General features: G+C 49.4%; 1 protein-coding gene across 2 annotated transcripts; it reads left to right on the top strand.

Annotated features, from left to right (window-relative positions):
• Window positions 1–12208: 12208 nt before the first annotated feature.
• Window positions 12209–67305, top strand: MORC2 (MORC family CW-type zinc finger 2). 2 transcript variants are annotated; one of them, XM_027863846.1, is made up of 26 exons: window positions 12209–13109; window positions 24286–24339; window positions 31260–31294; window positions 40992–41060; window positions 42723–42813; window positions 48461–48569; window positions 50202–50361; window positions 50571–50682; window positions 51205–51330; window positions 51994–52073; window positions 52632–52714; window positions 53536–53621; window positions 54900–55040; window positions 55131–55285; window positions 55378–55506; window positions 56609–56714; window positions 56931–57063; window positions 57922–57996; window positions 58137–58403; window positions 59564–59707; window positions 62281–62335; window positions 62617–62758; window positions 62849–63046; window positions 63144–63237; window positions 64880–65068; window positions 65745–67305. In XM_027863846.1, the coding sequence occupies exons 1-26, from the start codon at window positions 13042–13044 to the stop codon at window positions 65811–65813; spliced, it is 2970 nt and encodes a 989-aa protein (XP_027719647.1). In that variant the 5' UTR covers window positions 12209–13041; the 3' UTR covers window positions 65814–67305. The 2 variants fall into 2 exon arrangements, with proteins under 2 accessions (XP_027719647.1, XP_027719642.1); XM_027863841.1 differs by having other exon boundaries at window positions 12210–13109; window positions 58137–58517.
• The last annotated feature ends 3205 nt before the right edge of the window (window positions 67306–70510 follow it).

Raw genomic sequence — 70510 nt, 5'->3', positions numbered from 1 at the left:
GGACTCTAACTTGCCTAATTGGTCTGAATTTCTTCTCCATGACAGAGTTTTTCCAAATGTGAAGAGAAAGAAAAAAAAAAAGTTTGGGTCACCTCTAGCCATACACAAGGGAAACTATTGGGATGACTTTCATAGCTCTCCTCTTGACATGCTTCAGTTTTAAATTGTTTTCCTATAACAATTCCTGTTCTCTAAAACTATTCTTTCTCTTGCTCTATATTTTAGCTATTCTTGGCCCCACATTTCTGCAATCCCTAGGAAGGTCTAGTTTATGGATACCTCCTTCTCACAAAGATACATCTATTTAGGAAATATATGGGCTTTGCCCACTCTCCTTGGATTCTTTTGACTCTGCAGCTCAATTTCTCACTGCATTAAAATGTCATTGTTCTAAAAGACAACTTTCTCTTATAAACTCACAAAATTTCAGAGCTTCAATGTTTAAGTGTATGTGAAATTATGTTGTCTAACCACCTCCTTTTACAAATGACAAAACAGACGTGTTCAGTGGTCACATACTTAAGGCCACAGAACTGGTTGGTGACAGTTGGGATCAGAAGCCAGGCCTTATACTTCCTGATTAGGTGCTTCTGGCACAACTAAAATTCATTCTTCCATTAAAATAAGCTTTCTGAATCTTCAGAGCCCTAAAATTCAAAGAAGAAAAAAATTTGTTTCATGGTACCTCTTCCACTCTAGGAAACTTCTGATCTCTGGCAAAATTCTTGGGACACTGAGAATGCTGGATCCATTACTGACAACACTTGTAACAAAATGCCACACAGGGAAGTAAACACTAAGTTGAGGTTCTTTTGTTTTTGTTTTAACCAATGCTTATTTAACTTTCTGCTTTCAGGAATCAAGGTTTCCTCCTTGCCTTAGGGATTACTGCCATTCTTCTACATCTAGTCTGTAATACTTTGATTCTGTAGGATCTGTGTCATTCAAAGCACAGCAGACGGCCTCTCACAGACATCCAGTTTTCACTTTATGTAAGTGGACCTTTTTGCAAACCACTACATAAATAGATTTAATGCAAATTTGCCCACAACTGTTGGGGAGAGGAGGAGGAAGGGGGCCTCCTGACCCACTGAGGGAGGATAGCAAGTGGAAACCATGTGGGGGGCCAGGGACAGAGAAGCAAAAGCAGGAGGAGGAACATGTGCAGCCAGCCATGTGGGGGACTGGCCAGACCTGAAATGAAGAGCACATAGGGGCAGACACATGGGGGCCAGACAAGGAGAGGGATACTCGGTGCCCAGTCAAGCATAGATGGTAGACAAGAGGGGTGAACACGTTGAGTGGGCAAAAATCTCCTCTCAATGCCAGCAGACTCAAGTCAAGCCACTACGCCTGGTGGCTGCCAGGGTATCTGTTCTGCTCTCGTTTTCTTCCTTTGTTATTGTTGGGGGAAGGGGCAGGGAGAGCATATTACTGTAAAGTTAACAGGTATTTTTTGGGGGAATGTGGATTTCTTTCAGAATTCTTTACATAAGAGTTGAATTTGTGTAATCCAAACTTAGAACTGTGTACATTGGAAAATTATCTTAACTGACTTTAGCTTGGAATCACTTATTTTACTTCTTACAGTTCATAGTTATACGCACCTTTCAGTCCAAACGACAGCTCTTTTATAGCCTTCTTGCACTTAAAAAAAAAACTTTTTGAGTTACGTGGCTTCCCTATTTATTGCCCACACAATTTCCTTTTGTGTTTTTAATCGTCATATACAACAAATGTCTAAGAGGTTCTTTTATTTTTTCAAATGTTTTATCAAAGTTTCCATCTTCTGTTTTGTCATTAATTCTGTCCTCCATTAGTCATGATCTGGAGTTTCTAATCTCCCATCCTTAGTCCTTATTATTTCTGCCTCAGCTACTTCTGAGAGACACTTCATTTCTGTTCACTCCTAATGTTAGCATATGTGAAACCTAATTACATTAAATCTCTTCAATTCTCCCCAAAATTATAAATGGTCAAAGGATTTGAACAGGCAGTTTTCAGAAGAAATTAAAGCTACTGATAGCTATGTGGGGAAATGCTTTAAATCACCACAGAGAAATGAAAATGAAAACAACTCTAAGGTACCACCTCACACCTATTAGATTGGCTAACAAGATAGAAAAGGAAAATGACAAATGCTGTCAGGAATGTGGAAAATTTGGGACACTAATGCACTGCTGGCAGCTAGGTGGGGCAGTGGATAGAGCAGGAAGATTCATCTTCCTGAGTTTGAATCTGGCCTCGGACACTTCCTAGCTGTATGACCCTGGGCATGTCACTTAACCCTATTTGCCTCAGTTCATCTGTAAAATGAGCTGGAGAAGGAAATGGCAAATGACTAGAATCTACCAAGAAAACCCCAAATGAGTCACAAAGAGTTGGACATGACTGAAATGACTGAACAAAAATGCACTGTTGGTGGAGCTGTAAACCGTCCAACCATTTTAGAGAACAATTAGGCACAATAAAATTAGGTATACCCTTTGATCCACTGATGCCACTACTAGGTCTGTACCCCAAAGAGATTGAAGAAAAAGGAAAAGGACCTATACGTACAAAAATGCAGCAGCTCTTTTTGTGGTGGCAAAGAATTAGAAACTGAAAGGATATCCACAAACGTCAGAACAAGTTGTGGTATATGATTGTTATGGAATATTCCTGTGCTGTAAGAAATGGTTTCAAAAAAACTTGAGAAGACTTGTATGAGCTGATGTGAAGTAAGCAAAATTAGATCACTGTACATAGTAATGGCAATATTGCAATGACAACTGTGAAAGACTTAGCTGCTCTGATCAATACAATGATCCACCATTTGAAAGGACTCATGATGCAAAATTGCTGTCTACTTTCAGAGAGTGAATAACTGAATGCAGATTGAAGCATATTTTTTTCTTTTGCAATATAGCTAATGTGGAAATGTTTTGCATGACTATATCATATTCCTTGCTTTCCCAATGGGTCGAAGGAGGGAAGGGAGAGATGGAGATAATCTGAAATTGAAAAAAAATTAAAGTGAAAATAAAATTAAAATTACTTCAATTCCATTCAGGTAATATTCTCAATCTACCTAAAATTTTAGGGGAAGGTGAAATTTACAGGTTTGAATGGCACAGCCTAATTTTCATTTATCCCAGTAAAAAAACAAAGCCTGTCTCTTGCATATATGCCAAGATGCCAATATACCTATTCAGAATTTCATGTTAACATATCAAGAGCCTATCAACTCAACTGAACAAAATAGCGGACAATATCAACAGGAAATTAGGTTAGACTGAAACTCTTAGATTATAATGTTAAAGTCAGACTACAGAATTTTTAAGGTAGTTTCCTACTTTAAACTTGCATACTCTAATACTTATTAGAATCAAACAGCAATTTGAGATTTTTTTTTTAATTCCACAGTCCATCAGCTACTTGAACTTGGAATACAACCATTAACAGTTGAGAACCTGCCCCAAAACAGGGGAATTGTGAACTCATCTTCTCATCCAGTGATTTCTAAACTTGTACACCATATTTACTTTACTTCAGAATACTGGAAAAAAAAATTTCATTCTATGACACTCCGAATTAATAATACTTAAGGCTTCCCTTCCTATGGCTGGTTTCGTCTTCCATTAGGATTTATCACTTAGATCAAAACAACACTTAAGCAGATTGAGAATATGAGCTGTTTTCAAACATTGCTGAAGACTTCAGTGATTGGATTAGAGAAAAGCCAATGGGCTCTCAATTAATAAATAAATAAAAATTCTTCCCCTATCCAGCACCATTTACCATTGGGAAAGAGAGGGATGAGGGAGAAGCCAGTTAAAACCAGCTAAAGCCAGTTAGGCAAGGTGCCAATCATCCACTGGGAACTAGGGAATACAAATCCAAAACCAAATGATTCACGTGGAAGAGGGTTTCATTTGTTCTGCCTGACTTGAGGAAGAAGCTAGAACAAATGGGTAAAATTACAGGTACATAGGTTTCAACCCTTTCCCTCAAGTCATTTTCTTCCAAAGGGCTCAAGGTACAAACATTCCCGCCCGCCCCCTCCCCCCAAGCTATTTCATTGTCTTAGGGAATTTATCTGCAACTTTACAAATGTGAATGAAAGTTAAAAGAAGCTAGGGGGTAAGACAAAATGACCCTTAAATCAGTTCAGACTGAAGGTCTTTACTGCTTAAAGTTCAATTTAAGGACAACTACTGGTAGACTCAGGTGGGCAAGATCCACTCCAACACTTGTTTTCTGGGATGATTTAAGCTAATCTGTCTGGAGTACTTTTTACTAGATACATAGAAAGCTGGTTATAACCAGTGGTAATCTGTCATTGCATTCAAAGGGCTTCAGAGGGTCCATATGGTTGTTATGTTGGAAGCGCTTAGGTAAATAGACGACAAGGTGTTCCTGAAATATAAATGGCTTTCAAATTTTAGTTTGGTCTTGTATGTTTCTAAGTTAAAGGAATCGCAGCTTGTACTAGAGGCCCCTGCTCAGCTTAAACAAATGTCCACAAAATTCCTGAGCACTAAGTTCTTTCAAAGTATGAACTCGGTAAGGATAAAGTCACCAAGAATCTCTTGAAGGTTTGTATACTAAGACAGAGAAACATTAGAAAGGTTTACCCTATCTCTGAAAAGAGGGATATTCTTGCTGGCTTTGCAAACCCCTTGAAGACTTTATTTTAGTTGCATCCTAATGTCAAATAAACCTGCTGACTGGGGATGGTGGGAATGTATTCCTAAATCCAGAAAATCTCCACCACAAATACTGACTGTTATTTTTCCACCTGACTACAGAAAACCAATACTTCAAAATCATCAGTGTAGGCACTCCCCCTTACAAATACAAATTCTCCATGACTGGCCTCATTAGTCCATAGGATTTACAGATGTAAAGAACCTTAAGAAATTATTTAAATCTAGCTCCCTCATTTTACAGATGAGGAAACCAAGGTTCAGAGAGAAAAAATGCCTTGCCTGAGTTAGATGTAAATGGCAGAGCCAAACTTTAAATGAAGGTCCTCTCAATCCAGTTTCTTTCCACTACACCATGACGACTCCAAAAATGACAAGTTCAATTTTATAGTTTTTCTAAGCAACTCAGGCATATGGTAGAGAGTGGCAAATACTTTTGCCATTTTACTTCCATTTCCAGAAATACATTATAGGGAAGCCTATCTATAACACAGGTGTCCTGCCCAGCACCCCTACAAGGGTAGATCACCCACTATAACACCTCATGAGATCTTCTAAATTCATACAAAACTTGACAAGAGTAAAACAAATATGACAATCTACACTTTTTAGAAGGCTTGATTTCTGCAGTTGAAAGAATCCATAAAGGCTTTATACTAAAAAATCTACATCATTTGACTCCAAGAAAGGACACCAGGAATCAAACATACATATAGATGAAAAAAAAAATGAGACTGAGGATGTAATTTCAGGTCACAGAGGAAGTAAACACAACCAAAACTCTGGTCTTTGGCTGTAAATCCAATCCTCTTTCCACTACACATTGCCTTCTCTTAGTATGTTGCTGTTGATGTCTGATGAAAAAAGGGTCTATTTTTTACTTACATTCTTTTTAACATTTCCCTCTAATTCTCACCAAAGCATAAATGGGGGTTTATTGAACTTCCTAAAGATTGCTGCAGTGTTGGGGAGAAAATCAAGGCAGGTAAGCCTCTGAATTTAGCTGGTCTGGACCCTCGAAAAGAGGTAAACAGCTCCTTTTCAAACCTGTATTCATTCAATGCCTTTCTAACATCATCGGTCTTGCCAGACCTCATGTTCCATAGGTACAGGTTCAAAGAAGCTATATTTACTTTTTGGTCATATCCGATGAGGACGTTAGTGGAATAGAAAAAACAAACAGAATTTAACACAAATGTGGAGTTGAACGTGGGGATTCAAACCTCCTGTTGGTCATTAGTTGTGTTACCCAAGGCAAGTCACAACCTCCATACAGCCAGAGGGCTTATTCAGTCATAACAAGTGTTTAGGAGATCTCACAAGAACCTTCCTCACCAAAAAATCCAAGATCCAAATATATTAGCTTCTTTGGATTCCTTTCCCTCATTGCTCATGTAACAATATTTCAGGTACTAATTTCATTTACGACATTTGAAGGGGAAGCTAAACTGATGGCTAGCAGATAAGATTTCGAAATTAGAGATGGGCAAATTGTATAGTTATCCAAAGCATAGAGTTTCTAAGAGATCAAGGAAAAGAGGTACATTTTTAATTCTGCCTCATCTGTCTTTATTTGAAACTAAAGTGTTAAGAGTGGATTTCTGATTTTTGAAACTTGTGAATAAAAAAAAGGGAATTTTCTTGCATCGAGGTAAAAGGACATTCATTATGAACTGCCTTTTCTCATGTTTTCAAGTTCTATAACTTTAATTGTAGTGCAACGAACGTGAATTCATCAGTTTTCTCTTACTATTATCTCCTCACTTACCTACGATAGCAGCGTCTCATTAGTTATTTTTATTGCCCTTTCCAAATCAAAGGTCATTTTCTCGGCAGAGAAAACAGAAGTAAAATTAAGAGTTGGGCAGCAAGGTGTTCTCTTTCATCAGTTATCTTTGTCCCATCCATCCCAAACAGTATCTCCCAACTACCCCTTTAAAAAGGCCCAGAGCCCCTGTTGTTCATAGCTTTCCTTACCTGGCTCAGCTCGTTGAGCTTAATACGCCTAAAAGAACTGGCAAATGTGATGCCAGTAATTTGAAATGTGATTTCAGTAATCTTCGAAAGTTAGTGGAGACGACTCTCTCAAATGTACTATGCTGCCCCATAATAAATGGTTCGTTTTCAAAAAGTCTTGCCAATTAACAGGCCAATGAGTCTAACTTCCTTGGCAAATTTTAAAATATACTATTAGTTATTTAAAGAATCAATAATCATACAGAGCTTGGTTACCTGTGATATCAATAGATCATACCAGAATGGACTCATTGCTTTTGACAGGGTTCCTAGACTGGAAGGTCAGGGGAATTTTACAGTTTACTTAGATCTTAGGAAAGAATCTTTTTTTTGGTTAGGCATTTGAGTTAAGTGACTTGCCCAGGGTCACACAGCTAGTGTCAAGTGTTTTTTGGTCTGAGGCCTGATTTGAACTCAGGTACTACTGACTTTAGGGCTGGTGCTCTCTCTATCCACTGCATCACCTAGCTGCCCCCTGAGTAAGTCTTGAATATTATATTTGTAGAAGTGAGTGACATGCAGGCTAGAAGGTAGTTCAATTAGAAAGATCTAGAATTGGTTGAATGGCTAAACCCAAGTAGTCATTAATGATTCACTGTCAACTTGGGAAGGTCTCCAAGGAAGCATTCTAGAGATCTGTGCTTGGTCCTGTGCTGTCTGCCATTTTTATCAGTGACTTGAATAACAACATAAATGGTATGTTTAATAAATTTGCAGATGACCCAAACCTAAGGCTAATATTAGCTACCATACTGGATGACAGAGTCACATTCTAAAAAGAGCCTGACAAGCTAGACAATGTGGGCTGAATCAAAGAGGATGGAATTTGGTAGAGATATATGCAGTTATACATCTACATTCAAAAAATGAGTCAACTTCATAGGCAGAAAATGGGGGAGGCATGACTGACTATGTGTTCTTCTTAAGATCTGAGGGGTTTGGTGATACAAAGATCAGTATGACCCAACACATTGCAATCTTAGGCTGTACTGAGAGGCCCAGTGTTGTCATAAGAAGGTGACAGGTCACATTTGAAGTATCTGGATCTGGGTGTCGTATTTTAGGAAGGCTATTGATGATCAGTTGCTGGAACTAGGGATGTTTGGCCTACATAAGACTTAAGGAGGACATGAAAGCTCTCCTCAACCACCTCAACGTGTGTCACATGTAACAAGGATTCGATTTGTTCTGGGAGGTCCCTGACGGCAGATCTAGAAGCAACAGTGAAGAGGCAAATTTAGGCCCAACAGAAGGAAAACTCCCTAACAATCAGAGCTACCCCAAAGTGTTAAGAGGGAGCTTGGGGAGGTAGTGGATTCTCCCTTGAAGTTTTTAAGCAAAGGCTGCATGACCAAGTATATGGTAGAAGAGGATTCTTTTTCAAGTGTGGCTTATACTAGATGGCCTGAAGTTCCTTCCAACTCTGGAATTTTGTTTTTGATGGCATCTGTGTGCTCTCTTACTAACATCTCTTCACTTATCTTGTGTTTTCACTCCCTATTGTATACTTGTATATTCTTTTTGAAGACTACTATCCTTGGAAGAGAAAGCAAACTAAACACTGAATTGCCTATCTTTTCCTTGTCTATTACTGTCCCATGTACCCCCAGGGTAGTTTATGAACTACTTTTGTCTCTCCAAGTTTCTCCAGGGCAAGGACCCCATGAATATATCTAATATCTCCCACCACCAGTGCCTGACCCACAGAGAAGCTCGTCAGCTGACTGGATTAACCAGTGAAGGAGTTAGTCTGGAAGGGAAAATCTTCATATTGTTAGCTTCCTTCCCACTTTGATATGAGGTGTTACAAATTACCCAAACAGAATAGAACACTCAATTTCAAAGGAAATTCAGAATAACTTTCTCCTGGTCTATAAAATGAGTTCAACTAGGTGACCTCTAAGGTCCCTGCCCACATCTAAATCCTAAACTTCCAAATTATTAGAGCTATATGGAAATAGAATAGATTGATTTGGAGGTAGTGAGTTCTCCAATCACTGGAAGTCTTCAAGGAGAAAATGAATTCACTTGTCAAGGATGCTGAATAGAAAATTCTTACTTCAGGTAAGGCTTGGGTTAGATGGCTTCTTAAATGTATTCCAGCTATGATTTTATGAGGCATTTTAAACAAGGGGATTCTGGTCCATAGCTTTACACCTTGTGCAGGATTCCGGAATCCTGGCTATGATGACACTTCCTGTAGGAATGAGCATCTTTCTTCAACGGTCACTATGGTTACAGGAACCTTTTATCCTGAAAGTGATTACTGAACTTGCTTGTGGATCCTCAAAGACTGTGACACATAATCTCCAGGGGGTGATGCATACTATGGCTGGTCTTTGTGAGGGTACTCTTGTAACAGACAAAGGCAATATTCATGACTGTCTTGGACAGCTTATGAATTTATGAAATAAATTTAAGCTTGAATTTTAGTTGCTTTTTTTCTCCTTTCCTTCAAAGGACTATGTACCAATCATCACAATTATACTTCATTTGATGTACTTTCACACATAACTACCAATGATAAATGTTCAAGATGTTTTTCTCTATAGCAGCCACATCTTGGAGACTGCCTTCTTTTCCCATTCTGGCTCTCAGAAAGATGATTCCAGGATTCTGGCTGAGCTGACATCTGCTTGAGACTGCCGGAAGACTGGTAAATATGTGTTTACTGAAAGGATCCTTAAGCCAGACTGAAATTCTTCCAAGCCTTAGTCTTTGTTGAGTTGCTGTGGTCAAAAGAATTCATCAGAAGTAATCAGCCTCTCTGACTTTAGACTGGACAACAAACAAAAAATCAGTCATTTACCTACCTTGAAATATTTCCAGCCTGGTAACTCTACTAGAGCTTTTATTCAACAAATAGAGCATTTCAAGACCCAGAGTTATATCTCTATAAGATAGTATAGCACTAAACCAGAATTTTAGGATAAAATTTAAACTTTTTTTCACATGCATAAGAATTGCACCATATGCACTCTTACAAAAGCAATCATTTTCCAAAACACAGTCATCACTGGCCCAGAACAAATTTGGTCTGAGAAACAATACTAGGAATCTTTACTTCCAAACACCTACAAATTTTTTAAATGTAAAGATTCTTTTCTTTCCAAAGGTTCTCTCTCCTTCCTGACTCTATGCCTCCTGAGCACAGCCGTGAGGACATGGAGAGAATTTACATAATTTATCTATATTTTATGATCACTAGAGTTAAGATTAGAAAACACTGTTGTGTTTTAAAATGAAATCACTTTCATTTTACAGAGGAGAAAACTTAGGCCCACAGAAGGAAGATGTCTTCCTATTTTCCATCAATCGCAGGCCTAGAACTAAAACCCAGATCTCCTAACTTCCCTAGCTCAGGGATCTGTGCATTACAAGAAAGTAGATAGTTCGCAGTTGCTGGGAGGAAATACTACTTAAGAAAAAGAGTACGGGATTTGCATTCAAGAGATGTTCACATTCCAGCTCTGCCATTTGCTGTGTTGACCTTGCACAAGTCAACTCTCTCCCTGAGCCTGTTTCCTTATCTGTAAAATCAGAAAACTGGATCTCTAAATCCTTTCCAGATACAGATCCATAGAACCTACGATCCTAAGACATGACACTTCAAGATGGGGGGGTTGGGGTGAGGAGGGAGGGGAACTGCAGAGGATCATAAGACTTACAGCTAGAAAAAAATTCTACAACAATCCTTTCATTTTTCTACTAAGGAATGTGCAACCATACAGGTTAAATGACATAAGGTCACATGTGAAATGTAGGTCTTCTCCAAATACAGGCAGAGCGGGAAAGCCTTAGAGACAGTATAAAGACAGAGAGGCGGGGTCTCCCCACCTGAACCGAGCCACCCTGCGGATAAAGCAGGCTCTGCTGGGGCTCTGCTCCGGCTCTGCCCGGACTCCCTCAGCTTGATCACTACAAGCCCCAAACCCTGAAGATGTGCCCGGACCCCCGAGTCTGTCACGGCCCTGGGGAGGGCCGGGGGGCAGGTCCCGTCCTCTCTCCGTGCCTCAGTTTCCCGCGTTAAACGAGAAAGGGGTGCTGGACGATCCCTTCCTCCCTTCCCCCCACAACCTCCGAGGGTGGGGGTGGGGGCCGCCCTGCGGCTGAGGAGGAAACGGAGGCGAAGAGGGAGCAGGGGGAGGGCTGGCTCCGAGGCGAGACCGGCCCACGACGACAACGGCTCTGGCGAGATCCGCGGCCCCCTCCCCCAGCCCCGGCTCCGGCCGGGCCCGGCGGTAAGGGCAGGCCCTGCGGGCTCGGCCCGAGACTGTCTGCCCGCCTGCCGCCCCGGCCCCGCGTCGGCTCCAGCCCGCCACGCGGCCTCCCCCTCCCAGCGCCCCGCTCCGCTGCCCTCGGGCGGCCCGGGCGCCGGGCCTCACCACCTCCGCTCTGGCCTCCGGCCCCGTCCGCGGCCGCGCGCTACACGAACGAACGAACGAACGAACGAACGCACAAACGAACAAACGAACAAACAACTGTCCCCGCCTCCGCGCAGGCGCGAAAGGGCAGGGGGCGGGGTGGCGACGCGCACGCGCGGTCCTCGCGCTTAAGCATCAAGACGAAGCAGCCGCTGACCGAATCATCGATCCCTCCGGCTCTCTTAGCTAGACGGGCGGGAGGGCTACCACGTGTGTGGGGTGTGTGGAGGCGGGGGAGTGTGATTGTTGAAATTTTTCCTCCGCGACTAGATTGAGAGTTTCTCAACTCTGCAACTCCCCCACAAAGCTCACTCGATTCCCAAGTAAATCTTAATGCGACACCTGCCACACCCTTGAAAACAAAGTATTTCGACCCGCTCCGATCACGGTCTCTTTAAAAGGCATGGGTGGGCGGCTCACGTGATGCCTTCAGGCCTGCGCTCATCTCCCCCTATCTGTTCCACGCTGTCATTGGTCCCAGTACTTTAATCATCCGGGCCTTAGGCGCTTGGGAAGAAGAGGCGTGCCGGGATTGGTCGGTACAGACGGAGGGCGGGACTTTCGCCTGCCTGATTGACAGGCGGGGTGGGGCTCCTCGATTGTCTGCAGATGTGGGGGTAGGGGTAGCGGGGGGCACCGCCCTCGAATGGCACGTGGGCGGGGCTGAGGCTTTGTGATGGACGCCGCGGCCCGGGCCTGTGATTGGTCGGCAGAACTGGGCCGGGGCGCTGGGATTGGGCGGCGGCCTGCTGAGGGGGTGGAGGACAAGACGGGTGGGGCGGGTGAGGCAGGAGACGAGCAGTGTGCTCGAGACCGCGGACGGGAGCGGACAAAAGCGGCGGTTGCGGCAGCGGCGGCGGCGGCGGCGGCGGCGGCAGCACATGGTCTGCGGCGGGGCGCGCGCCGTGGCCGTTACTGCAACGTTTGCGGGTGCTGGGGGCGGTTGGGCGCGCGCTCCGCACCAGGCGACCCCGCCGGCCCCGGGGCTCCCGGGGCTCCCGTGACTCGGGCCCGCCGCGCCCAGAGGAGGCCGAGGCCGCAGAGGCAACTAGGAGCCTGCGCCTTCGAGGGGGAGGAGGCGGAGCCCCCGCCGAAGGCGCCGCGTGCAGCTGCCCAGGGAGGCGGGAACTAGAGCCGCGGAGGCTAGAGCTCCATCTTTCCGGACCCTCCCAATTCTGGGGCGCTCACCCCCTGCCTCCTGGATTCTGCTCCCCCCCCCAAGGGAAGCTCGCTCTCAGCTTTTCAAGACCGGAAGTTCCCTGCACCAAGACCAGCAGGGACCCTGCCCACAGATTCTTAGGGAGCCTTTCCCCTGGCCTCCGAGACTCAGGGACCCCCCCCCATCCAGCATTCTTAGGAAGTGCATACGTTCTGGCCTCACTGGGAAGAACATCCGAGACTCTACAGGAGAGTTTGCCGTGGGCTCCTCCCAAAGATTGTCAGGGAGCCCTGCCACCACTAGAAGGCTTCCCGGAAGGCAGGTCGTGGCCTCGAGTCTGGAGAAGAGCATTGGTTAAATCCCGCAGAGCTTGGAGGCTGACTCTTGAACCCTGACCTGCACTGGCCGCATCAAAGGATAATTAAATAATAAGCACATCCTATTCTAGAACTCTCTCTGAGCTCCCCCAACCCCCATCGAATGGTGGCTGGATCTGCTGGCCAGGGAACCAGAAGAGTGGTTCTGAATATTCCCCAGAGCATCCTGAAAAGTTGGTCCTCTGTCAGTACGGATTGATTGTCTCTTTGGAGGCCTCTTTCAATGTCTTTCCGAAATTAACTCTTAAGAAGAACTGTGGCACCCCAACTAGAATTTTTTTTGGTGTAGAAAACATTAGGATAAGTGGTTAAAAGCATAAGTCTTCTGGGTGGGCCGTAGAGACCCACATGTTTAGATTTTGACAAGACTAGCAATCATGGCATTTACTAATTACAGCAGTCTGAATCGAGCTCAGCTGACATTTGAATATCTACATACAAATTCGTAAGTATCAAGGGGGTGCTTCCTAAAGTCACCCGTAGCAGCGTTCCTATTAATGCTGGAGCCATATTTCATTTGACATTTGAAATTTCACAGGTGTAGCAGGTTTCATCAAGCCATGGGGAGTCTGCAGAAGAAAAGGGATCAGTGAAGTGTTGGGTAGTTGATGCAGAAGAAGCCTGGACTTCACTTAGTGGCTCAAGCTGTTCTACAGTGTTGATCTAACAAGGAGAAGCTTTGATTGAAGGCATTTTATATATGGAGCTGTTGCATGGAAGTGTTTAACCAAAACTCACCAAGGGCTGGCTGAGCTGTGGATCCCCACAAGGGAGGATTTTCTAGCGTCAACTGTTGTTTCTTTTAGTGGGAGCAGCCCTTTCCCCTATCCCCCCCCCCCCAAAAAAAGAAGTGATTATATGATTATTGGAATGAGTGTATTAAAGAAAGGAAACCATTTTGGAGAAGAACTTTCATTGATAATTCATAAGAAGAATAGTCTTATTTCTGGTGGTACTCAGAATAGGTTTTCCTTGCCCTGGGAGTTGGCAGATCTGCTGAATAAGCAGTATATTCTTGCCAGGCAATAGTAGCACCCATTTAAATCACATATTTAAACAATGTTGTATCAAGACTGTCCTCTGATGCAGTCCAGAAATCTCCAAGTGGGACACAGCTATTCACAAAATGATTTGCTCTGTTCTTCACTTACGTGCCTAGAAAGAATACCATCCCTCTTCTAGAGTCTTGAGGCCCTGTTAGTATGTTGTCTTTGTCCTTCTGTTGGGATTTTTCTATCTGATTTAACCAGAATGAGGGAATTGCCTTAGCACTTGTTCAGTGTGTTATTTAGCAAGGTAAGTATTCTCAGGTTCTGTGGTCAGTGAGTTGAAGAGCAGTGTTTCCGAGTCACTCTTGATGTTATTTGGTGAGTTATCCTCCATCTGGATGAAAATAGGAGTTTCTAGTTCCGAATTCACTGACACATCGCCAGGGCACTGAGTGTTGGTAGAAAAAGACAGGCTGTCTTACTCTCTTAAAGTTCCTTGGAAGAGTTTTACAGGAAATGTGAGTTGGCCTATTTTTCCCCCGGGGAGGGAGTAAGATATTTAGGAAACCGTCATCTCCACTGCTGCTGCTGCAGCATTGATAATAAGATCGAGGTTATTTGTTTTGGTCCTGGGAAAGTACTCTCTTGCTACTTTCAGAAATGACTTAAAGACAGTCTACACTCAAGGCCCAAAGTAGCTGGATCTGATGAAGCTCTGATTGGGAGTCAGGCAAGGGAAGGAAGAGAAGGGAAATGCAACAAATTTGTCCGTTTTACTGCTTGTAAACTACTCTTTTTGGTTTTAACTTTTATCTAAAAGTCTGTGGATGAAAGACAAAAATAATTTTTGAGGAGGTTTGGGGATTTTCAATGGGTTTCGGATCATACCAGTTTGCAGCTATCCTCTTTTAACACATACATTTTAGGGCTGAACATGTTTTGGAAGCTGTGATGGTTGCTGTTTACATTACTTCTCTCAAGTTTGAGGAAAGTTATAAGACTCTGAGAATAGGAAAGAGTCTTATAGGTCACTTAGTCTAACCCTTGCCTTTCCATCTCTCATTTTCTCTCCAGTTCATCTGATTGGATTGAGTGGATTTCTCAATCTCAATCACATGGCCTCAGGATTTCCTGAAATTTAGACAACTGCTCCCATTCCCAAAGCATTATGGGAAGGTTTGAGTGGGTACCATTCATTTTATAAATCACTAAGTCTTTGTTGAGCACCCTATATAGGTGGTTTATGAACCACAGCCAAGAGAGAGGGTAAATCTTCTTTAAGATACTTTATTCAGCGTAAGAAGTAAAGAGCAAATTTCTTTGCCTTGGAATTAGTTAAGGTTGGAATTCCCGCTGGGCCTTAGAAACCCACATGTTTAGATTTTGTTACAAGGCTTGAGACCAATATGTAGTCATGGCGTTGATATCTATTTCTAATCCTAGTTCCAGAAGGAAGGAAACGAATTTTGAGAACTTAGTATGTGTCAGGCACTGTGCTAGGTGAAAATGCATGATGGAACCTTTGTAGACAATGATGTGGAAGTTACTGCCCCTTCTCTGTGGACTAAGGCATCTTTAGGGAAGAAAGGAGATATCTTTTCTCCTTAGCAGCTGCTCTGACTGTAGCAATTTTTAAACCAAATTAAATTAGGCTTAGGCCATATCTCTTATCTTAAAACCTGATGTAGTATCTGAATGATTCTGAACCTTATAAGACGTTATAGCTTCTTGTTTATTAAGAAAAGGTTGCTTTTTTTTTTTTTAAACTGGACATCAGTGAACCAATAGTAAATGCTTATTAAGTGCTATGTGTCAAACACTGTACTAAGTGCTGGGGATTCAAGTTCAAGAAAGATAGTTCCTGCCCTCAAAGATCTTACAATCTATTGGGATAAAACAGTACATAAAAGGAGGGTGGGGGGAGGTCCCCACATGGAAAAGTCTGAAAAATCCCAAAGTAGCGCTATCATCAGGTAGGGAAATGAGACCTCTCTTTAAATGGAGGTTTTGGAGTTCATGGCTCCACCCTCCAGTCAGAGGCGCTTTGTGGTTTGATTGTTGATTTGTTTTTTTGTTTTTTTCCTTCAGTCACGTCAGACTCTTTGTGACTCCTCTTGGGGTTTTCTTGACAAAGATCCTGGAGTGGTTTGTCATTTCCTTCTCCAGCTTATTTTATAGATGAGGAAACTGAGGCAAACAGGATTAAATGACTTGGCCAGGGTCACACAGCTAGGAAGTGTCTGGATCTAGATTATCGGACACACCAGGGCTGCTAATACAGAGTGATTATCAAGGCTGGTGGGATCTTGCAGGCTGATAAGGTTTTCCCAAAGATTAGCTTTCAGGGCCATGCTAGAGAAGTCTTTTTCCTCTTGGGTCACATTAAACCCTGTTGTCAAAAGATGGTGACCACTTTGTGCCTATCCCTAGCTAGGCTTTAAATTGTTTTCTATGGTCCATTGTGACCATTTTCTTACTTTCTTTGATATTCAGATATTAGGATAGAGCTAGGTATAGGCCAGGGATTTTTTTTTTAATGAAACTCCGGGTTTCTGTGCATTGTGCCTTTGGTATTGGATATGTTTGGTTCATGCTAGTGGGATGCATTAGAAACTGGATATCAACTGTGGGGTTGTCATGTGGTTAGTGGCAGAAGTTGGTATGTGTGGTTTTGATTTTGCTTATGAAATCTGGTACATGTAAAAGAGTTGACAGTAATAGCTTGGTAGAATTTGATGAAGGTGGTAAAATACCGCCCCCCTCATCCCCCAGGGTCGTAGTGGTATATCTTAGTCATTTAATTGTTTGAATGTTTTGAGTACCTTAGATGACCTGGGAATTGGGCCTGGGGGCTTGGGGACCAGATTCTTTGTTTCTCTTCTGAGCCTTAGAGACTCACCTGTGGTCACATGATATTTCCGTTTTGGTTTACCCATCTGTGGCTGGATATGGAAATACCAACCAAAGAGGGACCACTCGGCTCAGTTTAAGAGTTCGAGCCTTTTAAAATGTCAACTTATAGCACAAACACTGTCCTTTATTCTGGATGCAAAGTATCTCTTCTTAAATTTCTCTTAGAAATTTGGACGATTGCTTAGCTATGAACAGTGTTTCCTTCTTGAAGAGACTAGAAATCAAGCAAGCACATGGAGCTTAAAGCCAGTAATTTCTGGTTCCTAGTTCAAGCTGAACATAATTAGGTAAAACGTCTCAATATTTAATCATGTTCTTTTGCACTTATTTCATCCTGCAACGAAAAGTGAGTTTGTAATTCCAAACTCTGAGCTATGAAAGTTCTTCATGGGAGATTTTGTTAGAAATTGATCTTTAAGCAGCTGATGTCTTGGACCCACGGCAGAGGAAAAAGTCAATTTTCATTTGATAATCTACTTCTTGAAATTCTAAATTGAAGCACATCTCTTACTTGTCCAGAATGGTCATGTAGTATAGATGAGCCTTCTTAGTTTGAAGTTATGTGTTACTAGAGCTTAATTAAAGAACTTTTACCTCATGTGTTTAGTGATAGTACTCATGAAATGAAAGGACCAAATTATTTCAGGCCATATTGTTTTATAGGTGAAGAAACAGGCCTAGAGAATAGCAGTGATTTGCCGTCCCTTGGTCCGCACAGCAGAACCAGGCCTCCTGGTCACAGTCTCTGTGTGACTGGCTTTTCATTTCTTCTATCAAGTGGCTCTTTTTGGAGGGTTGGTGAAAGGACAAAAATGGTTGAATGGAATTTTAGGCTGGACCTAGCCCTTTTTCAGGAGGCTTGGCTCTTGAAGGCGAGGCAGTAGAGGCCACTCTGAGCAAAGGGCTGGAAAGCATGGGCGTTCCCAGATACCTTCAGAGCTCTGGTTTCAGGAAGTCCAACGATGACCCAGTTCTCCCAAGGGTTCTTTTTAAGGTGTGTCATTTGCCAGCTGAGAGCCATTGACCTGGGACCCTCATGACCATGTCTCCACACTTGAACCTGCAGGTGCTGAACCCTCCTAGGTGTTGGGAACCTTTGGAAGCCTGACTTGTGCCAGGAGAGATTATTTTCTTCTGAAATTAAGTTCATTTTCATTCAAATTCCAAGTATGTCTCCATTGGTGTAAATGAAAAAAACAAACAAACAAATAAACATGCCGTAATTCTGGAGGAAGCTGCCCTGGCATTTGGGATGCCTGGACCCCCTCCCGGGAGTGTCCTGGCATCTGGGGGCAGTGCTGGATGGTCAGTGGTCCTGCGACAAGAGTGTACTTTGTGATGGACCTTTTTTTTACTCATGGAACCGCTTGCTAGTATCCCAAAGGAAACTCTGCCAAGCTGACTTCTCTGTGCCTGTCAGAATTCATTCTTAGCCAGAGCCCAGCCTGCCACCCAGCTTTGAGGGCCTCGTTCCTGAACCTGTACTGTGTCTTTTTACCTGTAGGTGCCTTCTATGAGTTGTTTCCTTGGTAGAAGGTAGACCCCCTCAGGACAAGGATTATTCCATTTTTGTGTCTCTTTGTCTACAATACCTGGCACATAGTAGGTGCTTAATAAATGATTGCTGATTGATCAGCTCTCTGAGTGCCCAGTTCTTAGGGAATTTACAGATTCTTCATTAGGCAGATCTACTACTTTTGTTCCAAATTCAGGTGGAAAGGCTGCTAATCTTTTGTGGGAATACTTTTATAATTACGAGTATTAATTTAAGACTGATTCCTTTAAAGTTTTTTTTTTTTTAACATCTCCAGCTGCTGTGTTCTTCAGTGCTGTGGTTTCTGGTAGGATGGAAGTGGGATGTGGTGATAGTGAGAGACGGGTGTGAATCCTGGTTTTGTTACTATTTATATGAACTTAAAGGGAGGCAGTAGGTGGCTCAGTGAGAGTGCCGGGCCTGGAGTCAGGAAGACCTCAATTCAGATCTGGCCTCAGACATTTACTAGCGAGCTGGGTGACCCTGGGCAAGTCACTTCATCCTGTTTGCCTCAGTTTCCTTGTCTGTAAAATGAACTGGAGAAGGAACTGGCAAACCACTCCAGTATCTCTGCTAAGAAAAACCCAAATGGGGTCATCATGAAGAGTCGACGTGATTGAACAACAACAACATTACCTTAAGCAAATCTCTTCCCCCTTTGGGCCTCAGTTTTCTCTTTGTATGATGAAAAGGTTGGACTGGATGGATGATCTCCTAGGTCTCTGAATTTTAAATCCTGTGATCCTTTGAAAGTAATTGAGTGACTCTTGATCCACAGAGTTGCTGCAGTTTAGAATCTCATGGAAAAACTCCATTTTGGATTTGATTGGACAAATAGCCTGGCCTTTATAACCAAAGATAATGAAGACATTTCATCCTTTATCCGGTTTTCTCTTATATTGATTTCACGACGGCCTAGGTTAAAAGTTGACTTTCTGTTCTGGTCTCCATTTGGGAAAGTTTTGTCAGTTATCTGTCTTGGGATTCTAGAAGAATGGAAAGGTTTCTTTCTGTTCTGCCTTCACTCCCTCCCTCTCATCTTTAGATGCATTTTTATCTGTGATTCAGTTGGCCCAAGGTCAACCTCATTTGAATTCTGTTCTCCATTTGAGCTTGTCACTCAAGATTTCTTTGTTTCCATGGGCATTTCTTCTTCCCTTCCTATAATTCCTACTTAATGCGTGTAATTGCTTTCTTTACAATAGCTTTGTGATACCAGCATGAGAATTAGCCCTATTTGTACAGATGAGGAAATAGAGGTGTAGGTTAAATGACTTTGCTAAGCTCACCTCACTCTCAGAGAAATGTCAGCACTGGGACTCTGCATTTTCCTTTCATAGCTTTAACTTTCTTGTGAATTTCTAGCAGATTCTTTTTGGTGTTTTGTTCTAGTCTGAGGGCATTGGGCTTCCTTGAAATATTTCACTCTTTAGTGTTCCTAGAAGTCCTGGAGGAAGTCATCTGTAGTATTTGGAGAAGTAACTTGAGGCGGTCAGTGTGTCTGAGGCAGGTTTGCAGCCTCTGGAAGTTCTTACAAATGTTTCAGAAGCCAGTAAGGAAACTATTCTGAGAATAGCAAAGGGCATCAGGAGAGTCGTGGGGCCAAAGGTTGAGAGCTAACACAAAGTTTGTTTTTGTCTTTGTCTCAGATCTTGATCCTATTATATAGTTACTTTATCTTTTTGTGTTTCTCTCTGGTTTTCATAATGGAATACTACAGAATGCTTTTTAAAAATCCAGTGAAGTTTCCAGAGATGAACATTGTTATGATGGTACATAGAGGCAGTGGCCTTGCTACCCCCTTAGCTGGGACAAGTCCCTTCTCTCTGAGCCTCAATTTCCTTATCTGGAAAATGGAGCTAATGGACCCACTGCCTTTCAGGCAGATGATTGTGAAGAAAGTACTTGGTAAACCTGAACAAGCTACTTAAGAGCAGTTGATATAAAAGAGGAAAGGAAGGCCCAGAGTCTTTCTGAATTGGATTCCTCCTCCTGAACAGAATGTGCCCTGGTAAAAGAATTCCAGTGTCAAATGGAGCCAGAAGAATTTGTTGTCTCCTCTTTCTGTCACATGATCCTCTTTTTTCTTGGTGTTGCCTTGGACCAGACGAGCTCTCGTCCCTGATCTCCTGGGACCTCTTACTTGTCTCATCCAGAATGTACTTTGTTCATAACACAGATTGGGAAGAATCTGAGATGAACCAGGGGCCCCAGGAAGCCTTCTTGAATTGCACCATCTCCTTGGGGTACAGTGGTCCACCAGCCAGGATTTGACCCACTCAGAAAGGCTGACAGGCATACGTTGGGGAGAGAGGAAGTGCTCCCAAGTATTGTTACTTCATTCCCCACCTTCTCTTTGGGCCTATCCTGAAAACCATTCTACTTTGGTGGCCCTGCTAGAATCAGAGTTCCTCTGGTGTAGCCTTCAGAAATTCAGAGTCACCTTCATATTTGGAAGAGTCAGGAGAGGGTTTTAGTTGACATTGCTTTTTTTTTTCTTTTTTGAAGAAATAGTTTGATACCTTTTTGTTTCAATATCACTTTCATTTGCAAATATATCCTGGTCCATTGAGAGCTGTCCCTGGTAACAAAAAATGAGATGCACTCAGAAGAGTTCAGATTGAACTAGGCCTGGTGCTGACAGTATTCCAGTTTCTTCCATCTTTCTGAAGAAGGAAGGAAGGGAGGGATGCTTCCCCTACTCTTTTCTTTCATTAGAATTGCTGGGGCAGCTTGGTGGCACAGTGGATAGAGCACCGGCCCTGAAGTCAGGAGGACCTGAGCGCAAATCCAGCCTCAGACACATAACACTTACTAGCTATGTGACCCTGGGCAAGTCACTTAACCCCATTGCCTAGCCAAAAAAAAAAAAAGAATTGCTATGGTTTGGTTTTCGTCCGCATTTTTGTGTGCATTATTTCCTGCATCTCTTCATGTAAGTCTCCTCACGCCCCTCTGAATTCTTGGTACCAGTTTTCACAGCACAGAGATACTCCCTGACAATCTGGAGTCTACCTTTTCACCAGTCATAAATGTCTCCTTTCTTTTCAGTTCTTTGCTCCCATACAAAGTGCTACTCTGAATATTTTGGGGTCTGTGGGGCCTTTCTCTCTTTGACTAGGTTGCCTTTTGAAACCTCATTGTTTTTAATGTGCAGGTAATCAGGGATGCCAGGGTACTGTTTATCTTGACTTCAGGGATTCCTTGCTTTGTATCTCAGGGGACCTTTGATTTCATCAAAGAGAACTTGTTATCCAGAAAAGCTGAGCTGCTCATAGTTGATGAATTAGAAGTCAATTACACTTCATTATTTGGCTCATTAAAAATTAGGAGCTGAGTTTCATCAACAGTTTTTTTTGGGGGGGGGAAGAGTGAGCAGTAGATTCACATAGAGGTGACTCTCATTTCCCAGGGAGTCAGTGGCCCTCAGAGGAACTCATTTTTGGAGTAGAGGAGGACCTGGGTTCAGGTCCTAGTTGTGCTGGTACTACCTCTGTGACCATGCACAGGTCATTTTAGTTCTTTGTTTCCATCTTTAAAATCCTGGGGTGGATAATCTCTTGGGTATCTTCTAGTTCTAAATGCTGTGATCTAGGCCTAGGGTTCTTCACTTTTTTTGGAGTCATAGAACACATTAGAAATCTGAAGCCCAGGACCCATTCTCAGGGTCATGTTTGTTGCCTACATGTATAATTGAGGGATAATGACAAGTAAAACTAAAGATGTGACCTTTTTCCCCTCTAGATTATCATAGACACCCTGAAACCAATGCATGGATCCTTTGGGGTTCTGTGGCCCCAGGTTAAGAGTCTTATCTCAACAAAGCTTTGAGACTAGTGGCTATTATAGATTTCTTTGCCAAAGGGTAGATGAATACGAAGAATTTCTGTTTTATGTTAAACTTGACGTCAGCCCGGGAAACCTGAAAGAGGTAAGCAGTCAGCAGGCGGTGGGTTATTGGTTATAGGCAGAATCCATCCCGATGCATTATTGTAGGGCAGAGCAGCAGAAAATGGTCTTCTCTCCTCTCCAAATAATGTTTTGGTTGGCCTTTAGTTCTTTTGTCACTTGACAGGGTGTAGATGACCTTAGCTAAGTTCAGAGGACCTGGCTTTGAATCCAGGTTTCTCCACTCATCATTAAGTGACTTGACTTGTTAGTTCCCCTCAGCTCCGCAGGCTGTGACATGATGGAGCTGTACTCGATGACCTTCAGATCCCGTCCAGCTTGAGTTGGGCTTATCCAAAGTCTTCCTCAGCAAGGGGAGGTATTGACTTGAATTTGTTTGACCTGCTGAAATTGAGGAGTAAGTAGGGAAAGGAATTGGGATTTGAAGTAAATGCAAGGATTTGTTGGGTGGCATCAGAGAAAGGAGAATTAAGGAAGACTAGGCCTGCTCCTTGGGGCCAGTGGCACAATGATAACTAGTGGAAGGTGGCAGTGCTCAGCTCATTATTTTGCTTCTGTGTTCTGTGGGACCAAAGGAAAAGGCCAATCCTCCCACCACCCCCTCCAAAAAAATGGCCAACAGGAGCCATGCCCATGGTAACTGGGGGGAAAGTGGGGCAGTAGCTCCAACTTGTTCTTGATGAGTTCACATTGCTAGGCCTTGATGCAAAGCATCCTGCAATTGGCACTTACTGTAGTCCTGAAGACAGGCAGGGTCTGGATTTTCCCTCCCCTCCCCTCCCCTCCTCTCAAAGAGGAAGAGCCTGCAGACTGTAGAGGCCAGGGAGCTTGACTTCAATTTCTGGCAGTATTCTAGAATTTTTGTTGCTTTGTAGACAGTGAGAAAAGGAAGCAGTGACTCCAAAGAGGCAGAACCTGCCTTTATCAAAAATGTGATTGTTTTGGCAGGGAGACTGGTATATCAGGGAATGCTGAGTATGTGTAGTTTTGGCTAAATTTGTATTTGATAATCTCTTGCTCTTTGTGGATGAGAAGTGGGTTAAAAAAGAATCAGGTGGATTTGGAACTGGTTTGATGAAGGCAGATTCAAAGAATAATGATGAATGGTTTGATGTTGTCTTGGAAAGAGCGCTCTCTAGGCCTTTGGGATCCATCTTTGGCCCGGTGCTGCCTGACCTTTTTATCACTGGCCTCGATAAAGTGCTCCACACTTCTCCAATTTTCAGAGGGCTCTAAGCCAACAGGGATAGCTCCAAGTCAGGGGCCCAAAAGATCTTGAAAGACTGGAACCTTGAGCCAAATCAAACTAGATCACATTTCAGAGTCCTAAATTTGGGTTCAAGAAATCACCTTCGTAAGGATAAGATGGGGGAAAGGTGCCTAGACATTTTATTTTGAAAGACTAAAGTGACAGTTCGGTCTGAGCCAGCAGTGTGATGTGTCAGTGAAGGATGATAACGACACCTGAGAGGGCAGTCATACTGATGATGAGGGAAGTCATGGGGCCGCCATACTCTGTCCTGATTAGACTTCGGAGGCAGTTTAGAAAAGACAAGATTTAGGCTGGATGTCGGGAATCGTCTCTGTACCAGAGCTCTCCCAAAGTGGAGCTAGAGAGTTTTCTTACTCAGGAAGGAGTGACTTTGTTGTCACTAGAGGTCTTCAGAGTGACCAAATCAGGTGTGTTGTTGAGAAGATTCTTTGCAAGCATGGGTGTTATACTCGATGACTCCGAGTTCCCTCCCACCTGGGAGGGTCCATAATTCTGAACTGGGACTGCTGGGAACAACTTGTGCAGGTGGGAAGCTGTTAGCTAGAGCAGGAAGGGACCTTATTGATCCCCTCTTCTGACCCTCTCATTCTACAGATCAGGAGATGGACCCAAAGGGCTGGCATCATGTATACTGGTAGTAAGAGTCAGGGCCAACATTCTCTCTCAGGGCCTCTGTCCAGATCTGAGGCTCTTCCCACCGCAAAATAGTTTGAGGTAGAAATGTAAGTAAAAGTGAGCAGCCTCCCCTCATCATGTGTATTCCAGGGGTTGAGGTTCTATGATGCTGAGAAGCGCCAGTCAGCTCAGGTGGAGGGAGTTCAGTCAATTAGAAACATAAGAGATGTGTAAATTGGGGGAGAGAGCATGGCCTACCTCATGGCAGTCATTTGATGGGTGTGTTTCCATCATAAGTGGACCACAGCTGCCGCAGTAATGTAGCTTCTTTCAGTTTTCTAATGGTGCTCATTTTGATGGCTAACTGACTCTACCTTTGACCTTTCAGAACCACCCATGAGTTCCTGTTTGGAGCCCTTGCTGAGCTCGTGGACAATGCCAGGTTTGTATCCTTTGGGCTTATTTGTCCTCTTTGGATGGGAGGCTTTTTGTGTTGTGGTTTGTCTTTGTTAACTCACTGACCTTGCTCTCCACAGCAAGGTGAGTGGGAGTTCTATTTTTTATTTTACTGTGAAGGATAGTTACTTGTTCACTTAATAGAGTAAGACCACGCACTCATCTGTTGATTACAAGCCAAACATTTGTCCACCAGCATTAATGACTCCAGTGGAGGCGGGAGAGCTTAACCCAAGGGATAGGGTTAGAGTTGACAGTGGACATGCTTGTAAACAGCCCTTGTCTATATTTGCTAATGGTTTTCTCCTTGTAGCTGTAATAGAAAAATTTTCTTCAAGGAGTTGTGAAGGCTCTGAGGCTTTGACCAGAAATACCTTTTCCTTTTAATTTCCTTTTAATTCTTGTTGAAAACGTGTTCATATTGTATGAGTCCTTTTTCTGCCCTAGTAAGTAGAGTAGGCTAAGTACATGAATTTTTCTTTTAGAGTCTTGCAATGCCTCATTTTTAGGTATTCAGTTTGCATGGGCACTTGAGGGTTGAGCTGCAGACAAAATGTCACATTTGGTGTGGAGCATCTCCCCAGCTCTGCTTTTCTAGGCCCTATACCTAACTACCACAGTCCTCTCTTCCCATCCCCCATGATTCTGTTTGCTCAGTCTGCCCTCTGGTTGTCCAGTGCCCCAACTTTGGTTTGGAGTAGGGAAGACCTGGCTTAACAGCAGTTCTTGTGGAAAACATGTGGTTCTCAGTGGATCACTGCTGGTCAAATCAAATGCCTCTCCTGATAATGCCCTGGGGGAATCACATCCTGAGTTTTCTGGGGCTATTCTTTTCCAATTTCCAGAAAATATGTACATTTAATGAGTATCTGCCAAAGGAATGTCTGTTGTCAGGCTCTGGTCCCAATCGTCAGCTCCAGAAGTATTACATCTCCTCCTTCCTTATTTCCCCTGTGTTTCAACCACCTTCTTATTCCCTTTTTGAAATTTCGTGGTGGATGGAGGAGGTGTTGAGCAGGTGGACATTCTCTGGGGAGAGTGACTGTTCTCCTTCCTCCTTCCCTACCATTCTGTAAAATATCAAGAGACAGTTTGGTGTCCTCTTTTTTACATTAGCCTTGATTCTGACTTGAGGAAGTATTGTTTATGTTGACTCATGCTAAGCCTGGGCATTCCTTAGAAGGTATTTTCCCCCCTCCCCCCACTTCTTCATAGAGGAGAATCAAACAAACTTGGATTTCTTGTTGTCTCTCTTCCCACACTTCTTTTTTTTTATTTTTATTAATTTATTTTGATTTATCAACAATTACTTCATAAGCTTTTGAGTTTAAAATTTTTCTCCCCCTCCTTCCCTAAGACAGCATGCAATCTGATATAGGCTGTATATATACATTTCTATTAAACATACTTTCACATTAGTCATGTTGTAAGGAAGAATTAGAACCAATAGGAGGAACCACCAGAAAGAGGAAACAGACCATCCTTCTTAATCCTCTGTTACCTGGCTTCCAGCCCCAGCATACAAAGAATACAGCTTTCTCCACATTTGCTGTATTCTCCTAATTATTCAATCCCGAGTCCTCATCTTTCAGTGCTTTTGGCCTTGTTGACCACTCCCTCCTTTGGTTATTCTCTTTAGATTTTTATGTCACTCTTCTCTATTAGTTCTCTACCAGGATATCTGCCTAAATACTTCTCAGTCTCCTTTCCTGAGTTCTCTTCCATATTCTTCCCCCTAATGGTGACTATCCCGTAATGCTCTCTCTTTCTCTCCACCTTGGTGATCTCATCACCCACACATTGAACAATCACCTTTCGTCAGAAAACTCCTGTATCTGTGGATCCAACCCTGAGAGTTCTCTGAGCACCCACTTGGTCCCACTGCCTGTAGACATCTCCATCTGGATGTCTTTATGTAGAAGTCAGTCTCAAAACATGACTAACAGAAAGCCGCTTCATGCTGGCCATACTTCATCCTTTCTAGGGTTTTTAAGGGTGAACTTGGAAGGAAGGAAGGAAGTGAACGTATGAAAAAAAAAATCAAAGCTTTCCACGACAGACCTTCATCAGGGACAGTTGAGCCACTGTCTTGGGTCTCAGTATTATGGCGTCCTGAATGAGAAGTCATGAACAAAGATGAGAGAGCAGCTGGACTGGAATAGAGGACATGACAGGAATTGGGGGTGCTTGGGGACCAGCTCTCAAGACAACCGAAGGAGATATAACTTGTGGACCTGATTGCTGCAATAAGGCAGTTAAAAAACAACATCAAGGGGCAGCTAGATGGCACAGTGGATAGAGCACCGGCCCTGGAGTCAGGAGGACCTGAGTTCAAATCCAGCTTCAGACACATAACACTTAGTAGCTGTGTGACCTTGGGCAAGTCCTTTAACCTCATTGCCTAGCCCCAAAAAAACAAACCATCAATCAACCCATAAGGGTTTTCACTGCAAAATTCTCAAGGATAATCTCAGATTGTCCTGAAGATGCATCTAGGGCCTTCTTTTGAGTGGTTATTTTTTGTTTCTATACTTTAATCATTTCTCAGCCATCTCATCCTCATAAGGGAAAATAAAGTCAACTAAGTGAAACTAGTTGACCCAGCCAGTGACCACTGACCGCATCTGTCCCTCACCTCCATTGAAGGAAGGAGACAGGTTTCATCATCTGTCCAAGCTCAGCCAGTTTCATTATCAAAATCGATCTTCATGAAGGTATGAGAAGGAGCAGGAGGCTTATGCAAGCTGTATTCTATGGCACACCTCATCTTCACAGTCATGCGATTGACCATATGTGAAGAGATGCTATGATTCCATTGTGTTCGTTGTTTTTACTGCAAAAAAAAAAAAAAAAAAAGATTCCGTAGATCAAAGGTCCTTTTGGGACGCAGACTCCTTTAGCAGCCTGGCCAAGGCCATGGACATCTCAGAATCATGTCTTAAAGTGCATAAAACACATAAAATTTTAAAAGGAAACCGATGATATTGAAAAATAGTTATCAAAAGACAAAAAAGCTTCATAACCTGCAGGTTACGAACTTGCACAGTGGAACAAAATCTAGACAATAAAGCTTTCTTCCATCAAGATGTCTCCCGTGTATATGTCAGTCATAGAAGATTTTCTGAAAGATGTAGAAGAAATGACTTTGTATTGTTCCCATCAAATGAATTATAAAAGCAGAGGTGTTGGCCACTGTTATGAAGGATGATCTGGTCATAGTCCACATGGAAGAGATTTACAGGTAAACGTGTTGGTTGCATCAATTCAGTTTCAGCTTGGTAAACATTTATTAAGCACCTAATGTATGCCAGGCACTGCTTAGCACCAATAAGGGAAAAAAAAAAAAAGACTGAAGACAGCACATGAAAGGAAGCTGAAAGGCAGGGTGGGAGGAGTCACTGAGGACACCTACAACATGGCCCTTGGAGTGGAAACCATGCACAGCTGCTGGTGGAAAATGGAGAGTTCCTTCTATAAAATAGGAAGGCTTTGGGAGGTGATTACGGCTCCACCCTCCAGCCCTCCAGTCAGAAGGGAGTTGAGAACTAATAAGTATTGAAAACGAGTCCATTGGGGTGGTGATGAGATCAGGCCTTAGAATATTACAGAACCTTCTCAGTGAGATGCACACGCCACTCCAAAGACTTCCACCTAAGTATCTACAACCAAATGGATAAAGAGTGTTTATTGGACAGATGCTGCAGATAGACAAAGAACTAGGTTTAGATATGAGTAGGAGGCAGCAAGGTGGTGCAGTGGATAGAGCACTGGGTCTGGAGTCAGGAAGATCTGAGTTCAAATTTGGCCTCAGACACTTACTAGCTGTGTGACTCTGGGCAAGTCACTTCACCCTGTTTGCCTCAGTTTCCTCATCTGTAAAATGAGCTGGAGAAGGAAACAGCAAAACCGTTCTAGTATCTTTGCCCAGAACAACCCCAGCTAGGGCCATGAAGAGTTGGATAGGACTGAACAGCAAAAGGACTCCTGCTCTGACAGTGGTTCAGTGCTCTTAATGACCCCAAACAGCAGCGTTCCAGTGTTGACAGCATATGGCTAGGCAGTTGTCTGCCCACAGTCTCCAAAGAGTTCGAGTTGAAGAGTGATGGAGAGGTACCTAGTGGGCGTGAGAAGGTGGTAACCAATGAAGAATCACCCAGCAGAAGCAGCAAAGTATCCCACAAAAGAGGTGACCAGGAAAAGGAGGTGGGCTGGCTTGGCAGGGAGAGGAAGAATCCATGAAAGGCAGCCCTTGTGCTCCATTGGGATCCATGCCATGACAGGAAGGCTGGTGAGAGTGGAATATTGATGGGAGGATGTGGCTGGCATCTCACAAGGACTGACTTCCTGTTCTGTATTTGTGCCTGGCTTGCAGTAGGTGCTTATTAAGCGGTTATTGACCGACTGACTCCTCACTATCTCTCACTCCCCATACCCAGTCTGTTGTCTGAGCCTGTCGGCTTTGCCTTTGTAACATCTCTCACAGATACTCCTTTCTCTGTTCTGATACTGCCCTCACCCTGGTAGAAGCCCTCGTTTCCTCACACCTGGACTGTTTCTGTTGCCAGCTGGTGATTCGGCCTGCCTCAAGTCTCTCCCCATTCCAGTCCGTCCTCTATTCAGCCACTCAAGTGATTGTCCTAAAGCTAAGGTACTCCATCCCTGTCCCTGTCCCTCCAGGATCGAGCGTAAAATCTTGTTGACATTCAAAGCCCTTCATAATCTAGCACTCCCCCCTTCTAATCTTCTTAGACCTTATAGCCCTTCACCTTCCCTCCACGTACTCTTTGTCCAGCAACACTGGCCTTTAGGTTATTCCTGAGAAAACGACATTTATCTCTCACCTGTAGGGATTTTCACTGACTGTCCCCTGTGCCTGAAATACTCTCCCTCCCCATTGCTTCCTGTCTTTCCTGGCTTCCTGCAAGTCCCAGCTGACATCCTACCTTGTCCAGGAAGCCTTTCCCGACCCCTGCCTTCGGTTGAGTGGTTCCTAGATATGCTGTCTGTGACTGGTGGGTTCACAGTTATTTTATGCCTGACCTGTGGTAGAGCCTTCTGAGCTTGTATTGGTCTGATCAGCCACAGTTGGATACACGGTACTGTGGCTCTGACGTGGAGATGTTATGTTGATTCTCTTCAAGTGGGAAGGGCAGGAGCTGTCTTTTACCTTTCTTTGTCCCCAGTGCCCAGCACCATGCCTGGCACATAGTAGGTGCTCAATAAGTGTTTATTGACTTGACTAGATGGTACCTAAGGTCTCTTCCAGCCACAGTCCTATGATAATGAGCATTTAAAGGACCTTGCAGAATTAGCCCTGCCTCCCGTCCCATAAAAGAATCCTCTCTGTAGTGTTCCCAGCATGTGGTTATCTAGCCTGGGCCTAAACAGCTCCAGGCAGAAGGGGCTTAGCACCTCACAAAGCCCATTCTCTGAGAGGATGGTTCTGCCTGTTTAGGCAGGACTTAAACTGACTTCTCCAAAGCAGGAACCAGTCAGACTGTGCCTCGGGGTGACTTTTGGTGTGCCCCCCCCCCCAAGAGGCTCAGCCTCTTTCCTCAGAACAGCTCTCCAGGTATTTGAACATAGTGATCAGGTTGCTCTGAAGGCTTTTCTTAAGGGAAACATCCACTCTTCCTCACAGGATGTGGCTTTCAGGTTCCGCTGCCTCCGGCAGTCTTCTGACCCAGCCCCAAGCTGAAGACAGTGGGTCTGAGCCCTGCAGAGGCAGCAGCCCTGAAGCTTGCCTCTCCGCACATTTCTGTTGATGTCCTCTAGGATGGAAGCTGTGTCACACGGTTGACTTTGGTCTGTTTAAAAAACCAAACCAAACTGCAGTGGTTCCCCTTCCCCCACATACAGATTGCTCTGTAGGCAAGTTTTCTCCATCTTGGATTCCTGAAGTTGATTTTTTTAAAAACCCAGATGACTTAATGAGCCATTTGTTTCTCTGCCCATCTGTATAATGAAGGCGTTGGAGGTTAATGACCGACCTGTCTGGTCCTCTCGGCTCTAAATGGGATTGTATCCTACAGAGCGAGAGCCGGTTTGATCCAGGCCCTCTCTGGGTGGTTGGCCTGGTGACTGAATTCTGTGACTCGAGCTCAGCTTAAATGAGAGACGTCTGCTTTTCAGGATCAGGGGAAAATGAGATGAACTCTTGTGATGGCGCTGATTGCCAGGCACTCTCCACGTGACCTGCTTTTCCATTAAACCTTGGCAACAGAGTTCTCCACTAAGTCACAGGAAAGCATGATAGACTGGGGAGGAAAAGCATGGAGTACCTGGATTTGATTTCCATCCCTGCTGCTGCCTGCCTTGGTGCCAGTTGCTTCCTCCTGGGCCCTTCCAGATCTGACTTTGTGTCCTCTGGTTTTCTGGCCAGGATCTTGATGACAAACCACATGGGACTGACTGCTCATACGTCATGCTTTCTAATTTACAAAAATACAAGTGAATGTCCAAGAGGCTCATAGAGGAATCATTTTGTGACACTTAAAGCTTTTCTTCATCATCCTGCAAATGTTCCCACCGTGAAGCGATTTGCCAGGTGTCCCGGGGCCCCATTTTGTCCCATTGTCTCATCCCACACCTTCAGAGGTATGAAGGCAAGGCCTTCTGCTGACTGGAGCCGTCAGGTGCAAGATCTTGGCACCATGTATGTTTGCAGTCTTTGTAACTGTCCCCCACCAGAGTCAGGGTCAGCAAACATTTATGAAGCGCCTGCTCTGGAAATGCTCAGAGGAGGTGTGAGTTGTAGAGTTGCTGAATGCTGAGTCCAGGAGATCCTGAAGGCCAGGTGGTCAGCCGCTGGGAAGTGGTAGAGCAGATGAAAAGCTAGGCTGAGGGGAGCTTGCTTCGTAGTCCTGCTTTACATGCTGATTGTCTCTCTCTTTCTCTCTTTTTTAGAGATGCTGATGCCACCAGAATAGATATTTATGCAGGTAAGCCAGACGTTTAGTCTTCCAGGGCCCATTTCTTCTTATGCAGTTATTGCTGAGCCTAAAAAAGGAGAGGGTGGGAAAAGGAACAGTTAGCTTGAATTCATGTTGTCTTGGAGTGCCTGGGGCCTGGGTTCCAATGGAGGACTGCTAGTTACTCTGTGTGACTGTGGGCGAGTCACTTAACATCCCCAGACCCCCGTTGTTCCATCTGTCACACAAGGGCATTGAACCAGATGACCTTTATGGAAAATTGTGTCCTCCAAGGTGAGGTCTAAATGGCAGTAAGTCAGCCTCAGAGATTAAATAATACATTAAGCACCACAGAGCAAGATGAGGGGTCCAAAGATCATGCAGATAGTCATAGGAGATCAAGAGAAATTCAAGAGATTGAGGCAGAAGGTCCACCAGCCAGGTAGCCAGCCAGTCCACAAGCAGGGAAGTGAAGTGCCCAGGCTGAGCAGGGACGTGACGGGAGAAGCAGGAACATGGACAAGAAAGGCCTCTCCAGGCTCCACTTGTCCTTGTGCTCCTTTGCTCTGGTAAGAACCAAGTCATCCTGCTCTAGAGGCCTTCAGAGGATGATGGCCAGATGCTTGGCTCCCTGGGTCCTCAGCATCTGCGAGCATGGGGAAACAGATCATTGACTGGCAAAGACTTGCCTCTGCCCTGGCAGGGAGGAAATAGCTCACTTGGCGTAGGATTTTCGGCTCCATGGTGTCTCAACTCATCTTTGTATGTAATTGGCTCTGTCCATTTGCAGTGATGTTGTGTTTCCTCCGACTGGGTGTAGAGATGAAGGATCTCAATGTCATCATTTATTCCTTTGCATTCTGCTTGTTGCTTGAATGTTTGGATGGGTACCTTTCCATCTTTATCATTTGAGTAATGAAAAGTTGGAAAGGGAGCAGAGAAAGGCAGCTTTGAGGTGTTGTGCGGCCTGGGTCATTTGTTTTTCCCTGAAGAACTGTTCCTGTGGGAGAGGCAGTGTGGTTTAATGAAAGGTGCAAGACTCAGATACTGACTCTGATACTAGCTGTGTGATCCTGGCCAAGTCATTTCTTTGGGCCTCAGTTTCCTCATCTGTAAAATGAGGATAATGGCATCTATCCAGCGGAGTCCTTTTCAGGATCAAGTAGGACAGTGCACTAAAAGTGTTTTATGTAACCTGATATAAATGGCAGATATTCTGAGAGGTCTGAAGTAATTTTGAACAGAATTAATGAGATTTTTTTTCTATCATTTTTCTTTTTTTTTTATTAATTTCTTTTGATTTATCAACGATCACTTCCATATGCTTTTGAGTTTAAAATTTTTCTCCCCTTTCCTTCCCCACCACCCTCCCCAAGACGGCGCACAATCTGATATAAGCTATACATGCCTGTTAAACGTATTTTCACATTAGTGACGTTGAAGTAAAAATTAGAACCAATAGGAAGAACCTCCAGAAAGAGGAAACAAAACTCAGTAGAAGAGAAAAAAAAATAGCAATTCAGCTTCCATAGTTCTTTCTCTGGATGTGGATAGCATTTTCCATCATGAGGCCTTTGGAGATGTCTTAGATCCTTGTATTGCTGGGAAGGGTTAAGTTTATCAATATTAGTCATCGTACAATGTGGCTGTTATTGTGTACAGTGTTCTCTCGGCAGAATTAATGAGATATTGCGAACTGAAGATTTTATGTTGACTTACAAAGTGATCTCCCTGATAATCTTTTGGGGATTAGGCTCATTCTGCAAATAGAAACTTCCTTGTGACAAGTACCACACAAATAGTCACTTGTGTGTCTCGTTATCTTTCTTTCATGGTGATGAACCTCCTCAAGTGGAGCTTAGTTTCCCCTTTCCCTGCCTGCAATGAAGGAAATGTGCACTGCATTTGGGCAGCTGCCCCGGGTTTGACTCCTGAAAACCTAAACTAGCTCTGGCTCCATGGTGAAAAGAGCCCAGTTTTGTTTTTGTCCCAGAAGAAGCCAGGAAAAAAGAGGTTGTTGGGCGCATCACCGCTTGAAAGGTGATGCCGAGGCCCAGTTGTCCACCGGTGAGTAGCAGGTCACCATGTTCATCGTGAAAGAAGGAGCCCTAGAATCCAGAACTTTCATTGGGAAGGCCCTGGGAGAGATGACCGTTATTCCAGGCCCCTTCATCTTTATAGAGCCCCCATCCCTGTACTTATTACCTGTCTGATCTCCAGTCACTTGGCAAGTCACTTTACCAACTCCCTTTGCCTCTAAGGTCTCAGCTCCAAATCCGTGATCCTGTGATCTTCATCCATTAACTTAAGTGTTAAAAGGAATGAACCCAGTAACCCTGATTCTCTTTTTTTAAAATTACTAAAACATTAAAAAAATTGAGATCCAGATTCTCTCCCCACCCCTCCCCCATGCACTGAGAAAGAGCCAGTACGATCCTGATGCTATCTTGCATAAACCCAGAAAACTGCTTCCTCCACTCCCCCAAAAATAAAGCTCGAGCTACGTGGGGGCTGATTTCCTCTCTGTTGAGAGGCAGAAGTGGCAGGGTTGGCTTCACCCTGTGCCCAGAGGGGAGAAACATCACCTGATGGAGCCCTGGATATTGTCTCTCGGCAGTGTGCTCCAGGCGGACAGACAAAGGGAGCCGTCCTGGTGCTAACAGCGCAGCTTACACACCCACCTCTGCCGGAGAGGGGAAGAGGGGGCCTCTTTTTAAGAGCGTGGCAGGATCCTGCAAATCAGGGCAGTAGATACTTGGTGACTTTCATACGAAAGTGGGCAGAAGGGAGGGGATGGCCCAGGCTGTCAGAGAAATGGGAAAAGACCCGAGGCCTGTCCGTTGCTCAGAATCCTCACACCTAATGATCCTGAAGACCATGTTACTGTTGCCTTTTTTCTAAATTCTTTTTTATTAAGAATGTAACCATCATCAACAGACACAAATGTGTCTGTACTCAACAAAGAACGAGTCTTGGATAAGAGTTTATACAGTTTGTTTATTTTAATGTATGTAGATACACATATGTATGTATACACACGCAAACACATATAATGAAGGAGTAAAAAAATCATTCTACCTGGTGTCTCCTCTGGAATTCTACTTTAATCATTAGACTGGTAAAGATGACCAGAGGGAAATGGTGATTTTTGGAGAGGTAGTAGTAGAACGGGCCCACTTCTAGAAAGCAATATGGAATCGTATACAAAAGTCACTCAAATGTGCATACCCTTTGACCCCATGATACTATTACTAGGCATGTATCCCAGGGAAATAAAGGGCAGAGAGAGGACCCATATGTTCAAGACTGTTTATAATAGCAGATAACTGCAAACAGAATCGGGACCCATCCAGTGGGAAATGTACAAATCAGCTGAGGTCTATGAATGCCCCCATATCCAGAGTGTTCTCTCTCTTCCCCTTCTGGGCTTCTTTCAAGACTCAGCTCAAATCTCACTTCCTGAGGAATCCTTAGCCATCTGCATTTTTCTCTCCATACGTGGTTTTCTTTGTGGAAGCTCACTCCAGCCCGGGAATCATCCCCTGGAAGTCTGCTCTGCCCTTCCGTCCTTCCTCTCTGATGGATGGCTCCTCCCAGGATCTCCATCTAAGGAGGGTCCTCAGGCCAGCCCTGACTTCTGCCCGCACCTGGCAGCTGCTGTTTCCACTTGCCCCACCCATTTTCTTTTTATGTGTTATCTCCTCAAAGGAATGGGAGTTCTTTGACTTTCTTTCTGCTTTTATTTGCATTCCTAGCACTTAGCACAGTGCCTAGAACATAGCAGGAGCCTAATATAGCCCCATCCACTTGGTGTGCCTTCCCCCTGAGATTACCTCCCAATAACACTACCTATAGCTTGTGTGTACATAGTTATTGGTACATTGTCCCTCCCGTTAAAATGGAAGCTCCTTGAGGGCAGGGACCATGATTTTGCCTTTGTATCCTAGGGCCTAGCACTGTACCTGGTACATAGTAAGTGCTTAATAAATGCTTATTAATTGATATAAATGTAATGGAATATTATTGTGTCATAATAAAAAAAACAACTGTGACAGATTCAGAGAAACGTAGGAAAACTTCAGGCCAAAGAGTATAAACATCTTGTGTTTGTCTGGAGGTCTTCACGTAGAACCTCTCTTGGGGAGGTTGTTGAGCTTCCTGTTCACCAGGTAGAAGGGCAGGTGGGCGGGACCACCTGCCCTATGAAGTGCCTTCCGTCTCTGAGTCTGGGATACCAAAGTCAGAGCCTTTCACCTGTGCCACATTGCCAGCCTTGATAGGATCTGGATAGAGATGTGGAGTTAAGCAATTCAATTCAGTAAACATTTATGAAGCACATACTGTATGCCAAACAAGCATTGTACTAAGTGCTGGAGATACAAAGAGTCAAAAAACAGTCCCTGCCCTCAAGGGGCTCGCAATCTGATGGGGGAAGACACTATACAGAAGGAAGGGAAAAGGGACCAGGGAATCCCCAGGGCAGGGACATTGATATTCATGATGTTTCATGGCATCAAAAAACAAGCAGAGGAAAATGGAGACTTGTACATACTGAGGCAAACAAGCAGAGTCAGAACCATTTACACCGTGTTAGCGTGAAGAAAAAGAACGCTGACGGAACTGAACTCGATTGGGAGATGCAGCGGGCAGTGACAGCATTGGAAGACTAAGGAGGAAGCAGCTGCTGCCGCGTGGCCTGCATGGGGTGTTGAGAACAAGGCATGAGCCATCATCGGCCTTCTAGGAAGATTATTGGTTCTTGTGTTACACAGCCTTCAAGAATTCCTTCTTTCAGTGCTAGACACGCAGAACGGTGAATAACACTGCAACAAAAAAAGGAAATTGACTATTTTAATGGATGGAACGTGACCAAGTTGCCAGTGCAAAAAGTTGCATTAGAATTGGTCATCTTTGTGCATTGACTAGTTAGAACAAAGGTCATAATGTCAATTTAGAAGAAGAGCTCTGGATGAGAAGGCAGTGTGAATAATCTCATTGAAATTTCCATTCAAATGTGCTGTTGATGCTGAAAATTGGAAAATAGAAAAGGGCAGAGATACTGGCCTTATTAATGACAAAAGAGCCCAGAAGCTGACAGCACAACCATGAAGGCAATGTTGGTTTATTGCAAACTCGTTGGTTGTGAGACACTGGGTTAGATTCCAAGAAGTATTGCTTTATAAAACTGCCAAAAGCCGTGGAAGCAGAAACAAGGGAAGAGAAATGTTGATGTGAGACCCTGCTGAGTCCCCCCACCCCAAGATCAGAGTGTTTCGTAGGTGAAGCTGGAAAGAGGACAACGCAGGGACAGAAAATGGAACAGATGTTGTTGGGGGATGGGCCCTCTCAGGCCTTGAAGAGAGAACCCCATAGAGAAGAAAGTGGGAATTGCAGCTGGGCCAGACCATGGATACACAGAGGTCATCAGTCTGGGAGGCAGTACCATTATGAGGGTGTGGAAGAGTCTCTTTACAAGGTGGCTCAGTTGGGGAAGGAGACGAGAGATTGGAAGAAATCTCAGAGTCCTACCCAAAAGGCCACTGACAGTATATGGGTCACTACAACCTCCGTGCTTTTCTTTTCTTTATGAAATCAGGGTGAGAATGATCTCAACAGCATTTTGAGGATATCCTTGATGAAAATGTAAGGGAACAGGCAGGCCCTTAACTAACACTTCTCAGCAACTATGAAGTTTTATTTTTACAGTTGACCAAAACGTGCAGAAAATGTAACAACCCTACTGTACGTGATTGTTGATGACCAAAATGAAAATTAAATTTTAAAAGGTACTTGCTGTGATGGCACCTCATAGGGCTCCACCGAGTAGTCTGAGAGCATATATCGGGACATGCTTCCTTGATGAATGGAAGTGCTGTCAACTGTTCCATTTTCAATGATTAATCTTAACTGAGGAATAATACAAAGATGTCTGCTAACCAAAGGGGTTCACCATTGTCATGGAGGCTGCCTTGTGCCAGGTCCAAGAGGAAGAGCTGAGGTCCAAGAGGAGGACCTGAGTTCAAATCCAGCCTCAGACACTTGACACATGCTAGCTGTGTGACCCTTGGCAAGTCACTTAACCTTGATTGCCTCACCCAAAAAAAAAACCAACCCAATCAGGAGAGTCCTTTCACATGCTTCTGTTTGTGGGTGACAGTGGACAGTTAGATCAAGGCCCTCAGCAACTCCTCACTGAGGTCCAGAATTACTCAAAAGTAGTTGGTCTAACAGTCCATAGGAGAAAAATTAAATGTGTAAAAAACATCTCTAGTTCAGAGTGACAAGCAGCTGAATGGCCAGAGTGGGTTGGATTGTGCTTAGGGAATCGTGCAGTGCTTTTAGTGATCCTTCACTTTTCACCCCAAATGTTGTCCTGGCAATGCTAGAGGACCACAAATGGATAAATGCAGCAGTTGTAGTGGAGAGCGGACTGGTGCTGGAGAGACTCAGAGTGGGAAAGCGGGCTGCACCACTTCACCAACAATGACCAGGACTTGGGAAGCAACAGGAAAGATGCCATTAAGGGAATTAATGTCCAGAAGAGGAGGTAGGCTGGTCCTGTGACAAGAGTGGAAGATTACAGATGAGACCCTCCTGTTCCGTGGACACTTAGAAGACTTTAAAGACCCAGAGGAAGGCCTTTGTGGGCATGGTGGGGGGAGCTTCCTCAGAAGAGCGTTGAAAAGAATGGCACAGGGTTCTAGGATCTAGGCCAGTGAAGTGACGACGAGGTCCCTCGGGACCTGAATGTTGAAGCATACAGAGCCAAAGTCTGATTCTGTTGTGTTCATTTTATATGCCCACTTTCCTAGTCCGATCTCTTAGGCCTATAGCACACTGCCCTCCTACCTGTCTGCCTAGGAGTTATCTCCATGGGCTAGCTTTCTTTCTACCCTTTTTGTTTCCCACGTGGGGATCACCTGGACCCAGAGAAGCCATTGAGGCTTTCGTTTATAGATGAATGGGCCCAGCCTTGATCTGGAACCACACTGGTATCCCAGCCCTACCAACAATCGGATCATTTAATGCAATCATCAACCATTTATTAAGTGCTTTATTATGTACCTAACACTGTTGCTAAGCAGTCTCTGCCCTCAGGAGCTTGTAGCCTAATGACACACACACATATAAATAGGTGTCCATACCCAGGTGGTATTTAAGCTGATTGTCAAAGGAAGCCAGGGATTGATTCTAAGAGGTGGAGGTGAGGAGGCATGGGACACAGCCAGTGCAAAAGCATAGAGACTAGAGATGAGCATTGTCAGAAAGGAATAGCAGATAGGACCTTATGGCCGAGCTGTTCAGTGTGTGAGGGCAAGAGTGTATAAAAAGCCTGGAAAGACAGGATGGGGCCGGGTTCTGCAGAGCTCCAGATGCCAGAGCAGTTTGATCCCAGGGTAGGTGAGTGCCTGCCCAGCCAGATGATAGAAGGGAGTTGAACATGACCAGGACCTGTCCTCGGGGAACTTGCTGCCTTGGTAAAGGGCTTGAAGTAGGCAGAGTCCCACCCAGTTATGGCACAGATTAGGCCAAGGCTGGGGTAGGGGTGATTTCCAATGTCGAGGAGCAGCTGGCACTAACCAGTGCCTCAGAGAGAAAGCCAGGTGCAACTTGTCCCGTGCTCCGGAAGCTCCAACTGCCGCTTTGGCCTGGCCGATACCTCAGAATGTTTGAAAAGGATTTAAATTTAAAATATAGGATTACAAAGTAAGTTAATTATATTGAAATAAGAGTCATCCCAAAAATAAAAAAATCCCCAAACCTTAGGTTAAGCACTGTTCTAGTTCAGTCCCCTTATATGGAGGAAGAAACTGAGGCCCAGAGACCATCTTTCTGTATGAATGAATAAAAAAGCATTTATCAACACTTAATATGTGCCAGAGAAGGGGAAGGAATAGATATTTATTAAACACCTTCTGTGAGCCAGACACTGTGCTCAGCACTTTACAAATATGGTCTTATTTGATCCACGCAACCACCATGTTGGGTAGGTGCTATTATTATTATCCACATTTTCCAGTTGAGGAAACTGAGGCAGATGCATTTAAGTGGCTTACCTAAAGTCACACGGCTCGGAAGTGACTGAGGCTGGATTGCACTCAGTTCTTCCTTCCTTAAGGTCTGATACTCTTATCTAGGGCAGAACGCAGCTGCCTCCAGGGAAGTCCACATACTAAAGTGTGGCATCTCCTGCCCTCAGAGATTTTTTTTCTAAATTTCTTTTCTAAATGCTGTACACTTGTTGGCCAGAAAGCCCATTTTGATCTGGGAAGTCCGTTAACAAGCCCTCTGAAGTAAGGTTAATTTGGTTACCATTTGGGATAGGCCCCATCCCCCCAAGTGCTTCTCTTCCTTGTAGAAAGGCTGCCCCCAGGACCCTACAGTGTCCCATCTGCCCTCCAGACCCCTGGCCCCACCACTATGGCCAGTGCCCAAGTTGCGCCCCAGCCCCTAGCCAGGCAGGGAGGTAGGCAGCCCTGGCTCTCCCCAGTGTCACTGTTGGAGAGATGCAACAAAGCTGGTGACCTCTGAACTCTCTAGCTCTAATCGATGACCCTGTGACCCACTTTGGGCCTTCAGGTATTTTTCTTTTTTCAATAGTTTGTTGCTTTGAAGGAAATTTGGGGCATTTTCTGCCCCGCTTCCTCTGTATTGCATCTGATTTGGATTTCTCCTGGGCTCTCATCACTCCTCCCCTTCCCACAACCTTCCCAAAGCTGTTCTTGGACTCCTGGGCTCTATTAATGGCATCATTAGGGAGCAGGGATATGATTTCTAGTCTGTCTTGGATTAGGTTTCAAATAATTTTACTAGGCTAAACATTTAATTGAAGGCTTGCAGTAGGCCAGTGAGACCTTGAGGTGTGGCTATGGAGTGCTACGGATGAGCAGCCCAGTGCTCCCTGAGGGGCCGAGGAATAGAACAGGAGATCCCCCAGTCTTGGATGGCAACCTCGAGGAAGAGCAGGACATGTCCTGAATTCCAGGTGCTCCCTGCCCCAGTGAGTGTTTCTGCGTGGGATGTGGCGGACAGGGAGTTGAGGTGCAGAGTTCTAGGTGGAGGCCCACACGTGTTTGCACATACAATTGGGTTCTGGTACGTCCTGATGGATAGCTGAGGGGGTGTCCCTTGTCCGGGGCATGGCCAGCCCGGAGGTAGCAGCCAACGTTTGAACTGACCAGATCATAGGGAGGTGGAAACCCCCTCATAGCAGGAACAGCTGGAAGAAACACTACATGTTTAGTCTGGAAAATGGAAGGCGTGCCTGAGGCAGAGGATGGTTGGCTAGGATGGTCCCCTCTGGTGGGTTCGCTGGCTCAGTGCAATCTTCTGAGCTGCCCGTTGCCTCCTTTGCTGTGTGGGGAGATGTGGGAGGTGGCACTGTGGTCCCGCTGGTGCAGGCCCAGTGTGGGGCAGCTGGCCTAGGAAAGGAGTAGAGGGGGCTGGGAGGTGAGAGTTGGACCGCTGTGGGTGTCTGTGACACCAGGGTCAGGGTCAGTGTCCTGTGCTCTGTGACCAGGTCTTGATGGGGTCTGCGTTGAGATGCTTATGGCACCTTTAAATGCCACTGAGACATTGTCCAGACTGAAAAGGGTTGGGAGATCACTTGGTGAGGGTTTCAGCTTCAGGGCTGTCATGGGCCTCTGAACTCTTGGGACCGGCAGGCTGCTTTCTTGCCTCATGCTGCTGCCCACTGACCGCTGACTGTCCTGACGCTTCTTCACAGAGCACCAGGAGAACCTCCAGGGAGGCTTCATGCTCTGCTTTCTGGATGACGGTGCGGGAATGGATCCAAGTAAGTGACTGGGGGGAGGTGGGAATGGGGGTGACCCCCCCAAAGCACAGCTCACAAGGAAGTTGAGGCCCCCTGCGGGGGCAGAGCAGCAGTCACCCAGCCTTAGCTTCTAAAGTGGGCTCCCTTCTCTGAATCATGGTTTGCTCTGCATAAACTGGGACACCCAGAATTACAGAGGAAGCCAAATGTCAGTGAAAATGAGGGCACATTTTTTTCCTGTCCAAGCTCTTGGCCCCAGATTAAGAGCCTCTGTTGTAAAGAGTCACCAGGTCCTGTCTGGACAGAAGCTGGGGTCTCCAGAGGTCGTCCTCAGCACAGTGTTGGTAGAATTCTCCCATTTGGCACGCCGAGGCTGGGCCTTCACTGACCTTGGGCACAGAAGCTGATTACTGTGAGGGGGCGCTGGTGGGGGAGGACCTCGCCACCTGGACAGCATTGGCTGTTCAATGATAAATCCACGCTATTGGTGCTGTGGAAGGGAGCCCCGAAACATGGGAGGCGGTTTTGTTTGCTGCTCTGTTATGGTCAGTCTGCACACAAACACCGGGAAGTGTGACGTGTGGCTTCACATCCCGTCCTTCTACGAGGAAGCCAGTCCAAAGCAAGCCAACACTGAATGGGAGCCAGGGGATGAGTAGCCCGATTCCATCCTGCCCCAGCTCTCTGTGTGACTCGGGGCCCATCCCTTGACCGTTCTGAGCCGGGGCATCTCCTTCTGTATCTGTAGCACTTTGTGGCTTACAAAGTGCCCTCCTTATGGTGGCCCTGTGAGAGAAGGGAGTGTGACTGTCTGTCTTACAGATGGGGAAATTGAGGTGCAGAGCCAAGAGTATCATGCCCTGGGTCACACATGTGCAGAGTGTTGGAGATGGAGTTTGAAAATGAGCTTTTTGTGACTCCGTCTGTGGAAAGCTTTAAAATTCCCTGGTCCTGTGTCGAGATGTGTCTCAGACTGAGGTTTATCAAGAGTAGTTGGGGAATATTGGAGTTGGCCAGCCCAGACCTGGACCCCCTCGCTGATATCTCCCACGAGTGCTGATATGTGATCTTCCGTCAGCGAGGAGGGCCCATCTTCTCCTGGGCAGCCCATCCCCCATTCCTCCCATTTGCTTCTTTATGGTCCCCCCTCCCCTCCATGACCCCTAGTCCTGCCTGTTGGGGGGAAGCCTCACATACACAAGGTTGTTAAAGCCTTGCTGAGGTCACGACCCCCAAGGCCTCTCTGGGCCAGACATCCCGATCTTTGACTGTTTCTTGGGTGCCATGAACTCGAGACCTTTGACTGTTTGATCGCCCTTCTTTGGATCCTTTGCAGCTTATCAGTGAATGCCCCAGCTAACCTTGGGCCCAGAAGGGAGCCCAGGCTCCCAGCCTGATCCAGAGGTGACCTTTACTCTCCCAGTGCACCTCTGTTACCCGGCTGCCTCCTGAGCCTGCAGCCCATGAAAATCCCCAGATTATTTCACACGTCTTCCTGACCCTGGCTCCTCCCCACACCTGGCGCCCAGAAGTTAGTTTGTGGAACTCAACTGGAAGACTTGATGTTTATCCCTGTGGGATTTCCTCGTCTTGCTTGAGCCTGTCCAGGTGCTTTGGGAGTGCGATGCTGGCGGTCGGGGCGCCAGGGCTCTCTTCTCACTCTTTTGATGTCTCGTGTTTCAGGTGATGCCGCCAGCGTCATCCAGTTTGGGAAGTCAGCCAAGCGGGCCCCCGAATCCACACAGATTGGGCAGTATGGCAACGGCTTAAAATCGTAAGTATTGGAGCAGCCCCAGCTCCGAGACCTCGAAATGCTGCTGGTTTCCATGTGAGACCGGCGGTGTCCTGTCTCCTCCCCACTCAGCCTCCACTAAAGTCACTAAATTCCACACTTCATTATTGATTCCTCTTGACCGTCTTTGGAGTGGGACCCAATTCAGACAGGCCCAGATGTCTTTATTTGGAAGCCAGCTAGGGTCCTGTGCAGTTCTTGAGAGAGAGAAAGTTGTTGAAGTGTGTTTGTTTAAAACCAGTGGTTGGGGGTGAAGGGCTGTGTCTGCTCCCCAGGTGAATCATGGCCCTAGTTGGGTAGTTGTCCATTTTCCTCCTGAAGAATACCTCGTTATTAGCACTGGGGGAGAATCACCCCCTTGGCCAAGCACTTGGAATGCCTGCTTGTGGCATGGGGGCCGGCAGGGTCCTTGGTGGTTCTGCTGAAGGATTATAGGCTCTAGGCAGGACAGTCCTGCCGGCCTTGAGAGACAGGAGTCCAGTGCTGGCAGGGCCCCAGTCAGATGACCAGCCTCTCCAGGTACTGCCTGCAGAGAGGCTCACCTCGAGGCTGAGTGCGGGGGAAGGGTTTTGCCCACAGGAGTTCACAAGGCCCAGCAGGCCCAGGATCTGCTGGATTGGGGAAAGAAAGGGCCACGGGGACGAGAGGTAACAGAATGATGCTTGACGTGCTGATGTGGGGCTCATAGTAATAGGACACTCCCCGTAGACAGGCAGAGGTGGCTGCCAGCAACCCCTGGGCTTGCTGACCCCAAGAGACACGTGCCCTCGTCCCTGCTGCCAGGCTTCCCTTCTCGGCTACAAGCTCCAGTTTGTTGGGGGTTTAGGATGTGCTGTTCTGGCTCAGTGCAGCCTCAGGAGGGCGACTTCTATTTCTGAAATGCACATACCTTTGGGTAGAATCAGATGATTTAGGGGAGCCAGAGTCAATGCAGATGGAAACCTGAGTCAGGCTGCCACAAAACAGAGATGGAATGTTTTTGTTTTGGAGAAGGAGCTGTGCTTGGTGGCGCTGGGTGAGCCAAGTGCCCACTCAGGCTGGATGTAGGGAGTGGACCCAAAGAAATAGAAGCTGCGGAAGTCGCGGAAGTCACGATGGTCTTGCCCACCAGAGCTTATCATCTTCCCAGACCATTGAGGTGCTCCAAGGAGGAGGACAGGGTGACGATGTAGACTGAGCACCTCTGTCCTTTCTGTCCTTACTGATGGGGCAGAAATCAGGGAAGGCTTTCCAGAGGAGGTGCTGTCGGAGCTGGCACCCCTCCTGCAATGGTGGAAGGACATCTCGTGGAATATTTGGATCGCTGTGTGTTGGGGAGAGAGTGATCAGGGTGGTGGGGTAGCTTGTGCATTGGTAAGCCAGTGGTGGTTCGTTTTGGACACCACGTTTTAGGAAGAGGGGGCCAAGCTGGACAGTGGAGATGGTGCTGTCCTAGGGTTTATTCAGGGGGAGAGATGCTGCAGGGGTGAGGGTGTGAGAGTGATTGGAAGGACCAGCACCACGAGGCAGGACAAGGAGCAGGTGTCAAGCAGGGCCCATCCCTGTGTCCCCACTCTAATGAGCAGTGGGAGTGGCAGCATGGGGAGTGCCTGGGACCCTGGCTAGCAGATAGGAAGAAGTGGGTTCCCATCCTGCCTCCACTGCTTAGAAGCTGTGTGACCCTGGGCAAGTCACTCCCCCCACATCTATGTGAGAGGGGTTGAACTGGGTACCTGGTAAGGTCTGCTGGACCTCCAAATCCACGCTCTGACAAATAACTGTCCAAAATGAATCCAGGGTAAGCTTTTGGAAGGGTGGGAGATTAAGGCAAGAAGCTTCCTGGAGAAAATGTTGTTCACACAGAATTTTGGAGGCAGCAGGGGATTCTCCCAGAGGTCAGGAGGAGGAGGGAAGGATTTCCACGTATGGGGGACAGTCAAGGCAAAGGTGCAGAGGTAGGAAATGGAGGGCCACTGACTAAACCTCAGAGGCCTAGAAGGAGGGGGACAAAGAATAAGGTGGGAAAGGTGACGAAGGCTCCAGATACTGAGCAGAGGAGCTGGGGGTGCCATCCCAAAGTGGGAGGGGGTCCAAGCAGGGCCCGGAGAGCAGGTCTGCTGAGGGTGAGTAAGATACCTCTGAGTCTGAGGGCAGCCTCGAGTGCAGGAATGGTGCCAGTGGATTAGCAAGGGCTGGATTGAAAAGGGCATCACAGGGGCAGCTAGGTGGCACAGTGGATAGGGCACCGGTCCTGAAGTCAGGAGGACCCGAGTTCAAATCCAGCTCAGACCAAACACTTGACACTTAACTAACTGTGTGATCCTGGGCAAGTCACTTAACGCCAATTGCCATAAAAAAAAAAAAAAAAAAAGAAAGAAGAGGGTGTCACCATCTTCATTTGGCATTTACGTGGAACAATTTTTACCACCTAGGATCACTGTCAGTTATGTCCAGTTCTCATTCATCCTCCGGAGGCCCTGGGGGCAAGGCTGAATCGTTGGCTCTTTCTTCCAGTTGAGCGTGCAGCCTGGAGCCTCCTGGTGGAGGTGGAGCTAGGACCCAGGATTCTTGTCCTGGTGAGAACCTCCCAGGCTGGCACTCATCAGGCCTTGAGGCCTTGGCTGCTGGTAACGTCCTTGCTCCCTTTTTACCATTACGTTTCCACCTGTGCTGTAAAGTCAGCTCAGGTGGCACCTCCTCTAGAAAACCTTCCCTGAGCTTTGCCCCATCAGTAATTTCCCTTCCTCTCAGACCTCACGTGCACCTCATATTCTAACTCCTCCTCGTACTTACAAAATGTTGGCTATTGGAGGAAGAGCATGGAGAATCTGCTGCGCACCCCCCCCACACATACACTCTGGTTAGGTGCTGGGTCTGGGGCCATCCCTCCAGGGCAGTGGTTAAACTGAGTGAGTGATGGAGGCAGCAGGAGCTTCTAGAGCCCTTTGCAGATTAAGGGGAGATGAGCTAGGCTGGATCGTTGGTGAGGTCTCCTCCAGCTGTGATCCGGGCTCTAGAAGGATTATTGCCAAAGTAGGAGAAAAGAAAGACAAATCCCAAGAAAAACCTTTAGAAGGGGACGTTCAGCTCAGCGTCAGTGAAGAAGGTTTCCATGTTGCTAGCACCTCGGGCAAGGAGGGAAGAGGCCGCGGCACGGAGCGTGGCCACCACCACGATGTCGCCCACATTGGCCCACTGCCCACCCACTCAGGAAGGGCCATTCGCGGTTGTACCTAGTGTGTGCAGGGATCTGTTGGTGAATAGATAACTGGCGCTTGCCCACTGACCTGAGGGGTGGGACTGAGATGATGTCTGAGAAGCCCCTTGAGGCCCCCTGGAGAGAGGTGGGGAACAGCACTGTTGTTTAATCGCCTAATGAAGACCTGCCCTTTGTTTCTCACCGAGTGACCTGGGCACTGCTGCTGGTGGGCTGCCCTGGCCTGGCTGTGGGAAGATGCTACGTCCTAGGTGGCCTCTACGAAGGTTGTGTCTTTGCAGGCTGGGGTTCACCTAGACCCCAGGAATCTAGAAAGAGCCCCGGAGCTGGTGGTTGTCCAGCTACTCTCATGCAGGAGCTCTACTTAGCTGGCTCGGGCCAGTAGCGTGGCCCAGTGGAAAGAGCTCTGGGGCCAGGCTCTGCCTCCGACCTAAGACGTTCACGTCTCCATCAGCAAAAGGGAGGAAGCATGGTTATTTGGACGCCTCGATGATCTCAAGTTAGAACTATTGTAAATATAGTGAATATCTTGCAGGGTTTTGTTTCCCCTCCCTCCCAAAGGCAACCAGGACCACATGGATAGCTGGTGACTCAGATGCTCCCTTTCCTATTGGTGTAGAACCGTCGTAAGACTAAAGGTCACAGATGTGGCGGTGTGTCTGATAAAGGCAGGAGAAGTTGGCAGCCCAGCTTTTCCCTGAGGCCATTGGCAGGCCCACTATCATGTAAAGTCTTATGTGTAAAGGAAGGCTCAGTGACCGGACGGGCTGGGTGGGTTGGGAAGAGCTTTCAGAGCAAAGCAGAAGCATTTGCGTTTAGTCCAGCAGCCGTAGGGAGCCAGGTAGTTAAGGAGGAGGAGAGAGCTGCAGGGACCCATGGAATCAAAGGCCATTTTGTGTTCAGTCAATGTGAGATGTGAGGACAGACAAGGATCTGAACCCAGGGGGTCGCTGTGTGAACACAGAGAAGAGGCGGGGATGCATGCAGCGTGGTTCATGGAGGCAGAAAGGGCGAGGCCTGGGATCCAACCGATAACACAGGAAAGCTGTCGGTGGGCCCTGCGGAGGATTCCTGGAGGACGAGGATTGTGGACGGTACCATCGCGTTGGCCCGATGGCATCCACTGGTGGAGGCGGAAACGCGGCTTCCTCCCCTTGAGAGGACCACACCCTTCTGTAGACACAGGGCAGGCGCTCACAGAGGTCAGAAGAAGAAATACAAGGACACGCTCAAGGTCTCTCTGAAGAGCTGGAATCGATGGTGAGACGGGCGTGCCGGCATCAGAGAAGGTGCCGCGCTCTGTGAGGGAAGCAGCATTGAAATAGCTCAGAAGAAATATGAGATGCGCAGATGTAGACAATCCACCCCAAATGTGCACATGGATTGTGGCCCTGCCCTGTGGCAGAGCCTCCGGGAAGCTCCGTCGGACACACTGTGCCCTGACCCCGATGTAGCGATGTCACTTTGGTTGTCTTTGAGAATGAAGGACAACAACCAGCCAACTGACCAGGTGTTTTTCAGCTCACTCTGGATTTCCCGCCCTGGTGAGACATTGCTCTTGGGGGTGCGTGGAACCTACTCCCCGACATGTTCAGTTCTGCTGTAATGCGACCCATGTACTCCCAGAACTCACCACACGATGCGAGATGGAGAAGCAGCGCAGAGAGTATGGGGAAAATGAGGTGACATGGTAAAAAAAAAAAGATGAAAATGAATAAAAGAGGTGGCACAGTTTTATACCGGTTACAAGGTAGGATACGGATAAATGCCTCCATAGGTATTGGCCCACCAGAGGCCTCCGGGCTCCCACCCGGCCCCAGGACCTTTGACCGGAAGGAAATGCCTGCAGGGTTGCATCTGGGTGGGCACTTAGTGTGAAGTGGCGCCATTTTCTACATTCTCACTTTCTCTGGGAAGAAATCATATAGAAGCAATTCCCATGATACTCAGAGCATCCCCTAATACCTGAGTTACATCAAGAAAAATTTGTGCTGTGGAAGACCTGGCAGTGGCTGGTGGTAACTCCCGTCCCAACAGAAATCAATGTTTCCCACACTCTTTCCCGCCCCGGCCTTGGCCTCGGAAGGGGGGGGCCAGCTGGCAATGCGCACCCTGCTCAGCTGCGTCGGGGAGGCTCTGTGGGGCTGCTTCTGAGAAGCCTGGGGCTCCAAGCGGTCCGGTCTGCAGCCATTCAGAGCCGGTGCTGGAAAGAAACCCAGGTTCAAACTGTTACCTTTCCCTGCACCAGATGGCTTCAGTGACCAGAGAGCTCAGCCGTAGGATGCTGAGAAGTGAGGAACCCCCCACCCCATCCCATCCCCTGCTGCTTTCCCTCAAGTGCTTCATGATTCCCAGGAGAGAGAGAGTGCGCATCTTGTTTTGGAGACCCCCTTTCCATGTCTAAAGAGAGTTGTTTTGTTTCCTCTTCTCCAGGGGGTCCATGCGTATTGGGAAGGATTTTATTCTCTTCACCAAGAAGGACGATACCATGACCTGCCTCTTCCTGTCTCGCACGTTTCATGAGGAAGAAGGTATTGATGAGGTAGGCACGCTTCTGTTTGGCTTTGGGCAGTTCCTTCAGACGCAGCTGGCTTGGTCTGCCTGGCTGGGTTCTCTGACACGCAGACCCTGAGCTGGCCCTGCCTGTGGGTTGGGGAGATATGGCCCCTCTAGGAGTCTGCCTGGGTGGAGCGCTTCAGAGAGAGGATGCTGCCCAGCACATGGCAGTCACTGGAAGAGGGTCTCTGTTTATGGCCAGGGGAGTTGTCTGCTTCCCAGAGCGTCCATCCTCTGGCATCCCAGAAAGCCTGCCTGTGGGGCGAGTTGGTACAGTGGGCCAGGAAGTGACTTCTCTCGTGTGGACAGGGCAGGGGGCCAGCCCACAGGAGGAGGCCTTGAGCAGCACTGGTGTTTCTGACGTTTTCAGAATGCATAGCTTTCAGCTCTTGTGTCCCCGTGGCCGGTCCGCCAAATCACAAGGGTGTGACAGAGCCTGGCCTCAGCTTTGCGCCTTGGATTCTTAGCTTCTGTAGCTGCCTCAGGGCAGGTGGTGAGTTCCATGTCACTGAAGGGCTTCAGAGCTGTGGAGGCAGGGATGTGGCAGAGGAGACACTCTATCAGCCTGGGTCAGCCTGGAGGGTCTCTGTAACTTCGTCTTGGTTTGCTGCCTCCCAGACTCGGGGCCGGAAGAAGGGAGCTGGGTGATCCCCTGGCTAGCTGCCCCTTCCCCGGCGTGTCCCACAGTTGTGGTCGGAAGCATCATTGCAGCCTCACACCTTCATGCCTGATGTCAGTAGAGCCCAGGGCTTGGAGCCAGAAACGGGGAGAGGGAGCACATTCCACAGGAGAATGTTGCAATGAAAATATGTGGTAAGAGAAAGCGAGGCACAGAGTTCTGACAGTGATCAGTTCATTAGCCTGGCTTTGGATCCAACACCCCTCGGTCGTCAAGGGCATGGGTGGCAGGCAGAGCCTCTCTCGTCTAGCATTCACATGGCAGCTTTGCAGGTGGGCTTCGCTCCTGACTGCCTGGTGCTGCTTCCATTGGTTCCTCACCAGGTGGGCAAACAGCCTGGCACCGGCTTGACTCGCGTCCCCCTGTGGCTTACAGATTGGAAGTCTTGTGGGCCTTAAAAAACAGGGAAGTGAAACTCTTGGAAATTGTGCCAGTAGGGCCTGTACAGTCAAGTGGGAATTGGTTCCACAAATATTGATTCTGATTAGACAGAATTCTCAATCAGTAATTTATCCTGTAATATCAGTTTTCAAATTCCACAATAGGCAAGTGAAGCTACAGGTGTAAGGGAGCTCAGATGCACCGAATGAGGGGCTGACCAGTCTGTAGTGGGTTGATCATCATGCATAATAAATGGAAAATGATACAAAGTCAAGTGGCGTTCAGTCCTGCCGGGCCGGTCCGGGCACTGACCTCAGGCTGGGGGACCTGGGTTTGTCTGTCGCTCAAAAATGGGGATGCTCGTGCTAGCGTGGGATGCTGCCTCCTGAGAGGGTTACGGGGGAATGCGTGCCTGTAGAAGGGGGTGGGGCTTCCTTGTCAGTATGCACCATGCCCAGGTCCATTTCCGTGCCACACTCCCCCTCCATCCCCCAGCTCTGCCCCCAGCCTAGACCCTGTAAGTGTTAAAGGGCTGTGTCACTTTCCTCCCGTGTCCAGGTGATTGTACCGCTGCCCACCTGGAGTGCCTGTACTCAGGAGCCCATTACAGAAAACATGGACAAGTTTTCCACTGAGATTGAACTCATCTATAAGTATTCACCCTTCAAATCGGAGAAGCAAGTAATGGATCAATTTAAGAAGATCTCTGGGGAGTCGGGTAAGTGGCCATCAGCCCCGAGAAGGACAGTGGCACCTGTGCCACCGGGGGAGGCGGGGGAGTGCTGGCCCACATGCTTTGTCCCTGCCCTCATGCTGGGAAGAGATGAAGATTAGCCGCGTGGGGATAATAGATCACGAGGGTGGTGTGGGCTTGGCGCACGCCCCGAGTTCCCAGCGGCATGAATGACATTCGGCATCTGCTCGTAGGAACACTGGTTATCATCTTTAACCTCAAACTCACGGAAAATGGCGAACCTGAGCTGGACGTTGTGTCGGACCCCCGCGACATCCAGATGGCTGAAACGTCCCCTGAGGGCACGTGAGTAGTGCGGGTTTGGGGCAGGTGGCACTAGCTGGGCACAGGCACTCAGGCCTGGCAGCATCCCCTACTGGCACAGCCCTGCAGAGAGGCCTCTTCCCCTCCCGTTTCTATAGGATGTGAATACGTTCTTGTTGGGTCCTCACCGTAGTCCCTATAGGGGAGGTCACCAGAAAAGGAGGATTCCCCACACTTTATAGAGGAGGAAGCCGTTATTCAGAGAGGCCCAGAAACATGCCTGCAGCCATGCGGCTCACACAGCCCACCAGGTTCCTCTGAGTGCAGACCCAGGCCCTCTGCCCTCGGCTCAGGGCCCCTTCTAGAGCTGCAGACTCTCCCTTAGGGCTCTAGGCCAAGCCTTGCATTTGACAGGAAGATGGGGGGGGGGAGATGACTTACCCAGAAGCCCATGTCAGTCGGTCAGTGGGAGAGCCAGGATCAGAATCCACTGCCCGCCTCGGGGGATGGGGGGACACTAATGGGCTTGAGGAGAGAGCGAGGAGAGGGCCCTGATCCCCGCAGGAAGCCCGAGCGCCGCTCCTTCCGTGCCTATGCTGCCGTCCTCTACATCGACCCCAGGATGAGGATCTTCATCCACGGCCACAAAGTGCAGACGAAGCGACTTTCCTGCTGCTTGTATAAGCCCAGGTAGGCAGGCCGCGGTGACAGGCGGGTCCTAACCAGGGGCACAGGGCGGGAGGTTTGTGAGGCCTACTGCCAGAGGGACGCTGGAGTGGTGGAGTCCATTTAAAGGGGCCTGGAGCCCGTGAAACTAAGGTGTCCTGCCACCAAATGTTGATGTGGGAACGAGCCCAATGCCATTATTTTAGAGGAGGAAGTCCTGCCATGCCCCAGGTCTCCAGGTCACAGGTAGCCAAGCTAGGCTCCATCTTTTAGCTTCTGTCCCAGGCTGGGCTCTCTCTGCTAGGCCCCCCTCCCCATCCTGTGAAAGGGAAGAGGTGGCTAGAGCCTGGGCATTGCCAGGAGCTCCTGCAGCTGGACAGGTGAGCCCGCCAGTTGGGGAGGCTGTACCCCAGCAATCTGGGAAGCTCTTAAGCTGGATCCTTGAGGGCAGAGCTGCTGGGGGCACCATGACAGAAAGCCGACAGCAGGCCCCTGGCTCTGTTCATGGGAGTTCTTTGTGTCCTGGGATCTCTGGCCCAGTGGGTGCCCAGAGGGGCAGAGTAAGCAGAAGGAAGGTGGGAGCCAGAGCCTTGCCCCATGAGGAGGCGGGAGTTGGGGGGGGGGGCTGGCTGTCACCTTTCTTGGGGTGACACCTTTTCCTGGAAGCCCCAGCTCATCTTTCCACAGGATGTACAAGTATACCTCCAACCGCTTCAAGACAAGGGCTGAACAGGAGGTGAAGAAGGCGGAGCACGTGGCACGCATAGGTAACTGTGGCCCAACCTTCTCTGTGCATCCTCCTAAGGGCCTGGCCCTTCTCATCTGGCCTCCAGGCCTAACTCTGCCCTTCCCTCCTTTAGTTTCTGCTCTGGGGGACAAGCCCAGGCCTGCCATTCTAAAGACAGAAGCTTGTCCTGGGAGAGGACGCTGCCCTCTTGCCCTAGATTCTCTCCCAAGTGATTGGGGCTTTGAGATCTCTTGGTCCCAGAGCCTCTCCATTCCTGCCTTGCAGGCTGAGCAGCCTTCACCTTCTGTTGAGGGGAAGAGATGGGCTGTAGCTTTGTCACACACCCCCCCCCCCCCAACATGCACACTGTATGGAGGAGGGAATGGGGGCCCCAGGTCAGATGGGGATAAGTGGCAGAGCCTCCAGCTTCCTCCTCAGTCTGCTGTAGAACCTGGGCCTGGCCCCTCGCCCCAGGTATCCTGACCCTTGGATTGGGGAGCTAGAATTCACAGATGCCCCTTCCCTCTGCCCCACTCACTGAGGGCTGCCCTCCCCATTCCTTCCCACATCCTTCATTGTGGCATTGTTTGGATTTCAGCGGAAGACAAGGCTCGAGAGGCTGAGAACAAAGCCCGAGCATTGGAGCTGAGACTCGGGGGAGATCTCACCCGGGAATCCAGGGTAAGCTGCCAGGGCTGCTGGTGGCGTCTGGGCCAGGATAGCCCACCGTCCATCCTTGTTATGCACAGGCACGGGACAGCCCACTGTCTGTCCTCACCATGCATGGGCACGGTAATGGCCCGCCATCCATCCTCATCACATGAGTACAGGACAACCCTCTGTCCTCGTCACATACACTAGCATGTTGGGGGTGACTGGTTCTGAGGAACATGAGCACAGATTGGAGAATTCCTGATTTAGAGTGAGGGGAGTGGCCTCCATCGTCCAGCCTGTATTGGACACGTCTAGTGCTGAGGGCGGCCCCTGGGGACAGTGGATTCAAATTTGGCTCTTTGAAACTCTGTCCAAAGCGCTGGGGTCGAGCAGAATTGCTCTCCCTTCCCTATGAAAGCCATTCAGGTGCTTGAAGGCAGTGGTTTGAGTGACATCAAAGTTCCCCCCCCCCCCCAATTTTCTCAGTGATTTATTGATCTCCTGTACCAGGCTAAGTGTTGGGGCTACAAAACAAAGCCTTGTGTTAGGGAGCTCCCAGGCTCCATATCCTCTTCTCCTTCCACTAAATGTCCAGGGCGGGAGTGGAAGGGAAAGCAGCAAGGGGGCTTTGGAGTCCCTAAAATGGGGTAGCCCCAGCTGAGCTGAAGCTCTTCCCCCTGAAAGCCAATGGCTCTCAATGATGAGGGAGCTCCGTGCAGGTGTAGTCTCAACATCTGCACGAATTAGGACTTTGGGGAAGCAGATCTCGTGGCCGGGTGTGGGCGATGTTTTTGTTTTTCTGTTATTGCACCATTGACCCGCCATCCCCTGCCTTCCCATCTCTTTAGGTGGCCTTGCGGCAGGTCCAGGGCACAGCCATTAACCTGCGCCGGGAAGCCGACATTAAGAAGCGCATCAAAGAGGCCAAACAGCGGTGAGTGCATGGGCTGGGCCCAGGGAAGACGACCTCCTCTCAGCTGAGCCTCAGGCACGTCCTGATGCCTCCCAAGGCCCATCATTCTGCTGCCAGCCTCCCCTGGGCATTGGGCACTCACATGGGCATCACTTTGTGGATTAGATGAGAAAATGCTTTCTGCCTGTGACTGAGGGGGCCTGGGCTCATGAAGGTGAGGGCCCTGCCTGCCCATGGGCCCCAGGCCCCCAGGTGCCTAGAGGGGTTGAAGAGTAGTATAGGGGTTACTGTCTTGGTGCTTAAGTTCAGTTTAAATGCTGTCTGGGCAGCACACTCCTGATGGCGTGTTAGCTCACATTTCTATATCCTTTTAAGGTTTTATTACAAAGTGTTTCACAGACATGCTCATCAGATTCTGAACAGTCCTGGGAGGCAGGTGATCTTGGTATCCCCTTTTTACAGATTAGGAAACTGAGGCTGAAAGGTTAGAGACCTTGCCCAAGGTCACAGAGCAGGGAAGTGGCCAAGGAAGGATCCAGCCTTCTGTCCTCTCTGCCAGGAGCTCAAACAGAATTACTTCTGCTGCCACACGATTGGTCACATACTGTGTGAATGTGGTCATCTGAGCTGCCCAGGTCTCAAAGACTCTGAGCTTTGCATTGGCCCCCAGGGACATAGGTGTTCTAGCCACGGCTGCTGACCAGGCTCCGCCAGGGCCTCGGTCAGTGCATGGCGAGGCCGTGCTGCCAGAATCATGGCTTCCTGAATCCTGGGAGTGTAACGGAAAGATCTGGGGCTTCAGCTGGAAGAATCCCAGCAGCGGGTGACCTGGCCTGTCTTCCTGGCTTTAGTTCGTGAGAGTTGAGAGAGACTTGTGACAGCCCTACTGTGTCTTCAGATTCCACTCTGGCCACGTGTTTCTGAGCCATTTAATAGACTATAAGCTCTCTGAGGGCAGGGGTTGGTTTTTGTTCCTGTACTCATATCCCTACGTTGAGTGCTGCTGGCTTGGCACATACTAAGCACAAGATGAATGTAAACTTGACTGTGTATATCCAAACAGTGTCCAGGCCACTTGGGTTCAACAGTCTCAATGTTTGTAAAAAGGTTTTGCCTCCCCCTGCCCCCGACCCACCCCTGCATCCTGAGCACAGCCTTCCACCATTGCCAGAAGCTCTAGAATGGTGCCTGTGATCCCTGAGGCTGTGCAGTCCCTCAGAAATGGGCCTTCTGGTTTTCTAAACAGCCCCAAGGTAAGGCCAGCTGCCTGCTTGAATTGATACCGTCATCTCCCTCCAGGGCCCTCAAGGAACCCAAGGAGCTTAACTTTGTCTTTGGGGTGAACATCGAGCAGCGGGATCTGGACGGCATGTTCATATACAATTGTAGTCGCCTGATTAAGATGTATGAGAAGGTGGGCCCGCAGCTTGAGGGAGGCATGTAAGTATCTTCCAAGAGCCAGCTAGAGGCAGCCTCTCTTGGGGACCTGAGGGTCCATGGATGATGGGCATCTTCCTTTCTCCCTTCCAGGGCCTGTGGTGGGGTCGTTGGAGTGGTGGACGTGCCCTATCTGGTTCTGGAGCCCACCCACAACAAGCAGGACTTTGCTGATGCCAAGGAGTACCGGCATCTGCTGAAAGCTATGGGCGAGCACCTGGCCCAGTACTGGAAGGATGTGGCCATCGGTAAGGAGGCAACAGCGGGGAGTGGCGCAGGGGCTGAGGGCAGGCCCCTTCCCTGCTGCTCACAGTGGCACTCTGAATGGTTTGCTTTCCAGCCCAGCGGGGAATCATCAAGTTCTGGGATGAGTTTGGCTACCTCTCGGCCAACTGGAGCCAGCCCCCATCCAGTGAGCTTCGCTACAAGCGGAGGAGGGCCATGGAGATTCCCACCACGATCCAGTGCGGTGAGTACACGCCCGAGCGCTCAGCCGTAGGTCAGTGGCAGGAGCTGAGGTTTTGGTTTCAGTTAGAGTTTAAGAACTGTTATGGATGCTTATTTTTATATCAGTCATTTCTACATATGTCCCCTCCCCCACCACGAACCCTCCGGTGAGCCCTCTCCCTTAACAGTCAGACAAAACCAGGTAACAGAGTAACTGTCTGGCGGGATGTGGTCTCTCCCCACGCCCCTCTCCCTTTCCCAGGGCCAACATTGGGAGAACTCTCCCTGAGGCCTAGGCTTTTCCCTCTGGCCTCTTCACTTGGGATGCCTAAATCAGTGACGGCTTAGCCTGGAGATCATTGAAGCATAGGCCAGGGTGGGTGTGACTTCCTGTTTTCTTCCTTCCACCTGTGTGGGGGTGTGGCCTCTGCTGAGACTCAGTATCCAGAAGTGATTCAGTCTGTCCAGAACAAAGTGGGGAGGGACCATCCTTGCTTCCTGCATGGAGACCCTCTGGCAGCCTTGCCTTTCTCAGGGCCTGTGAGGCCCGGGACACAAGCAGATTACTGCTCACCAGAACAGGGAACTTCCCAGCAGTTGGGGCTGTCCCAGGGCGGAGCGAGCTGCCCCACTGGGGAAGGAGCTCTCCATCCTGATAGGTCTTTAGGCAGCTGGGAGGTCTTTAGGAGGAAGAACATTGGCTTTGGCATCAGATGACTCGTGTTTGAGTCCCATCTCTTACACTTAGAAATTGGACAAGTCACTTCTCTTGTCAAGGCATCCATTTCCTCATCTGTAAAATGAGGATAATATTTGTGTGGCGCAGCTCATAGAATAGTAATGAGGAGAGTGCTTTGGAAAGCTCTCAGAGAGGTTTGGTAAGTGTAGTGTGGATGTGAGGGGAGGGGGGCTGTTACATGTGGGATGCCTGCTTCAGGCAGAGGCTGGACCAGAACCCCTGCCATCCCTGAGGGTCGAGAACTCTGGCTGCTCAGGAAGAGGTCAGACCTAGGAGAACACTGTCTCCTTGAGGACAGGGAGCAGTTGTTTCCCTTGGTGTCCCCAGTGCTTGGCACACATGGGTGGGTGTTGCTAACTGCTGCAGTCTGTGCTCTGTGTGGCAGATTTGTGTCTGAAGTGGCGGACACTGCCCTTCCAGCTGAGTTCTGTGGAGAGGGACTATCCAGACACATGGGTGTGCACAATGAACCCTGATGCTGAACAGGACAGGTGAGGGGGCTTGCTGGGCACCAGGGTGAGGGAGGAAGCTCCTGGAGGGCAGGGCCCCCAGCAGGGACCTGCACGTTCACAAAATAGACTTTGACAGGTTTCTTGTTGGGAGAGGAAGGGACGAGGAAGCCCAAGGTGGTGCCCCGGGTATGTTGGTCTGGGGTCTGGGCCTCCCAGGGTGCATCCTCAGCGGCACCTGTTTGTCTGGGGGCGCAGCTGCAACGCGTCTGAGCAGAAGCAAAAGGTTCCCCTGGGGACCCTGAGGAAGGACTTGAAGACCCAGGAGGAGAAGCAGAAGCAGCTGACGGAGAAGATCCGGCAACAGCAGGAGAAACTGGAAGCCCTGCAGGTGGGTGGGTGCCAGGCTACCCTCGGCCCCTCAGAGCATGGGCTGGACAGCTGCCAGGAGCCGGCACGGTCGAGCCCGAGCCCTGTTGTTGGCTGGGCACGGGGCCCCAGAGGCAGGACTCCAGCCTGGGACCTGTGCTGGATTCCCTAATGTGGCATTCGAGGCTTTGGCCAGGCTTGGCCCTGAGCGTTCCTGGGGGGGGCCGGGCTCCCTCTCAGCTCTGTTGCTCTCCCTTCTCAGAATTCCCCTTCCCACATGCCTTGTTCTGGGCACACTGCCCACCTCACCGTTCCCCAAGCTCAGCCCTCCACCTCATCCCTTCCTCATAGAGTTCCAATAGGAGAAGTCCTGGCCCCTGCCCCATTGGTGCTGTCTCCCTCCTCCAGTCATGCTTGTGCCAATAGAGCATCCCCCAGGTAGACCCTCAGTAAACGAGGGCAGGGGCTGCACAGCAGAGGGCCTGGCACCACAGAGATGTTTCTACAGGATGAATGAATGAATGAATGAATGCATGGGTGGGGCAAAGGGGGGACAGTACAGTGAATGATCTGATCTGGATTCGAATCCATCCTCTCACATTCCCACCCTGTGACCTTGGGCAAAGCCCCCTGACTTGTTGGGATTTGAGTGGCTCATCATCATCGCCTTCATCCCTCCTCCCTTTCCATCATAACTCGAGGTCCTCCACTTTCCTCCTCTCTAAACGTGTCCCCCGATGTCAGGTAAACCTCCTGGCCTTGTCTCTCTTGTCTGGCTTCTCGTGGATGGGGACTCAGGCGACTTGGGGGGCTGGGGGTGAGCAACCGTTTGATTGGATCGAGGGGCACACACAAACTTGAGTAATTGTCCTCCCTGCAGAAAACGATCCCGATCCGATCTCCAGCTGACCTGAAGAAGTTACCCCTGGAAGTGAGCGGCAGGCCTGCCGTGGAGGTAAGTGTGGCCAGGGCCCCCCCAAGCTCGGGGGCTTCTCCCCACACCCTCGTGGAGGGGAGGCCAGATTGACAGGGCTGACAGCCTTCACTTCCCAGACCTTTCAGGTAACAGTTCTCACCCTCTCCTATCTCTTCCAGGAGTCCCACACCATCCGTCGACTTCCACGCCCTAGGTCCCCCCCACTGCCAGCTGTGATTAAGAATGCTCCAAGCCGACCCCCACCCCCACCTCCCCTGCCCCCACCAATTCCCAGACCAGTCTTCCAGGCCAGAAGGGGCCCTCTGTCCATCTCCCCGAGACCAGCCCAGGAGGAAGCCAGCACATCCAGGATGTCCCACCCAGCTCTCTCTCCCCGGAAGCCCAGCGGCACCATTGTCAAACCGGCTCACAGAATGGTCTCCGTGGTGAGGTCCCCCACATCGCTTGTGCTGAATTCCAGGCCCCCCCGTGACGTGCCCATCCCCAAACCGGTGAAGACCCCAGTGCTCAAGAAGCCAGACCCGCCCAGTAAACCTCAGGTGATACTTTGCTTCTGCACCGCTCACAGCCCACCCACAGCATCCTTGTCTTCCCCAGCATCTGCAGGGGTCTGGGGCCTGCCCTGGGAGCAGCTGCCCTGCCCTGCTTACTCTAGACTTTGGGCCACCTGGGGCTGCCTTCCGGGTAAGGTAAACGGGTGTGTATATCACCCGGGCACGGCCCGAGGATCCAAACCCCTGTCTTCTGACTCAGGCCAGCACCGCGTCCACCTGAGTCTGTCTCTGGAGCGGTTGTGCTCAGTAGAGTAGTGTTATCCCTGTGAGGCACACAGATACCTAAATCTGCCCGGGCTCTTTGAACCTCACTCCCAAGTAGAGAATGGGAGAGTCAGGGGACGCAGGCCAGCAGAGAATGGACCAGGGAGGACTCCTGCTCTGCCTGTCCCCTCAGGCGAAAGGAGAGGCCTATTCGTGTAGATGCGGAAGGAAGAGGCTCCCTTCTGGGCAGAGCAGGAGCAGGGCCAGGCCAGGCCAGGGCTCCCTTCTCTTTGCCAAGTCAGGGCTGCCCGCGATGTGCAACGGAGGCCCAGAGGAGGAAAAGGACTGAGCGCCCCGGGGCCCAGGGAGGGGTTTCGCCTGCTTCACACTGGAAGAGCAGGCACAGCTCTGCTCAAACAAAGACAGAGGTCTGCTTAGACCCCTGGCTCCTCATGTCTTTGGGCTCCCCCCCTCTTGCTCCCTTGGCGTTCTCCGAGCTGATGCCGCCAGCCCCTGTGGTCCCCCTGCCCCTCCCACGTCTTCCAGTTGAGGCCCAACTTGTGTAGCGTTCTCAGAGCGCTCACTTGGAGGACTCCCGTCAGAAGCGATCTCTAACCTGAGGCTTCCTGGGGTCCCTTTGGCCCCTCTGTTAAGGGGCAGGGACGCGGGGCAGAGCATCTTGTGAGACCCAGAGGTGTCAGGAGCCAAGGCGGGTCCTGGCAGCCAGCCAGGCAGCCGGCCGTGGGTCCTTCTGAAGAGCCCCCGGAGCGCGAGCCCCACCCGTCTCCCCCGGCCACCTTTGTGACTGCTGCTCCTTCTCTCTGCAGATTGTCAGTGCCCGGAAGAGGAGCTTTCCTCAGATGGAGGACGAGGCTGAAGATGATGTGGACAGGAGGAGGGAGAAGCCCAAGCGGGGCAAGGTCCTCGTGGTGAAAGATGAGAAGAAGGAGCCCGGTGAGGTCGTTGTAGAGGTGAGCACCGCCCCCTCCCCCGCGAGAGACCAGGCCAGAAGACCCCTCGAGGGCATCTCCTTGCACCTGCGATAGCAGCTGGCCCAGGGTGAGCTCCGGCACTCCAGGCGTGCAGGTGTCCCCTTCACCTGCACAGATTACAATCAAGCAAACCACGGTTAAGCACCTGTTGTATGCTGGGCACTGTGCTAAGGAAGACAGCCCCTGGCCTTGAGGAGCCTATGTTCTGTTGGGTATTTACTGCCTACTCACGGAGTAGTTTTGGAGAGGAGGGTGCTAACAGCTAAAAAGCAGCCTGGCGACACTCTGGGTTCAGATGCTGCCTTAGGCACTTAATAACTGGGTGAGCACTGGCAGTTCCTTTCACAACACACACAGACACACACACACACGTGTACACACACACATACACACACACACACACACACACACACACACACACACACACACACACTCTTTAGCTTCAGTTTCTTCCTTTGTAAAATGAAGGGCTTGGATTCCCGGCCTTGAAGGTCCTTCCAGCCCTAGATAATCTGCTGGTCCTATGACCTTGAGGCACTGAGCAAGCCTTGTGTAGGAGGCAATTCTCAAAGGTCCTTGAGCTCCAGAGCCAGCGTCCTGGAGCCTCACAGAGGCAGGTTGGCGCTTGCAAGGCCTGTGGCACATTTGCCCAAGGGATACTGCCAGGCCTGTGACTGTGGCCTTTCCAGCTCTGCTAGAGTCTGTGTTCTGCCCAAGCTTACCTCTCAATGTGAGTGGATGCTTGCCGACGTAGTGGGCAGTCCGGTGTGTCCAGCATCTATTGAGCATCTGTCCCTGCATGCCAGGTACACGGGGATGTACCATGGAGGCCGAGAAGGATTCAGTTTGAGGTAGGGGAGAGCCCTAGTGGATCCCCTCAAAGGGGTGGGAAAAGCCCGGTTTGGAGAGGAGGAAGCAGGGCCATAAGGTGGAGCCAGATGGTGAGGAGCGCCAGGTGCCAGGTGGAAGAGGCCTGTTGAGTCCTCGAGGCCACAGGGAGGCTCTGGAGCAGTGGTCTAGGAGGGGATGGGTTCCTGATCTAGGCCAGCGGGATGATCGGAGAGAAGGGGAGGTGTGTAGAATGTGGCCAGTAGGACCAGTGAGACTTGGCCACTGAGCGGCCTGAGGGAATGACGGTGGGAGTGTGAGGCCTCGAGGAGGACGGAGCCCCACACCCCGGGGACCTCGGCAGAAAGAGACGAGCCTTGGGCTCTGCGTTGGGTCTGAAATGCTCTCCACACTCACATCGCTGCCTGATGCTCCTAAAGCACCCTGCCCTGAGACCAGACCCCCAGACTCAACAAAGTCGATTGCCATCATGCCAGCTCCCTCCCATCCTTCATCATTCTTCAGATCCGTTCTCTGCCCCGCTGCCCACTCCTCCAGCATCCCACTGCAGATCTCCCATCCTTCCCTTGGTGCCCCTTGGAATAGCTGCTCCAAAGGTAGCCAACTTGAATCCGTCCCAGACCCTTTCCTTCCCCAGGCCGAAGCCTGGCTCCCTCCTTCCCGATGACTGTCCCTGGCCGCCTTGTCTCTCAGCGGCAGCAGCACTTTGACTCATATTCCCCTTTGCTCTGGTTCCTTGCTTGTGGTCACTTCGGGCTCCCTCTTCTCCTCCTCTGAGCTGACCTCAAGCCACCTCTGCCGCCCAGTCAGAATTCCGGGGGCTGCCACCTGCCGACCTCCAGGACGCTCCCCTTCTTTCCTCCATGAGTTCAGTGCCTGGCTCCCACAATTTCTCTTCTCCCCATCTCCTGCCCTTGGCCTAGACAGCACACAGGAGGAAGCTGAAAAGGGAGGGAAGGGGGTGGTTAGGGCCATTCCTCCGGCATCCGTACACTTTGGCTTTTCTTCAGCCTCTGTTTGGCTCCCAGCTGCTCCCCTACTGCCCGCACATGTGCCTTGTCTCCCTGTCCCCCCAAACCCGCCCCTGCTCTGTCTCCTCTGCTCTCGTCCCACATCTTTCCCGCCTCCTCAGGACAGGCTGCCACGGTGATGCCACAGTGACCCAAGGGCCTTTTCTCCATCCTCATCCTCCTCCACCTCTCTGCAGCCTTGGGCACTGCTGATCCCCCTCCCCCGCTCAGGTCTTATGACTCTGCCTTCTCCTTCTCCTCTGCCCCCTTGCCATGCTCGTGGAGGCTCTGTCCTCTTCTTCCTCTGTACCATTGAGGGTGGTGAGTGCATCAGCAGCTCTGTCTGATGGTTCTTGGATTCACTTGCCAACCCTGGCCCCTCTCTGGACTGCCTTCCATCTCCGGCCACCAGCAGCTTAGACGCCGCACGTCCCAACCTGGAGACATGCTCTTTCCCCCAAACCCTGCCTCCTCCTTCCTGCCAAGGGCCCACCATCCTCCTGGTCACTCGGGCTCACCTCCTCCCACTCTCTTGCCCCCACAGTCCGTTCGTGGCCTGGGCCTGTGGCTTAGGCTCTTGTGGAGGTGACGTGGCGGGCGGGGAAGGATGGGCTGAGGTGGCGGGGCCGGGAGCCGGCCGCTCGTCCTCCCGGAATGCCTCTGGGTGACCCGGGGTTTTGTGTCTGTCTGCAGCTATCAGACAGTGCCAGTGAAGAAGACCTGGCAGAACTCAAAAGAGCCCAGAAAGGTGAGAAGTGAGAAATTGCCCAGCCCGGCGGGGAGAGGAGGGTGGGGCGCGGGACCAGGAGTGTGGGCTTCCAGCGTCGGAGCCGCGTCCCATAGCGGCAGCCAATGAGTTTTGTTCCCAGGCGGTTTCTGGTGATGGCCTGACCTCAGAGTTGTTTTTAGCAGCTTGGCCGGTGTGAGGCCTCTCCTCCCAGCACCCCTGGGACCGAGGAGGGAGCGGGCTCCAGCCAGGCCACGAGGCGGGGCGGGAACGCAAAACCCCATAAGCATCGTGTCTCCCAGACAAAGGGCTGCACGTGGAGGTGCGCGTGAACAAGGAGTGGTACACGGGCCGCGTGACTGCCGTGGAGGTCAGCAAGCACGTGGTGCGCTGGAAGGTGAAGTTTGATTACGTGCCCACCGATACCACACCGAGAGACCGCTGGTAAGCCGCCGGCCTGGGCGGGGGCGGTGGGGGGGAGGCCCGGGGGCACCGGGCCAGAGCCAGGCTGAGCTGGCTCTCCCTCGTCTGCAGGGTAGAGAAAGGCAGCGACGACGTGCGGCTGATGAAGCCCCCCTCGCCCGAGTATCAGAGCCCCGACACACAGCAGCAGGAGGACGAAGACGTGATCGCCATCGAGCCTTCAACCTCTGACTGCATCCGCATCGAGCCGGACACCACGGCGACCAGCAGCGGCAACGAGAGCGTGGACCTGCTGGTCCAGACCCTTCGGTGCGCGTCCGTCTCTGCTCCACCTCTTGGCGGCCGCGGTGTGTCCCCCACAGGCTCCTTCTGACCCTCGTCTCCGCTCTGTTCCTTCTCTTTGTAGGAATTGTCTCCGGTATTTCCTGCCTCCCAACTTCCCCATCTCAAAGAAGGAGCTGAGTTCGATGAGCCCGGATGAACTGATGGCCTTTCCCCTGGTGAGTCAAGGGCGCCTGCAGTTTGTTTTCTCGTCCCCTAGCCCACCAGCCGCCGGCGACTGCCCCCACCTGCTGTCAGGCAGGTCATCTGTTGCGGGGGATGAGGAAAGCTGAGATGACCCTTGGGCCCGGGCAGGCCACTGAGGGGGCGCTCGGGCCGAGGACCAGCCGGCCAGACTTCTTGTCCCAGCTGGAATTCCATGGCCAATTTAAGACACCCAAGAGTTCTGTGATGGTGAAGCGTGGGACTGGGGCATAGAGCGAGAGCTACAAGGGTCTCAGAAGGGGGCGACTCAGGCGCTAGCGGCCGCCTTCACCCGAGCCACAGGCGAGGCCCAGCCCCTCCAGCATGAGGTCAGAGCATCAGCCAGAGGCCGTGCGATGCTGAGGGCGTCGCAGAGAGGGGAAGATGCTAAAGGTCCGCCCTGGTTAGAAATGAAGAGGGGCAGCGAGGTGGTGCAGTGGGTAGAGCACCAGCCCTGGAGTCAGGAGGACCTGAGGTGGGTAGAGCACCAGCCCTGGAGTCAGGAGGACCTGAGTTCAAATCTGGCCTCAGACACAAAACACTCACTAGCTGTGTGAGTCTGGGCAAGTCACTTAATCCCATTGCCTAGCAGAAAAAGAAAAAGAAAAAAAAAGTGAAGAGAGGTGACTGAGGGAACACCACTGGCTGCCAGCCTGTGGGCCCGCCCGTGTCCATGTGTCACACAGGTCCGGGTGACCCTCGGTAAGGGAGCAGGCAATCTCTCGCTGCGCCAGCGGTGGTCTGCTCATCGTTAACCCTGTTAGCTGCCTATGAGATGCAGAAGATCCCAGGGTGCCGGTGGGCATTGGCCCTTTGGCTCCATGGAATGAGAGGCTGCCTTAGAGACTCTTCCCTGCCAGGGGATGCCTGCCCCCAGACCCTGACCCCTCAGGCTTCGTCAACCTTTGGGTAAAGGACACAGCACAGCTGGGGGCTGGCCCAAGGAGGTCACCGCCAGGATGGACTAGAGCCGGCCCAGAGCCGGGTCATTCCCATGGAGCCTTCTGTACCCACTCTGCATCTGGACAGACCTGAAGGCGGGCGCGTGTCTGCTGTCCCCCAGAGCTGTCCTCGGAGGGGAATGGAGGACGTCCTCCGTCAGCTGCAGACCTGCAGCCAGGAGGGCCTCTGAGGCCTGAGACCCAGAGCAGGGAAGGTGCCAGCCTGCACCAGCATTTACACATTTAAGGTTTACAGAGCGCTCTGCAAATTTGGTCACATTTCATCCTCACAACAGCTTTGGGAGGCAGGTGTTTTCATGCTCATTTTACGAATGAGGGAACTGAGGCAAACAAAGGTGAAGTGACTCACCCAGGGCCACGTAGCAAGGGTACAAGGCTGGATTTGAACTCGGTCTTCTTGACTCCGGGCCCAGGGGTCTCTCCACCTCGAGCCCAAGTCCTCTGTACCACACTGCCCCAATGGGTCTCTCTTGGGCCACTGACGTCCTATAAAATCTGCTTGGGTTTAGGACAGGTCAGGTTGACCGGGGAAGGAGGTCTTTTCCCTCGGTCCTTGTCCTGTGTTCGGAATGGCCAGCCCTTCAGACTCAGACCTGACCCCTGGCCCAGGCTGTGCTCGCCCTGACTTGGCCTTCCTCTTCCTCCTCCTCTCCAGAAGGAGTATTTCAAACAGTATGAGGTGGGTCTGCAGAATCTGTGCAACTCATACCAGACCCGCGCCGACGCCCGCGCCAAGGCCTCCGAGGAGAACCTGCGTGCGTCGGAGAGGAAGCTGCGGGAAACCGAGGAAAAGCTGCAGAAGCTGAGGACGAACATTGTGGCGCTGCTCCAGAAAGTACAAGAGGTGAGCAGGGCCTCCTCCGAGGGGTCTCTGGGCGACCTTGTCTGAGGCCCTTCTTCACACGCACAGAGACATAGTCCCATATTTATGGGGAGAGCCTGGCCCCGATCATCTCCAGGAGCAACAGGGAGGGTCACTTAGCATTCAGTAATCATCTATGAGGTGCGCCCTGCTGGGTCCAGTGTGCCCAGCATTGGTCTCTGCTGGGAGAGGCAACATGCAAATTTATAAGTAAATGCAGAACGTATACAAAATATACCCAGCGTTGTGGGTGGGAGGCAGCAGTGGCTGGGGGTCAATGAGCCAGGGATTGATTCCAAGAGTTGGAGGGGGACAATTCTAGGCACAGGGGACAGCCTAGGCAAAGATGTGGAGGCTGGAGGTGAGACACCTGAGGACCTGCCAGGAGGCCAGTGTGAGTGGGCCCTAAGCACCTGGCCAGGGATCGCCTGTGCGGGATCCCCTGTGCGGGATCCCCTCTGGCTGGGCATCCAGACTGTTGGAGATGATCCTTGTTATCCCAGGCGAAGGCAGGTGGCTCCATGTCCCCAGATGCCCTTCCCTCCTGGGTCTCAGGATGGGTGGGTGGTCAGCTGCGGGGTGGGGGCAGGGAGGGGTCGGCTCTCGAGAGGCCCTGGGGCGTCCGCCCACTCAGCCTGGCTCTCACACACCCTTTTAGGACATCGACATCAACACCGATGACGAGCTGGACGCCTACATTGAGGACCTGATCACCAAGGGAGACTGAGGAGGGTGCCAGCAGGGCGGCCTGGAGGTGGGCACTGTGGCCAGGGCAGTGCCTGGCCTGGCACAGAGGCGCCCTGACCCCCAGGACACTTATGTTGTCACAAGGGAACCCTTGAAATCTTGTAGCTCTTCAGATCCCCTCCCTTCATTTATAAATATTTATTTTTAATGAAACGAGAGCCCATGAGGTGATGCTTTTTCATTTACGGCCACAGGAGGCCCTTCTGCCTGGGGTTGGTCCTGCTGGAGCCCCCTCCTCTCCCCCTCCCTCTCCCCTTCCCTGCTCATGCACGCGGGGGGCGGCAGCATCCTCAGCTCTTGGGGAGGAAGGCTCCAAAGGAGAGGGTTGGGGCCTTCTGGGACTGATACTCGGCGGCATCAGTAATTGAGGAAGTGATGAGGGAGAGGCAAGTGCACGCTGGGCATCCTGGCGGGTCCTCTGCCCTCAGGAGAGCGGGATCCAGGAGGATGCCATTCCCTGACCTGCTGAAAATAAAAGGTTTCAACTCTGTGCCCGCCATCTTTGTTTCTTCCTTGGCTGGCTTGAGGACGCTTCCCACCACGTTATACCAGGCTGTAACCTGGGCTCAAACCCCTGGGCACCCTTAGGTCAGAACCTTCCCCCCAGGCCTCAGTTTCTTCTTCTGAAAAAGGAAGACTGTGGGACTCAGTTTCCAAGGATCCTCCTGGCGTGGGCCTAATCTCTCCAAATCGGAACTTGTCACTGACTGCACGGGTGCAGATGACACCTGGCAGCCAAATCCTTACCTGAGTCGGCTCCTGTTTTCTGTCCTGGATTGATGAGCATGAGCTCACATTTGGAATGTGTAGTCTATCTCTAAGCTGTATCTGCAGATGTGCGTATATATTCATGTGTATGTGTGGTGAGGGTGATCTGCACCTGGGACTTCACTGGCTCAGGGCATCGAGAGGTGACGGGTGCGCTGGGGGGCACAGCCAGGACCAGGCGGGCCTCTGCAGAGGTGATGTTCCTGGAGTCAGAAAGACCCAAGTTCAAGTCTGGCCACGGACACCAGTTTGGGGCCCTGGGCAATCAATTTTACCGCTGCCTCCCTCAGTTTTTCTCTTCTGTAAAATGGGGTGATGATAGCCCCTCCCTCTAGGTGGTTGTGAGGATCAAATGAGATAATCCATGTGGAGTGCTCGGGAAGCCTTAACGCACGCTGCGTGTGCTCGCTGCTATTACTATCGTTATTATCATTGTTACTGTTGTCATTGAAGACCTCAAGAGGCCGAGGGATTTCTTCATCCCGGTGGTGTCAGAGACAGATTTGAACCCAGCTCTCTGTCCTCCCAAGTCTGGTGCTGTGTCCTCTACACCAGCGGTGTCCAACTCATGGAAACAGGGACCGCTGAGCTACACATGGATCCCTGTGGGCCGTACGTCGACTTTATTTCAAAATGTAGTATCTCTGTTTAATTGTCTTTTTATCTGTTATGTTCAGTATTTCCCAATTACATTTTGATCTGGTTCCTGCGTGTTGTGGACCAGCCTCTCTGATCTTCCCTCGCTGGCCATTCCAGCCAGTGCAGGCGTCTCCAAGCTCTAGTCTCTCTCCTTTTCTCCTTTCTCTCCTAGGCCCCCCAGCCTATTCTGGGTACTGGGCCTTCACGTCGAGGCTGAGGGAGCCCACATGCCAAAGACCAGCGGAGTGGGCCTCTGCCGGTGGCCATCAGCTGGGGCCCGGCAGCTTCTCTAGCCTCGAGTCCCCATGCTTCAGAATGCCGTCGAGAAGACTGGCCAGAAAATATTCCAGGGCCCAGCCAAGTCCAACCGTGGCCTAATTTGGCGTCTGTTCTTCTGTCTTCCAACCCACCCCGGGAACCCTGGAAGCCTCAGGATTTGTGCAAGTCTCTCGGGGCCCAAGACAGGGCTCTGGTCATAGAAGAATCATGGTGTGGTCACCATGTCATCCCCTTGCCCTCAAGACCAGGGACTTTTTGGAAAGATTTCACCTAATAACTGGGTAGGTGTTGATGGCATCAGATCCTCTTGTCCCACCTGGTAACAGCTTAAACTCGATTTGGAAACTAAGCATTTCTTTGAAAGCATTCACTGTTCTTAAGAACAGTAATAAAACTGGAACCTGGACCCAGATGGCAGGAAGCCCCAGAGCCATGGGCGCCATTGATCCTAGGGCTACCCCTTCTCTCCTGGGGCAGTTGCTGCCTCCCACTGACCAGGAGCAGCTGGGTGGCACCGTGTGTAGAGTGCTGGAGTCAGGAAAACCCGAGTTCAAATCAGGTCTCAGACACTAGCTGTGTGACTTCACCCTGTTTGCCTCAGTTTCCTCATCTGTAAAATGGGCTGGAGAAGGAAATGGCAAACCACTTCAGTATCTCTGCCAAGAAAACCCCATAATGGCATCACCAAGAATCACCAAACAACAAAACTGGCAGGGAAATGGGCTCAGCTGCCATGGATCTGAAGGGCGCCCCTACCCCAACCCCCAGAGGCCTGCGCCTGGGATGATCTTTGCCACCACCAAGATTCCCATTCTGAGACCCTGACCCCGCTCTCGCCTATCACTGTGGGCTCCTTGTGGAGGTGGTCGTGGGGCTACACTGCTGGGGAAAGCCCCTTTAAAAACAGAACCCGGGATGTTTTCATGACCTACTATACCCCGTAGTCGGCAAAGACAGACTTACTCGCCTTACTTGGTTCCTGTGCGTCGGGTCTAGCTGCCGCTGCCGCTGCTGCGTTTTCTACCTGGCCCTGTCCTCGTGACCACCCCCATTATGCTCACTGCCCCTTGGGAGGTGTGGGGCCAGGGGAGGAGAGCCTGGATTGGGAGTACCTGAGAGGAATGCCGTGGGTGGAGTTGAACTAGAGTTCCACAAAGCTTGTGGTAATAAAGTGTCTCCACGGCCTTGTGGAGAGGTGGATTAAATGATAAGGTAGTCAGGTGGGTTCAGAAGTGGTCCGGTGGCCAAACTCGGTGAATATTGTGGATTATGCTTCGTCATCTCCAGGGAGGCCCTCACATGGTTCACATTTTTATCAATGACTCAGATAAAGTCGTAGATGGCATTGTGCTCATCGGGTTTCCAGATGACACCAAGCAGGAAGCCGTAGTTAACACAATGGATGATAGAATCCAGATCCCAAAGATGGTGACACAGTGAATAGAGCTTTTGGAAGGACCCAAGAAGAACGTAGCTCAGATCCATCCTCAGACTCTTATCAGCTGGGTGACCTGTGCAAGTCACTCCCTCAACCTCAGTTTCCTCATCTTTAAAATGGGGTAGTAGCCCCTGCCTTGTAAGGTGGTTGTGAAGATCAAAAGAGTTATTTGTAAAGGACGATGTAAATGCTAACCATAATTATATATAATGATGTGATTTCAGCAGGCTACCATTGAAACGAATCTCAAGAAATTCAGTGGGGATAAATGAAACAGGCTTATATTTAGGTCCAAAAAAATCACCTCTACAAACATAAGGTGAGGGACCCATGGAGATACAGCAGTTGTTCCGAAGAAGATCTGGGGGTTTAAGTGGACCTTGAGTGAACTCAGTAGGAGTCATCAGGGTGATGGGCTGCCTTGAGGGGCACACATAGTTTCCAACATTTTGAAGTGTTTGATTCTGGGTGCTGGTTTAAGGATGTTGGCCAGCGAGGGAGCATCCGTAGGAAGGCAGCCAGGATAGTGAAGGGTCACTCACTTCATATGAGGGTCCATGAAGAACTGAGCATGTTTAGCCAGGAGGAGTCTTGGAGGGAGGGTCATGATCACTGTCCTGCTTGGCCCTAGAGGGCAGCCATGAGCAAAGAGGCTGACTTGGGTGTCATGTTAGGAAATCTCACCTGACCAGAGCTTTCCCAAAGTTGGGTGGGCTGCTCACGAGGTGATGGGCTCCCCCTCCTTGGAGGTCTTCCAATAAAGGATGACCTCTCAATTTTAGTGGGCGCTCTTGGACTGGACTCAGTCCCTGGGGTCTTCCAAATCTCAAATTCTCTGAGAGAGCGTGAGATTTATCTGCAATTAATTTGCAAGGCTTTGGCCAAACCCCTTTCCCTTCTGGGCCTGTTTTCTCCTCTGTAAAATGAAGAAGTTGGACTCATTGCACCGTAAGGTTCCTTCAGGCTGCAGACCGGCAGTCCTGTGAAAGGGTGCCCTCCCAAGACCTCACACTCCCCACGTCATCGCTGTGACCGGTCTCTGGTTCCATCCATGGCCCCCGAGCATGTGCTGACCCTTCAGCTCTAACTAGGTTGGGTTTTTCAACCAGACAGCATGTAGTTTTCAAGCCTCGAAGGTGCAAGGATGTTAACTGGGACCTATGCCGTGAAAAAGCTTGACACTTAAGAGTGGTTCCCAAGTGGACGACGGTGTGGGTTTGCAGGAGGGACCTCAGGCGGCATCTCCTCCAGGAAATGAAGGTCCAGAAAGGGGAAGAGACTTGGCCAAGGTCACACGTGAGCTAAGCGGTAGAACTGGGGTGAAGTTCTCTTTCACGCAGCCGGCTGGAAGTTGGGGTGTTGGGAAGATGACTCGGCCTGCATGGCCTGGGGGGGGGGTCCCTTCCCATTTTGAGACTCCGATGACTCCGAGCTCCCCATCCCTGGGACTCTTCAAGCAAAGCTTGGGTAACTGGTTGGAGAAATTATAGACGGGATGCGTGTGGATGCTAGGGGAAGGGAGGTTGGACTAGGGGGTAGCACCTAGTGTGTGC

The sequence above is a fragment of the Vombatus ursinus genome, unplaced genomic scaffold (genome assembly GCF_900497805.2).
Source record: "Vombatus ursinus unplaced genomic scaffold, bare-nosed wombat genome assembly UNPS02001287.1, whole genome shotgun sequence".
NCBI lineage: Eukaryota > Metazoa > Chordata > Mammalia > Diprotodontia > Vombatidae > Vombatus > Vombatus ursinus.
This window is presented reverse-complemented; position numbering and strand designations above follow the sequence as displayed.

Excerpts from the sequence above, each read along its gene's own strand:
- MORC2 (XM_027863841.1), top strand. The coding sequence starts at position 13,042 with ATGGCATTTACTAATTACAGCAGTCTGAATCGAGCTCAGCTGACATTT. Across the intron at positions 42,814-48,460 it reads TATGGCAACGGCTTAAAATC|GGGGTCCATGCGTATTGGGA; the intron begins GTAAGTATTGGA and ends CCTCTTCTCCAG. Across the intron at positions 50,362-50,570 it reads GAAGATCTCTGGGGAGTCGG|GAACACTGGTTATCATCTTT; the intron begins GTAAGTGGCCAT and ends ATCTGCTCGTAG.